Source organism: Notothenia rossii (genome assembly GCF_949606895.1).
Source record: "Notothenia rossii genome assembly, chromosome: 3".
NCBI lineage: Eukaryota > Metazoa > Chordata > Actinopteri > Perciformes > Nototheniidae > Notothenia > Notothenia rossii.
The window spans coordinates 74,326,320-74,398,408 of NC_136901.1; the positions used below are offsets into that span (position 1 = coordinate 74,326,320).

Sequence of the window (72,089 nt, forward strand, 5' to 3'; positions counted from 1 at the left end):
AGCCTATGAAAAAAACGATTAGAAAACGAAGGCTAAAGCTAACGTTAGCAGATAGTGACAATGTATGCTAGTTAGCTAGCTCAACGATAATATTGCGACGGGAAAAAAAAACTTTTCAGTGCACATCACGCTCTGCCGCTCCGACAGGGAGCTCTATTGTGAACACCTGAACGGCCCGTTCTAACAGCTGTTCACCAGCGGTCCAGTCTGTGCCACAGGGACTCCGGACGCACAGTTAATATTAACGAACGCACCGTAGGTAATGTAGCTGCTGAAGCTAGACCATCATCGCCGAGCAGCAGAGGCTTATTATACATCATGAGCAGAGCCGACAGGCAGGAAGACTCGAGCACTCAGCTCGCGCTTCATTATAATATATATAAAAAAAGCTCGCGGCCGCACATTAATCCGGGTCCCAGACCCCCTCCCATACCCAAAAAATATTTTTATTGCAGATCTACAGGAATCACAAAAACGACCTATTTTGGATTCAAAACGGAGAATTTCGCCGAAAGGTGACAAGTTTGCATCCCTGGACAAGATAACCAAAATCCTTGAATCTACACACAGCAAATAAACTCAAATGACACAACGAGATGTAAAAAGGAGATCACACATAGTCGATATAGAACTGGCCGCTTCAATCTGAAGAGCAACTAAAACAAAACACGGGAGTGTATCTTGTTCTTGTGAACACTAATGTTATCCACAGCATACACAGACACCACAAAGTTCTTAAGGAGAAAACTAGTTTCTAAAACAAAACACGTTAGTGTACCTTGTTAGCTAGCTGACATTAACCTTAAACATTGCACTCATATTACTCACTGAAACCTTGTAAAGCCGGTCCCGCATGCTGGCTCTTACAGAACCGCTCCCTTTCGTGTATGTACAGCTCTCAACATGCCCAGACTTGTAGTGATTTTCACCTCGTTTTATACTTTTTCGCCTCATTCTGAAAGAAACAGGTGAAATTTACTAACGTGACAGCCATCTTTGTGATGGTGACGCGTATTGTGCGAGACCAGAGACCTGTAGTTCACTGAGCGGTTTCACACAAAAAAAAATTGTAACTTCACAGTTTTACGACACATTTTTATTTTTTTGACTTGCAAAATGTTCTTTTAATTTGACAAACATCATATGTGTCATTCGTGGCACAATTCAAACGGGATCGAAAGATGACTTTTCTCTCTCCATTGACGTCAATGTATAATTTTCCGCTTCCGGGGTCCCATGGGTCGGAAGTAGATGGGCGGGACTTCGCCTCTCTATAGGTAGATTGTTCAGCAGCTTATTACGACCTATAGTCACGTTTTAAAGTGTAGCACCTCTAGTGGTCGTGTAAGAAACAACAATTTACGTCATATGGGCTTATGCTACAGTTGACTGCAAACGCTCCTGAGGGTCGTATATTCACAAATAACCCTCTCTGGAAAATCCTATTTTTTTTTAGTTTGGCCATTAAAAGGCTTTTTGATTTGATTTCTAGCGAGAAGTGTATATTGTACTTTTAGAATCCACGTCCAGTGGATGTGTAGGATCTATAGTTTGATAGATATTACGCAGATGATTTGAGGTCTCGCCAGGAGAACGTGTATATGCTAAGTCTTTCTCCTATTCATTTCTATTGACGGCAGCGTCCATGTAAAGTTAGCGTCAACCCTCACGGGGTGAAAACAGTATTTCCGGTCTCGAAGTTTTCATAATAGAAGCGGAAGTATTCCCTTCACTGTCAAATGATTACACAGTGATATCTGCAGTACTCATCCACTAAAAAACATCAGTTTATCCTTGTTAATTACACAACATTGATTGGTTTAAATTGTGCACAATGCTTTTGTGTTTTTAACCTTCGATTCGGAGAAACACATTTTTTCGGAGTTTAGGATGGCCGAACACATTACACTACCCATAATCCTCAGCTATCGCTTGGGACTACAACATCCGCTTTGCTTGACAAACTCCGTGATTTGTCCTCAAGCTCTGTGATTGGATGTTGGAGTTGCAGTGCGCCAAGGTTACGCTGGGTGTCAAACAGCTCTTTGAAATGGAATGAAACCACGGCAGGCTATCCAAAACTGGACTCGAACGAGTCCACCCACACCCCACAACTGGCTAATTGTGTTTAGCAACATGTTCTATGGCATGTCTCTACTGGGAATTGTAGTTTCAAAAGACGTTTTCGTATTTCCCATTATTAGAAGTTGCCAGTATTAAACTGTGTAAATCCATGGAGGTTTAGGGGATGGGAAACACATTGGTGTTATCAAATTTAAATCATATAATTAATAAATGGATGAAAATTGCTTGTGTCCATAATGGGCAGTATTAATGTACCCACATGACAGCTAATCGATCATCTTAAGATAAGATATGATAAAATATAGTTTATTGATCCCAAGTTGGGAAATCTTTTTGTTACAGCAGCATGTACAACATGCAATTTAGTGTTACTTTGTAATTCTACTCCACTACAATTAAGAGGTTAACCTGGTATTTTTACTCCACTACATTTATTTAAGTTACTTTGCAAATTCTGATTAATGATGTGAAATATATATAACCCTTAACGCAGAGTTTAGTTACACCTGAGTAAAATTCAGGGAAGGTGATTGTCAAGTGCCAAAATAAACTATGCAATATATTAGACGTTAAGTACTTTGTCAGGCTTAATATATATGTAGATTATTGTAGATTCCCACCAAAGTTTTTTTCTTATTCAAAAGAAGACCTTAACTTAATGTATTCTTTAATGTTTAAATAAAGCCTTATTAGTTTGTCTGTTTTGCACATCCTCCTATAAATATATTTGGACGTCCTGCACTGTTTTATTGTAGAGATCACTAAAGTATCTTCTTGATATTTTATATTCTATATTTCTATCATTGACCTTCTACCTTCCCCCTATTTTGTATGTAGGCTACTACTAAAAATGTTTCATAAAATATAACATATTCAACATAAAAATTCAATAACGTGCTTTAACCACTAGGCGGTGCGGGTTAAAAAACTGTCAAGTTTACAGTGTTAACACAATAAATTATACTTTCCAGTATAATTTTCAGTTTAGTTTATGAGGGATTTATTTTGTTATCCACACATATTGTTTTGATATTTGTAACACCAAACGGACAGAAAAGATGGTCTTAACATGACCCAATGGTCTAGTTCAGGGGTTCCCAAAGTGTGAGGCGCGCCTCCCCTGGATGGCGCCAGAGAACTTCAATGGAGGCGCAGCCGCCAGAAAAAAATAAAGAGAAACAGTGAAATCTAGCTAGTTAACTTCAGCTAAATGTATGCGAGCGGCAAAATATGGATTGATTTTTAGTGAAGTTACCTAAAGTGAGAGAGGAGACAGCGTCTGTCAGAAAACGGAGGAAGTATGACAATAATTATTTGAAGCTAGGATTTTCATGGACCGGTCCCAATGACACTCCACTGCCACAGTGTGTTATCTGCTACGAGGTGCTAGCTAATGACAGTATGAGACGATGTAAACTCCGGCGTCCTATTGAGACAAATGTTTGGTGACCAAGCCACAGGAGTTTTTTGACCGGAAGCTCAAGGAATTGCAGTCACAGAAAAATGTCATTGACACATTTAGCACTGTGAATACAAAGGCAACCGAAGCATCATACTGAGTGGCGTTACGGATAGCAAAGGCAGGTAAACCTCATAACATTGGTGAAACGTTACTCCTCCCTGCTGCTAAAGACATCTCCGTCTCAACTATTTCTCTCCGAGTGCAACGTATGAGGAAGCTGCCATCCTTAACCTCAACATGTTTAAAACATAAAGATAAAGAGGTTTAAAAAAGCTATTGTTTAATGTTTTAAGGAGGACACTCAGCAAATCAAAAAAGAGAAAGGTAGCGAAAACAGAGCATTTTATGACATTTTCTCTTACCGGACCTCTTTGAAATGCAATTGAATACCCCTGCATTATAGCAACAACAACAATAATAATAATAATAATAGCAGTAATAATTGGGAGGGGGGGGCGTGGCTGTGATTATGTTCTCTGAGGGGAGGCTCACCTTCCCACACTTTGGGAACCCCTGGTCTAGTTAATAAAACATAATAATATCAAACATAATATTACTATTAACTTTATTGTGAAGTTAAAACAGAACGGTAAAGAAAAATACAGTTTCAGTCTCTCGATTTGACATGGGAGCCTGCCTGCAGGTGCCAGTCTCAGGACACCTCCACTCTGAGGACACCTCCACTCTCATGACAGGAAGTGCATGCCCGCTAAGAATTACAAAATAAGATCGCCACTATCAGTACAGCGCCACTTTCCGAACAGGAAATGCACGCAAATACAAAATAAAATCGTACTGACACTTATTATATACATATGTGTATATACATACTGTATATATATATATAAATTCAGCCGGGAGCCTCCACCCCTGAGTCAGACGGTGCGTCTTGGTCATGCTTCATATCGGCCGGCCCGGGAAGGAAGAGACACGCAGAGTGGGGGAAGTCCCCCACCCCATCGCAGAACACCCTCCCGGCCATCAGAGTCGAACCCGCAGGAGGAACCGACCGCCAGAGCACCGGCACTACGATCAGTGAGAGGAGGAAAAAAAATGCAACAAAAAGTGGGGGGGGGGGGCTGGACACAGGCTGTGGGGGACACCCGAGACCAGGCAGTTTCCCCGGTAGAAGGAACCGGGTGAAGTAGCCAAAAATAAATAAATAAATAAAACCGGGGAAAAGTGAAAATAGGCACTCGTGAGGCGGGCAGAGTACCCTGTCAACTCCCGTTACATTCCTCCATGGTGTCATTTGAGCAGAAAATGGCTAACTCAACTTTTACGAGAACCAGGCTGAGGGGGTCAAAAGGGCTTGACCAAGGCCGACCCAAAGTGCATGGTGAGCGGACTCATCACCTCCGTGATGAGTCTCCATTGTGATTTGAAAACTTCCATCAGACGAGTCCTTCAGGGGGGGGGGGCGGGGAAAAACACATGTTCGTCAGAATCGTCACTTCCTGTACTGAGAGTGGAGGTGTCCTGACAGTGGAGCCTACACCGGAACTGTCCTGAGAGTGGGGGCCTGCAGGCAGACCCCTCTCCGATTTGAAGCTTATGCATTGTACCATGAACCTGTATAGACCTGTAACAGTCAACTGGTGAGGAGTTCGAAAGGTAGTTTCTGAAGATGTTGTGTCTACTGCACAACATGCAGCCTGATATATGGTCTCTCTCCAACATCATCCCGGTGCCTAAAGCTGGAGACCTCTCAAAGCCAGACAACTAACGAGGCATCAGCCTGACATGTATCACCGCAAAGGTTTACAACCGGATGATACTGAACAGGATACGGCACGCCATCGACCCTCACCTGAGGGAGAACCAGAATGGCTTTCGAGAGGGGAGAACCACCGTAGCCCAGATCTTGGCGCAAAGGAGAATGATCGAGGAGGTGAAAAAGGATAACCTGCCTGCTGTACTGTGCTTTATCGACTTCAAAAAGGCATTTGACTCGATCCACAGAAGCACAATGGTGAAGATCCTTGAGGCCTACGGTGTCCCTCCCAATCTACTCCGGGCAATAAAGACCATGTATGCAGGAACAAGGGCCAGGGTGGTGACCCCAGATGGCAACAGCGAGGAGTTTGACATCCTGGCTGGGGTAATGCAGGGGGACACCCTGGCCCCCTTCCTCTTCATCATGGTCCTGGATTACGCGCTCAGGAAGGCCATCAGTGGACGAGAGCAGGATCTTGGCTTCACTCTAATACCAAGGAGTTCGAGAAGACACCCCACAGTAGTCCTGACAGACCTGGACTATGCGGACGACATCAGCCTGCTCTCCGACAGTGTTGAACAAGCACAGGAACTCCTGAACAGAGTGGAGTCAGAGTGTGCCAAGTTTGGCCTTAGGCTAAACGCCAAGAAAACTGAGGTTATCACCTATAACATCTTACCGGAACATCCACCTCTGACAACAACAGAAGGCACTGTGCTTAAAGAAGTCAAGGACTTCAAGTACCTGGGCTCATGGGTCAACTCAACCGAGCAAGATCTTAAGGTGAGGAAGGCACTTGCATGGAGGGCCCTGAACGGCATGACCAGTGTATGGAACTCAAACCTCCCCGTCAAATCAAACTCAGCTTCTTCTATGCAACGGTAGAGTCTGTTCCCCTCTATGGCAGTGAATGCTGGACCCTGAAGCCAACCCTGCAAAAGTCTCTAGACGGATGCCACACCAGAATGTTGCGAGCAGTACTTAACATCAGCAAGAGTGTACATGTAACCAACAACATCCTGTACGAGGGAATACCAAGGGTGAGCGAGAGAATTGCAGCCAGGAGAATGAGACTAGCAGGACATTGCCAAAGGCATCAAGAGCTGCCAGCCGGCAAATTGGTGCTGTGGGAACCAACACACGGGCATCGGTCACGAGGACGTCCCGCACAAACATACGTGGACGTACTCAAGAACGACGCAGGAGCACAAAGTACCAATGAACTGGCCAGATGTATGGAGAACCGGGATGACTGGAAGCGACGATGGAGGGCTCGTCTGAGGACGACCTAGACAGATGTTACAAATAAGGTACACACAGCATACAATGCCATAATAACTTTGTATTATTAGTGTAGGACACTTATGTATGTATAACATCTGAAGATGTGTAGTTTTATTCATGTTTTCACATAATTTTAAAGGATAATGCTATATTATTTCACATATTGTAGTTCTACATATATTAATATCTGATTAGTAAAACATTATAGACAGAAAGGTATATCCGTCATTTAATGGTAAGCTATTGAAATTCTGATTCCATAGATGTGTCTCCCATCACCCAAAACCCCTGACTATTCTCTCAACTCAGTATTTACATTGTTATATTCAAAGAAAATCTGTAATATCCTTAAAAACTACAAGTCCTTTTATATCAGCTGTGCACCGTTAAATATTACATTACATTGCATTTAGCTGACGCTTTTATCCAAAGCGACTTAGAATAAGTGCATTCGACCAGGAAGATACAACCTTGAAGAAAACAGAATCATATAAGTACATCAGGTTTCATAGAGCCAAAAATGTCAAGTGCTACTCAACTGGCTTTAGATAAGCCAGCCCTTTATTAGTATATAAGTGCTTTGTTAGTAATTCTATCGCTCGAAGTGGAGTCGAAAGAGATGAGTTTTCAGTCTGCGCCGGAAGATGTGTAAGCTTTCTGCTGGCCTGATTTCAATTGGGAGCTCATTCCACCATTTTGGAGCCAGGATAGCAAAGCCACGAGTTTTTGCTGATGGGAACTCGGGTCCCCCTCGCAGTGCTGGTGCAGCGAGCTGTTTGGCCAATGCAGAGCGGAGTGCACGCGCTGGGGTGTACGGTTTAACCATGTCCTGGATGTAGGAAGGGCCAGATCCATTCGCAGCATGGTACGCAAGTACCAGTGTCTTGAAGTGAATTCTAGCAGTTACCGGAAGCCAGTGAAGGGAGCGGAGGAGCGGCGTGGTGTGGGAGAATTTTGGAAGGTTGAAGACCAGGCGAGCCACTGCATTCTGGATGAGCTGCAGAGGTCGGATGGCACATGCAGGCAAACCAGCCAGAAGGGAGTTGCAGTAGTCTAGGCGTGAGATGACGAGAGCCTGGACCAGAACCTGTGCTGATTTCTGGGTCAGGTGGGGACGTATCCTCCTGATGTTGTAAAGCGTGTATCTGCAGCAGCGGGTTGTAGCAGCAATGTTTGCAGTGAAGGACAGTTTATTATCTAGGATCACACCCAGATTCCTTGCAGTCTGAGTCGGGGAAACAACAGAGGTGTCGATGATGATTGTAAGGTCAAGAGTGGGACAATCTTTTCCCGGAAGGAAAAGCAGTTCAGTCTTGTCAAGGTTGAGCTTGAGGTGATGAGCAGACATCCACTGAGAGATGTCTGCTAGACAAGCAGAGATGCGTGCGACGACCTGGGTCTCTGTGCGGGGATAAAGGACAGAATTAGTTGGGTGTCGTCAGCGTAGCAGTGGTATGAAAAACCATGCGGGCTAATGACAGACCCGAGCGAGTTTGTGTACAAGGAGAAGAGGAGGGGACTAAGAACAGAGCCCTGAGGGACCCCTGTAGTTAATTGACAAGGGTCGGACTCGGACCCTCTCCAAGTTACCCTGTAGGTGCGGTCTTTGAGGTATGAGGTGAGGAGGGAAAGTGCAGTGCCTGAAACTCCAAGTTCTTGGAGAGTGCGAAGGAGGATTGATGGTTCACCGTGTCGAATGCAGCAGACAGGTCCAGAAGGATGATGACAGAGGAGAGGGAGGCTGCTTTAGCAGTGTGCAGTTCCTCAGAGACAGCAAGGAGAGCAGTTTCTGTTGAGTGACCTGCCTTGAAACCAGACTGGTGCGGATCCAGAAGGTTGTTCTGATGGAGATAACAGGAGAGTTGTTTAAAGACAGCGCGTTCAAGTGTTTTAGACAGGAACGGGAGGAGAGAGACAGGCCTGTAGTTTATAACATCAGACGGGTTGAGAGTGGGTTTCTTTAGGAGAGAGTTTACTCTTGCCTCCTTGAGACTGTTTGGAAAGTGACCAGAAGTTAGAGAAGTGTTGATGAAATGGAATAGAAACGGTAGAATATCAAGAGCGATAGTCTGAAGGAGGTTTGAGGGGATAGGGTCCAGAGGACAGGTGGTAGGACGGGCAGAGGTAACGAGGGTAAGAACCTCACTTGGAGAGAGAGGGGAGAAGGAGGTCAGTGGGTGAAGGGAGGGTCTGGTGACCCAGCGGTGAGTCAGAAAAAGAAGAGCGAATATCATCAACCTTCTTTTCAAAGTGGTTAACAAAGTCGCTTGACAGAAGGGAGGAGGGGCTTTGGGGGGGTCCAAGAGGGTGGAGAAGATAGAAAATAGTTTTTTGGGATTGGAATAGGAAGATTGGATCTTATCTTGAAAGAAAGTGCTTTTTGCCTCAGAGATCGAAGCAGAGAAAGAGGAGAGGAGAGCCTGATAGGTTAGGAGGTCGTCATGGTGTTTGGATTTCCACATTTTCCGCTCTGCTGCCCTAAGGATGGTTCTATTAGCACGCAGTGCATCATTTAGCCAGGGAGCAGGAGGGGACTGACGAGCCCGCCGAGATGTGAGAGGACAGAGAGAGTCCAGAGAGGATGAGAGAGTAGAGAGGAGAGTTTTCTGCAGCAGAGTTTGGAGGCAGGAGTTGGAACGAATCAGAGGAAGGGAGGGCTGAGAGCACCGATGAGGCAAAGGTAGAGGGAGAGAGGGAACGAAGGTTGCGGCGGTGCAGAATTAGAAGAGATTAGGTTGTTACGTTTGGAAAGGGGTAGAGAGAATGAAATGAAGAAGTGATCGGATGTGTGGAGCGGGTTTACAGAGAGGTTAGAAGTAGTGCAGTTCCTTAAGAATATGAGATCAAGCACATTGCCAGCGTTATGAGTTGGTGGGGACGGAGACAGTGAGAAAGCAAAGGTGGTTAACAGAGATGTTAGTTCAGATATCTTCCCTGTCTGGAGGTTGAAGTATCCGAGAAGTACAGCGGGAGGGCCAGTTTCAGGGATGTGTGAGAGGAGATTATCTAACTCCTCCAAGAAGTCGCCCAAGGCGCCTGGTGGACGGTAGAGAACAACAATGGTTAATTGTATAGGATGGGTTACTGTGACAGCATGGAATTCAAAGGTGGAAGGAGTGAAGTTAGGTAGCTTGAAGAGGGAAAAGCTCCAGTTGGGAGAGAGCAGGAGACCAGTGCCACCTCCTCTGCCAGAGGGTCTGGGTGTATGGGAGAAGGAATATGCTGTGGAGAGAGCTGCTGGGGTGGATGTGTTGGATGGAGTGATCCAGGTCTCCGTGAGAGCAAGGAAATCCAGAGACTGCAGGGAAGCGTAGCCAGAAATGAAGTCAGCCTTAGGAACAGCTGACTGGCAATTCCACAGGCCCCCTGAAACGAGATGTTGGATCTCAGTGGAGCATGTGGGATACACAAGAGCAGGCCGGTTATATCGATTAGGAGATACACGGGGCCAGTGATAATTGCTTGAGGACACATGAACAGGAATGAAGAAAATACACATGATTATAGCATGAGGGGCTAAAAAACCAAAGAGAATTGAATAAAACAAAAGAAAACACCAGCGATACTAAGCTCAATCAAAGTAGGATTTGCCTCCTCTTTGCCTCCCTCGTGACTCCAACAGGACTCCAATGTCTTTGTCAGTCTTACTCCCGCAGGACTCCAATGTCTTTGTCAGTCTTCGTCTGGCTGAAGCTGACGCTCCAGGAAAGAGCTACCTAAGATGGACACCTGATTGCTGAGTTCTCACAGCTGTGGGGGCACGCCCCTCTAATTAGTTAACTCTCTTCAGCTGGTGGGCGACAGCAGAGTGTTCCTGCCTATTGTAATACAGGGTTGAGGCGCGTGACCCACTGAGACCTGTGTTACAGGTTGAGTTGAGCAGATCTGAGATTTAAAATCTCTCAGAAATCGCCATTTTAGCTACAATAACTACAGAACAATTATACAGAGTAGAATAAATGAAACAGAGAAGTCTATTTAAACAAGAATATAACTTACAGTGATTGCTGAATCAGTATAGGTAGTGTCCTCAAACTATTGATCTACACATCCAATGGACGTGGATTCTAAAAGTACAATATACACTTCTCGCTAGAAATCTAATCAAAAAGCATTTTAATGGCCAAACTATCCTACAATTTAGGATTTTCCAGAGAGGTTTATTTGTGAATATACGACCCACCGGAGCATTTGCAGTCAACAGGAGCACTAGAGGTCGAAAACTTTAAAACGTGATTATAGGTCCTAATAAGCGCTTGAACAATCGACCTATTTGGTCGTATGAGTTGGAGGACTTGTTGGCAAAAACTGCAAAATATACAACAGGGAAACTTTAGAAACTGCAAACTTTTCTTCCGGCACCAGGAGTGGTGATTAAACAGAGGTAAAACATAGTACAGAGACATATTATTTAGGGGGATATGAGGTCATGACCCTATAAGAGTTTTTGTTTTTTTAAAGTTATAAAATAAATATACATATATTGAAGAGTATAATTCCTAGATGAAAAATACGAATAGCAAAGTATTGTTTTATGTTGGAAAAACTTTTCAAAAGGAATGTTTTTGCTTTGGCAAGGAGTAGTAAATGTCCCATAAATATGAATGTGAAGGTAGGCAACTTAAATGTATGATTTTTAAATTACTTAAATAACGTTTAATTGTCTTGGTAGCCTTGCCATCAGCTGCAAAAATGTTTCCCTGTTGTATCTCAAATGTTGCAATTATATCCTGGTTAAAGGCTACTTTCTGAACTGCTGAGTATGTTTGAACACAATTAAATGCACATAGATGTGTGGCAAAGATGTCAATAATTCAGCTGGCTTTTTATGTATTATTTGTGTTCTTCTTGATTTACAGTAATCTGCATTTAATACGCCTACCATCTTTGTGCCTGCACTTCAGAAAAATGTGAAATAACTATGAAGAATTGTAACAATTCTTTGATTTGTGTATTATATTGTTTCGTCTTTGCTTTGGTCATAATGATATTACAGATTATATATATATGAGTTTAGAAAATGCCTTCGATTTTGACCTCAAATTAATTTGCCACAATCTAATTGACTCTTCAAATGTACCAAAATGTTCAACACAAAGTTGGTCTTAGAGGGGGCAATTTATATATATGGAATTAACATTTTCTATCAAAATACGTTAAATGTAATGTCTTCTCTTTTTCCAGTGCCCTTTATTCTGAGAAAAGTTCTTATTTTATGAAAATGTAAGAAAAGACGGTACTGCCTGAAAAAAGTGTTTAACAATTTGTTACTTGTTGACAATGTTATCATGATCAGATTAGCATTAACTGAAAGCAATGCCCTGCCTTCAGCCTCATGCAGCTACTGACTGTACACCATGCTTCTTCAAGTAGTGCTCCTACTAAAGTTTTATAAAAAAGTATATTCAACAAGGAAAATAACTATATGTTGTGAGTGTTTACCAAAGTTTGGATCTCAAATTTCAGTATTTAATGCTGAAAGACCTAAATCCAAACTAAATCAAAATCATGTTTAGGAAAAGCGGACAAAAAGATTGTCCATGTAAACTCTATTGTTTCATTTTGTGGTCTCGTCAACACTGACTCTAATTTTCTTTTAGACTGTAATGGCCATGCCCCTATAAAAGGTGGTTTCATGGCCGACAGGATGAAGTAAAACTCCAGGGATTCCTCACTTGCCACATCATCATTGAACTTTTACAGGGAGCTCTGGAAGGCAGAAAAAGCTAAATCTCCTCGGTCTATTGAATTATCAAGTACAGTAACTCAGAATGCACTTTTGAGGACCTGTAGAAAAGAAACAATGTTAAAATTCTATGTATCTGCAAACAACACGTTCTCACTCCCAACCCGTCACATATTGACGGACGGCCCACGGGCAGGGCGTCCCATAGACCTTCATAGACCTCCCATAGCGTTGATAATAGACGCCATGAGAACGCTCCCCGGCAAATGCTACCCCGACGGTCGGTTGTTATTGTTAATATTAATATAATAATTCTTTATTTATTAATAGTCACACTCGATTTCGCCGATGTTCTTGTAGCCCCAGCTGGTCGACACCTCTTTTAGCAGAAACAAAGGCTACATTAATGTATTCCGGTTGTGGAATTAATGGACGTGCCTTTATGGCGTTATGCCATATGACCAATGTTAAAATACAGTCCATGCAGGACTCGGAGGCAAATATACTCTCTCTCTCCACAAGTGAGAATATAAAGAACAAAATAATAACTTATTCTCACACAAAAAATGTCAACTGTACACACATTTCATTTCCTGGACCTATACCAAAGTTTGAATGTAGGCCTCCTGCAACAACCTACATTGTAACAGAAAATGTCCTATTGGGAATTCAGTTCCACAATAATAATGAAGCCTCCAGGAGCAGATGAGCCTAAGGGCTAATAGCTCATCTTCAGTCTGCTGATGTTTGCTATTGCCATTTCTGTGGTGGCAAAGTAAAAAAGAAAAGAAAAAAGACAACAATTAAGGACAAGTGTGTGCTTTTTCAACTTTTGACCTCGGTCACAGCCTTCTCTCCATTATTTGAGCAAATGCCTTCTTCCTGAGTCACTTCTCTCCTCCATCACAGCGGCTGTGCATATCACTTTTGCGTTGCTTGCGGAGCCTGCGTTTGTGCTCGGTTGATGACGGTCCTCCTCCTCATTCACTTGTTCACTTTCGCTGGTAATATTCTCCTCTGTACCTCTCTTCCGAATACCTCCCGTTTTGAGCCACGTTTTTAACATCATTCAGCTTTCTTCTTTCTTTAGCTTGCTTGCAACGTTAGCGGGTAGTAAGGTCGTAATTAGCAACGCCAGAAATAAAATAAAATAAATGTTTTCGTTTTTAAATCTAAAAACAGCAATAGCCTATTAGAACTAATTTAAACCACCGTTTCAATTATCTCAAGCTTATTTTCATTCGTTGTAGTATTTTGATAGTATGATTTATTTTTAAATTAATGTTATTCAATCAAGCCTCAAACTGATGGCACTTGTCCCTATAGCCTGTTTTAAATTGAAGTTGTCTGAGGTCCTTACCATCAGCTGCTCTTGCAGTAATAATAGTTTACCTTAATGTCCCGACTGTGCACAATGTAGTGACTGCTTTTCGTCTTTTTGTTTACTTTGTTGTGTTTCCTGTATTTTATATGTCTGTGTTATGTGTAAAGGTTAAAGGTGGGGTAGGTACGTTTGAGAAACCGGCTCGAGATACACTTTTTGTTATATTCCATGAAATGCTCTTAACATCCCGATAGCAATGAATATCTTTAGTGCTTTGACAAAAAATCCATAAAAAAATGTCATCTGTGGAATGCTCTGTAAGGAAGTGGCATATTTTTTCCGGTTGTGTATTTTCAAATTCTCGCTCACTCGAGCTGGTTTCTCCAAAATTACCTACCCCACCTTTGAATAAAAAAAAAAAAAAAAAGATTAATTAATCTTTTTTTTTTTTTTTTATATGTCAGATTCGTCCACGTACCACAAGCGGGAGCTGGCGTACCACCAGTGGTACGTGTACCACAGGTTGAGAACCACTGGGTTAGGGTATTGTTGCGCACGGACATTATAGTTAACCGGACTTCCTGTTGATGTGAAATCCGAAAACATTTAAAAAAATTAAATAATACTTTATTACGAGTTTGCTTGCTTTTCTCTTTGAAGGTCATCACATAACGGCATTGTAATACACGGTTCGGCTGCATTAAATATTACATATCTGCCGTAGTTCGCTATTTATAGAGCCCTGGAGAGGACTTCTAGACAAACAGGAATAACTGCCGCCGAAACTGAATATGTGACGTGGATCATAAATATATCAGCAATCAAACAAAATCTTCAATTTCTCTTCACACAATACGTCTCCTCGCAGTATCAATACTAATTCGGCTGACTTTTATATTTGATTCAATCGGTATATTGGTATATGTACACCATAACGGTGCACAGCTAATAGAAATAGACACCTGGTGGTTAAAGCACGTTATTGAAATGTATTATTTGTATTATTAGATATTAATAGGGGACACAGACAGACAAACTAATAAGGCTTTATTTAAACATCAAAGAATACTTTAGGTTAAGGTCTTATTTTGAATAAGAAAAAAGCTTTGGGGGTATACATATTAAGCCTGACAAAGTACTAATATATTGCTTTCCTGCAATGCTAACTACTGTATGTTTAAGCACTTATTTGAACTGATATTATACATATGGACTATACTCTTATAAGATGTATGTAGATAGTATAAGAAATGTGCAGAATGACAGTTTAATGGAGGAGGTATACACACATATTGATAGATGTCTTGTAATACACTGTTGAGGAACCTGCGACCCAGGTTTTTCATCTCCGACCTTGTCAGGTATTGAACAATCAATAAATAAAGAAAATAGAATTATTAAATATAAAACACAGCATTTGTGTGATTATACTAAATGATTTACAAATAAACACCACTGCATATTTACAACCGTTACACATGCTGATGTAACACACATTTTTCCAACTTAGGATCAATAAAGTATATCTTATCTCTTTCGACTCCACTTCGAGCGATATAATTACTAACAAAGCACTTATATACTAATAAAGGACTGGTTTATCTAAAGCCAGTTGAGTAGCACTTGAAATGTTTTAGCTCTATGAAACCTCATGTACTTATATGATTCTGTTTTCTTCAAGTTTGTATCTTGTTGGTCGAACGCACTTATTGTAAGTCGCTTTGGATAAATGCGTCAGCTAAATGCAATGTAATGTAAGATGATCGATGGCTACTGCCATATTTTACTCTGAACCTTGACAAGTGCATGTTTCAGGCTTATCAATTAACAACAGGAGGGGTCACAGACATAAGACCAGCTGTTAAATAAAGCTCTTCTGACCTTAGCTGTGATGTGGGTATATATTAATGCTGCCCATTATGGGCACAAGCAATTTTCACCCATTTATCAATTATATGTTTTAAATTTGAGTGTTTCCTATCCCCTAAACCTTCAGGGATGTACACAGTTTAATACTGGCAACTTCTTATTATGGGAAATATGAAAACGTCTTTTAAAACTACAATTCCCAGTAGAGACGTTCCATAGAGCATGTTGCATGCAAAACACACAATAGCCAGCATGTGTAGTTCTGGGGACGGGGTGGGGGAGGGGGGGACGGGGTGGACCGGTTCAAATCCAGTTTTGGACAGTCTGCCGTGGTTCCATCCCAGTTCAAAGTGTTGTTTGACGCTCGGCGTAAAACCTCGGCGAACACTCAAACATCCAATCACAGAGCTTGAGGACTATCACGGGGTTTGTCAAGCAAAGCGGAGAGAATACTTACTTCCGGTTGTAAAATTCTCTAAAGCAACCTGACAGACTCCAACTTGTGTTTATTAATCAAACAAATAAATAAACACAAGGATAATTATGTGTTATTGTTGAGTAAATAACAGTGTGTGGTTTAGAAAATAATACAAAATTAGAAGGAAAAAACAATGAAACAATACAGATTTCAGTATTCTGAGCCTCTACTCTCCCCATAACTGATAGCAACAAAAGTACTACATTATTCAATTAAAAATAAAGAAGTAAAAACAATAAGTGTGGCTTGATATTGAGTAAGAAAAAGGTTGATAAATGCTGTGAGAATGGATCTGCGGAGAGCATTTCGCCGCGATCCCAACTCCTCTTACCAACGTTCAGGGACCTCTATGCAAGTCAATGGGACGCCCTGCCCGTTGAAAACTGACTTCCAAGGGGTACCCTGTACATAATAGAGTGACGGGGAGGGGCCCTGACCGTCCATCAATATGTGACGTGTTGGGAGTGAGAACGTGTTGCTGCAAAACGTCCATAAAACCAGTCATCTTTAGTAGAAATAATCTGCATGTCAATTTATAACCACTATTGAGGTTAGAAAGATTGAGGTCTTAGCCAAATTAGGCCCTAAAGACTAGTTTGACCCACAATGTGGAAACTCCTCTTCTACCCCAATGTATGATCATACAGAAGAGGCTAGGACAAGTCACATCTTTAAAAACTGGAACATGTAAAAGTAGAGAAATGTCCTTGAAACAGAATGTTTCCCCACCCCTCAGCCATTAAACTTGTGTGGAATTTTACTTTTTCTGCATCACAGCCTGCAGAGATGTTACACACACCTGCACAGGCCCTACATCCTGCAGACAGGGGAAAGGGCTTGTATAAGACTAAAATGGAAAGGGACAAATGTACGTTTGAAAATGACGGATATAAAAAGCGAAGGAGACGTTAGATGACAATGGAGTGAAAGGCAAAAGCAACTAGAGGAGACTAAAGTTAAAAAAAGACTGAGAGGAAGAGAAAAATTGACAGAGGTGGACAAATCTGGGCCAGCATGGACCCGGTCGCAAAAACGATAAAATAGTACCTGGTCGTCTCTGTTATACACTACAAACACACACACTGACCATCAACTGAGACAGAAATGTGTGTGTGTGCAGTGAGAGGTCATCTTTCACCCAGCATCGAGATCACACCTGGGCTCTCAGTACATATATCTCCACAGGGCTGTTTGAAAACGTACACACACACACACACACACACACACACACACACACACACACACACACACACACACACACACACACACACACACACACACACACACACACACACACACACACACACACACACACACACACACACACACACACACACACACACACACACACACACACACACACACACACACACACACACACACACACACACACACACACACACACACACACACACACACACACACACACCTAGAGGGAAACCACACCCTGTTTGCCTTCAGTCTGCATAATCAAGACACACGAAAATGTCACAATGTTCCCAAGTGCATGTACCCAGCATGCCTTTCTGTGACCAGAGGACCCCCCCCTGTACACTTCAACATCAAGCCCACCACCAACCCTGTCGCCCTTCTCCCCGCCCTCGCCTCCATCCCCACCGCCGCTCCTGGTCGCTTTGCTGTTGCCATGGAGATACCAAGCCCTGCACCTTGAAAAGTGCACTTGGAAGGAGCAGGGGAGAGACAGACAATAATATCCCTCTTCCCAGACAAACAGACACACACAGAAAAACTTGTGTGTTTGTGGAGGTTATTATAGCTAGGTTTGGCAGAGGGGGTTTGTGTGTTTTAATGTGTGCGTGTGCAGGCACGTGTTTGTGTGTTGCTCTGGGAGGTGGGTGTTCAGATGTCCGTTGCCTGTGCATGTGCTAACAGATTGCGAGAAGAGAAATAGAGCTACATGGTCAGACGAGACAAGTGGAGAAAATCTGTTGTATGTGGCGCATATAGAGTTTAATTACAAGTTTCCATGTTAGCTGAAAGTATTTATTCTCCACTTCTGTGGTGGCGTTCAAGCACATTCTGAAAAAATAAAAACAATAACAACAGCTCAGGATGAAAATAAAACACACACATGCTCTTACTGTTTTATTCATTTATTAGAGTTACCTACACTTGCCAACAGCAATGGAGTGTCACCTTTTTTCTAAGGGATGTTCTTAATAAAAAGGTGTTATGGAATCCAAAGATGATTTAATTCTGCTTTTTTGTTTTTGCTCAAGTGTGTATTATATTTTTCTGACTAAGTGCTGTAAGTGCCAGAGGATTATGCTGCTTTTCCCTTGTTTGCAACTTGATTATTCTGCATGTATTATGGGCTATACAGAGTGAGCATATGCCACATTGTGTCCTGCAGGGCCGCCATGGCGGGTCTCTCCAATGACTCCTGCTGTCCTAGCAAGGTCAGGCAGCAGGCCACCATGTGTAGCCATGTATTAGCATGCCTTATGAGTGCAAGGACAGGTGTTCTCAGTATCTCAGAGAGGTTACATGATGAAGCATCAAAGCTCCATGACAGCACATCAGGCCAAAGCCATGAACCCCTGCACAGGTGGCTGCTGAAAGTCAATTCGCATAACTCCACATGGAGAGAAATGCACAGGGGACTCTGGGTGTGTAGGCATCTTTGTGTATGTGTGTGTAGGCAAAGACGCAAGTGAGAAAAACACAATGCATATCTAATTAAAGCCAAAACCACACAGGTACACTGCAACTGGAGCTTTTTAAAGCTCAAAGTCTAATAGAAGTGTAACCATACCAACACCCAAACTCACCGGGAAAATCATCACAAGCACATGATTGTGTTATAAAAAAGGATATAAAGAATTTGTCTTGCTCTCTTATGCTTGTCTGAAAGAGATAACAAATAATGGGGCTGGATTTATCTGTTTATCTGGTTATCCACTGGCTACAATCATAGACTGTATTGCTACAATGCAACCCCTAAAATAAGGGCTGAATCCTCCAAAAGACAGCCAACGGATTAGGAGATTGAAACTTCTTAAAACACAGCAAACTGTTTTCATCCCTAGACACAAACTGGCCCATAACTAAAAAATGTGGTCCAATCACTGGTGATGTCATAACTTAAGTCAGAACAACAGTCTGCCCCTCCAATAAGAATATTGATCATTATGAACCTCAGTTGAAAGCAACAGCAGGAGAAACAAAGACTAAAATATTGATTTTTAAGATTGTGACACACAATGGATTATAGATTCTAACCAATTGGGAAAGTTGATTAGCATTTTGCCCATATGAAAGCATAGAATCCATGCAGAAATATTTGAAATGTATTTAGAAAACCAATTTGTATAATTATATTGCACTAAAGATTTAGAGACGTGCAATTTGCTACATGCATTAGTCTCAGTCGCCTGAAATTGAAGGTTTTCACAAAAAGGTAAACTGATTGCTTTTGTCAATACTTTTTACTTTTCTTTGGGTGCATTGCTGTGAAAACCCATGGAGCTCAACCCTCAGGTAAATGGTGCCTTTACTTATTCACTAGCAAAGCCAATACATCGCTGGACACTGCAGGACAACGTTCAGGTGTGTTTTATTTGGACACACACACACACACACACACACACACACACACACACACACACACACACACACACACACACACACACACACACACACACACACACACACACACACACACACACACACACACACACACACACACACACACACACACACACACACACACACACACACACACACACACACACACACACACACACACACACACACACACACACACACACACACACACACACACACACACACACACACACACACACACACCTATTGACTGTTATGCACCATATGTTATCTAAGCTCTCAGTGGGTGCCGATGGCCTATTTCCCTTCATGCCCTTAACTGATCTGATCGGCCCGGGTGCCCCTTTAGGATAAGCGATCACCTCACATCTGGAGCATGGAGGTGAGCATGATTTAGCATTACTGATATCTAATGCAACTATATTAAACTAGATTAATCACGTGTGGTTTTACTAGGTATCATTAGAGTGTAATTAGACTTTTAAAAAAGCATGAATAAATGACTCGATAAAATCCTACATTTTCAAACAGCTGTTGGGGAAATCAGCTATTGTTGTTCTCTCTTCCAAATCATGCACTAAATTAATATTTCTTAATCTTCAACTCTCCTAAGAAGATTAGTATTATTCTTTTTCTCTGGATGATTTTTAATCTTTGTTTGGCGCCGGCTTGTTCCAGTGAGCAGGTCAAGAGACAAGTGGATTTTCCCAGGCTGCCTTAAGTCGGAAAGGGCGTGTTGATGCAGGGCGGTCCGGCCTGTAATTCCACCAGCACCTCGTCCCACAGAGAGGCAGCCGTGCCAGCAGAGACAGATTCTGCTCCCTGACCTCAGTGGACCTGCTGAATTTAACCTGACCACAGGAAGCTCAAGGTCCTGCCCAGGAATGAGTACTATTGTTATACTGTAATTATCGCTGGGAAAGTATGTTTGTGTGCGGTTTAGAGAGAGATAAATAAAAAGTCTTTCTATTTAAGAGAACTGTGCAGAGACTGGACTGTTTTGTTTTTAAAAAGTTCCCGTCAAAGGATCAAAAAGTACACAAAGGTGGCATTATCATTCAAACAAATATTTTAAGGTGACTACTGTGATCAGTGATCTGCAGTATTGAGATGAACTTTTGTTATTGACCAAATACTTATTTTCCACCATAATTTGCAAATAAATTCTTTAAAAATCAGACAATGTGATTTTCTGGATTTTCTTTTCTCATTTTGTCTCTCATAGTTGAGGTATACCTAGGAAGAAAATTACAGGCCTCTCATCTTTTTAAGTGGGAGAACTTGCACAATTGGTGGCTGACTAAATACTTTTTTGCCCCACTGTATATACATTTACATGTACTAGATTGACTGCTACTAACAATACATTGAAGTACTTTTACTGTGTATTTTTTGAGAAGTCCTCTGTCAAAGTCCCCTCCTGAGAACAAAATCAAGCCACTTCTGCTAAGTTTGATGAGGGAATCATTTGTTATTGCCATTAGTTCTTCATGAGATTGATCCTGTTGGACTCAGTACTAGTGAAACTACCCCCACAAGTGCTATGAAGTACTTTTACTGTGTACTTTTTGAGTAATCCTCTGTCAATGTCCCCTCCTGAGTACAAGAATGCATGTTTCTCTGCTATTTTGAATATGCTTGAAAACACCTTTCTTCATGAGACTTATATTGTTGGACAGAGTATTTTAAGAGGATGGTAGACATGATATCAGCACTAGTACTCCGGCAGCAGCATTTTTACACCATGGAAAGTCTTTAGAGACCGGCCTGGATAGCTGGTCACAGCTATCCTTCAGCACACTGACACACCTTGTCACTCTTGTTGGCCTCTTATGAAGCTGCTGTCTTTTAAAATATGATTATTTCTCTGCTCCTAGTTCATTCCTCGCAGATTCTTCCATCAGTCCCAGTCATTGGATGTCAGTGCAAAATGTGTCCAGTTCAACAAAATGTTTTTTCTGAGTGAAGGCCAGAGCTAAATTATAGATGGTTTGATGTGCAATTACAAGGTGAGAGACAGGGGTGCACATAAGTGGTACGCAGGTACGCATGCGCAGCAACAATCTGAAATGCGTACCGTCACTTGTGTCACAAAGCGCATTTGCGTACCGATGTATATGTGAAGCTTTTCCAGAAGGCGGTTAGATCATCGGACGACGGAGTTGGTCTCCGTGTGCACAGACAGGGCTGCTGTTAACGTCGGCCTGTACAGCAGCACTGCGCTAAAACAGCTGATCACAACGTTCACACGCTCTGTGGTCACGAAGCTCTGCACTCTACTACTACCCCCCCCCCCCCCGTTGACATTCGCGATACAGAGGGCTTCATCATACTCCACTAGCACCCCCACCCGCTGACATTCGCGATACAGAGGGCTTCATGGGAACTTTGAGGGGAGCCGGAAGTTGGAGTACCAAACACTGACTCCAGGTACTCATCTGAGTACCTCACTGAGAAAGTTGTGTGCACCCCTGGTGAGAGAAAATAAATCCACATCCTCCTATAAAACTTATTTCATTTTCCATGTTATACACATACATTTACTTGTATTAGAACAGGGGTTTTCAAAGTGTGGGAAGGTGAGCCTCCCCTCAGAGAACATAAGAACAGCCGCGCCCCCCATCCCAATTATTATTGCTATTATTGTTGTTGCTATAATGCAGGGGTATTATTATCCAGTGGAATGCCTTACCTACTGGCCTAGTTAAATCACCGTTTTTTACTGTGTTCAATCTGAATTTACTTAAAAAATAAAAACATCTATATTGATTCTGACACTTCTACATCCAACTCACAGGTGTAACCTTGCTTTGAGAAAAAGATTATTAATTTAACCCTTTTAGAAGGGAAGATATGGTCATTTGTTCTGGGAATACCTGAAAAACAGGCTCGGGGCTTTAAGGCATGTTGATTATCATGAAATTAAATGAACTATGATACATAATATCCTCGCAACTGCAGTTCTTAATGTCCACTGTTATGTACGGTTTGAGGGTGTGGGTCATTAAGCCTCATCTACATATTCACCTGGCGCGGCATGCCAGAGGTTGGTTCTCACGGGAGGAGGAAGTGTGTGCGTGCGTGGCGAATGCGGGTATCCAAAGTGATATTTAAGTTTTATTGCAACGGGGAAAATAACTGAATGTGGATATTGCATCGATCTGACCAATAAGCACGTCTCCGTGGAGAGGACGCACCCGTGGAGAGGACGCACACATATAGAGAGAGATTCTCTCCAACACAGGGTGAGATCGCTCCTTTGTGCCACGCCGATCATTGTGTTTTTCTTTTTGTGGATTATAGCCTAAATAGGCCTACAAACATTTCCGTTTTTTTGCTGCCGACGGGCGTAGGAGCAACAGTTTTTTTGTCAATGAACTAATAGTGGCCTGGATTAGGCAGTAAAGATAATTTCGGTGTATCGCCGAGCTGACTTTTTGTTGAGTTTTGTTTGTGTTTTGTTTGGCTGGAAAACTGTGAATATAATTGAATAACGTATAAAACCTGTCTTTGTTTATTTTGTAAATGTGTGGATATAGACTGTAGTAAATACACTTCTGTGCAGACTATTTGGTGGAAAGAGTAGATTGTTAGATAGTTGATCGTTACAAGGTCATCATCTTAACAGTTTGTTATGCTCACCGTGTCATCTGTGAGCAGAGCATCAAATTGGCTGCCTATCAGCTGAATGCGGCGATTACCATCTTGTTCAGCAAAACGCCTCACAAACTTCTTAAGATCTAAAACTTTAGTGCGTTTTGATTCAATGCTGAGTACAGCACTTGACAGTCTCTTCTCTGTCATTGTAGACCGCAAATACCTCATTCCTTCAGTCTACTTGGGTCCGAATGCTTTTCGTTTTGCGCCGTCCCGTTCAAATGAAATGACCGCCAATCACATTTCCACACTCGCGCCAGGGCCGGGGGAGGGGTTACAAGGCTTGCGTCTTGTGCTCTATTCACTTGCACTCAGACATTAGGGATTTTCTCTCATAAATGTCCGATGAGCCACAACTTTTATTTCAAAACAAAGCTGCCAACTGGGGTGTCAGCTGGGGTGGCAAGGTTATTTTTAGGGTGGCAGTTGCCACCCCATGCCACCCTGGTAGATCCACCCCTGCTTGACCGGTACTTGCTTTTGATCAAAGTCAATGCGGAAAACCCGCACTCACACATGTAGGCGGAAGTGAAGGGAATGAGCACTTTTACAGCCTTTTTGGCAATGTGGGGGAACTCTGTCTCCACAGACAACCAAAAGTGTGCAAGTGATGTTTTCTGCCAGACGCTATCTCCTCTCTCACTTTAGGTAACTTCACTAAAAATCGATCCATGTTGCCGCTCGCATAAAGTTAGCTGAAGTTAACTAGCTAGATTTCACTGTTTCTCTTTCTTTCTTTCTTTTTAGCTGCGCCTCCCCTGAAGCTCTCTGCCGCCCCCCGGGGAGGTGCGCCTCACACTTTGAAAACCGCTGTATTAGAACATTTGCATGTTGAACTACATGCTGGATATCTATTCATAATTCATCATTTTAAAAAAATGGATACAAATGTATACATTAATAATGTTGTGTGAAAACATTTCCAATTTAAATATAAAAGGAAAAAAAAGTTTACTTTTGAAATGATTTCTCATAACAACCTTTCTAAATAGTAAAGTATTAAAAAGGGTTTAGTCAATATACGTGTTTCTGCCTAAAATTGAACGTAAACTATATCAAACACCACATCCATGGCAATTAACCAATTTTTGCCTGCTATTTAAATGGACTTTTGTTGAAGTTAATACAAATATTCATATTTTATATATAGCATTGATGCAGTCTTTCTGAACACTTTTAAAATAAAATACTGCAAATGAAGAATATTTTTTAACCCTTTAACAGCCAGCACCACCATTTGGTAGAGCACATTTTGTGTCTTGATATCTTGAAAAAAAAAAAAAAACTTTAACTCCATCTGATTCAGCCATTTGGTTGACATGTTATGCACAAAACAACCTCTAGATGTCACTGTGGTTCGAACAGAATGCCCTTCAGCTAGCTTCAACTGAGGAAGTTGGTTAACTTTTGTAAGGTAACCATTTCATTTTTGACATACTTTAGTATTAGAGCACTTACTGAACATATTTAGATAACTTGATGCACAAACAAAGTTTTAACAAGGGTGTAATTATTTTTTGGAAAATATGCTCAACCAATCGGTCGAATTGGCCTTTTATGGTAAACTAGCAATATGATTTTTTCAGAGTTTCAGAGATGTTTTCCAATACAATATGGTAAATAAATAGCTAGATTCAGGGTAATATTACTAAATCTAGTACTGCCTTATGAGTCTCCGAGTGAAAGAGTGATAATAATTTATATAGCACCTTTCATGCATGAAATGCAGCCTGAGTTGCATGAGTAAGTTAGGCCAACACAGAATATAGACATTTGCTGTTAGGCCAGTGGTTTCTTGTTTGGCCAATTCAGCATATACTAGACCAGGGCTATTCAACTAAACATTCAGTTGGGCCAGATTTTATAACTACAAAATTCAGCTGGGCCAGACATTCAGCGGCCTGTAAAAAGTGGGTAGTGACACATTTTAAACCAACACATATTACTGCGATGAAAAACATGCAATTTTTATTCATTGTTCATCTAACAAAAGGTAGTTCAAAAAGTGCATAAAAACACAACAAATTAGCATTAATTTAACAGAATCTGAAAAAAAAGTGCACAGTTGTAGCATTACATTTGTTTGCTTTAGAAGTCAAATATTCAGGTTATGTTTTTTGAACCAGGCACATCACAAAGTGCATTTACTGAATACAATAATAGCAGTCTTAATAAATGTCCTCACATACAAAGAAAACAGCTAAAGAGCTCCAATGCAACACAAAGAGGTAGTACTGTAGCAATACTATTTTTTCACTTTTCAAGTAATAGCAAAAAAATCATACGTTTTGGTCACATTTGACCCAGACACATTACAAAGTGCACTTAAATGAATACAGAAAGAACTGTCAAACCCTTCAGTGCACAAACCCATAACAAGGAATACGGGTAACTATATGAATGAATACTACACTACACGCCTACTATAGTAAACTAGGTGCTTACCATCACCTCATTTGTGATTTGTCATCGCTGACTTTCTCAATGGGAGAAGGGACATTTTTTGTTTTGAACAAGAGCAGTGATTTTTGCCTCATAGGATGTCAATGCAAACCTAAGACATTGGTGAAGAGTGCTGTCAGTCAGGGAGCAGCGAGTGCTACTTTTGATTGAGTTCACATGTGAAAAGCTTGATTCACATGTGTATGTTGATCCAAACATACTGAGCACACAGATCGCTACTTTCTGAACGTTAGGGAACTGCTGTTTTTTGACATCACTCCAAAACTTTGCTTCCCCGTTAGTGCGCTGCATGTCAATAAGTTCCAGTGTATATTTCCCCTTGTCGATGCAGGGGACCACTTCCTTTGCTCGGGTTGATACGTCCCCCTCTATTGCAACAGTGAAGGGGTCTCTGGCAAAGCCCATCATCACCTCTGTGGGCAGAGCAAGTCCATCCAATCGACCGGCAAAGTTCTCTTTCAACCTCGCAATGAAATCTGTCATCACATCCGTGATTTGTGCCGGAGATGTGATGTGTTTGGGGAGCGTCGGAAAATGCAGTATCCGACCCGTGCTCAAGTCGGTCGCGAAAAGGTCCAGCTTGACTTGGATCTGCTCCACAAGATCAATGACCGTTTTGTCTCTGTTTACGCTTCAGAGTTGAGAGAGACATGTTTTAGAGTTGCTATCATAGGACCACCGTTACTAGCACCACTAGATGCACTTTCAAAAAACGTGCTACGTTGTGGTTTGGTGGTTTCTATGAAACGCGGAGTGTTGCGTTCAAGGTCTGTACTAGTGTAGGAATTTGGCTACGGGAGGCTGGGCCACTCGGGAGTTGGTTCTGGGCCGCATCTGGCCCGCGGGCCGCCAGTTGAATAGGCCTGTACTAGACCCTCCAGAAAAACGCGATTCTGCGATCGCAGAATTTACCGCATAATCAGCAAAATGGCGCAGATTTTTTAAAAGGCCGCATATTTATCAAAAGGCCGCATAATCCCCGCATTTTTCCACACAAAGTTGAGGGAAAAAAAGTTGACTCGTCTTGACGTGACGTCATCAGCTCGCGCATCACAGAATGTAAACAACACTGTATAGAGTGAACGTGTGGAGCTCACACGATAGAGAAAACACCAAGATGAAAAAATCTAATCCATCTCATTTACCGACGAACATTTCTACTAAAGACCGGGCAAAAAGTGGGGGGAAACTATTCTGCACCACGTGCAACTGTGTGTTGGAGCATAAGAGAAAATCGACGGGGACGACCCACTTTGATTCATTCAAACATTCGAAAATGCTTTCTGCTGCTACGGACAAGAAAGCCAAACAACTCACGTTCAGCGAGGCATCAACCTCCAAAACCCTTTCGAGGGCTACAAGAAACGAAGTGAGTAGCCTTCAAGATTGAAGCTGGTCAGATAACGAACGAGTAAATGAAAACGGAATGAGGCGGAGAAGTGTGTGTGTGTGTGTGTGTGTGTGTGTGTGTGTGTGTGTGTGTGTGTGTGTGTGTGTGTGTGTGTGTGTGTGTGTGTGAGATTAAAAAAGCCCAATTGCTTTTACAATAAATATACATTGAATGTGTTTAATTGAATAGTAAAGGGGTTTAACATTAGTGGCAGTTTGTGTGTGAGAGAAAATAAATAAGACAGCCCAATATTTAGAAAAAATTGTTATTCTTTTTCCCCGCATATTTAGCATATTTCCGCATATTTCGCAACTTCCCGCAATTTCACCGCATAAAATCACATAAAAACCCTGCATGTTTGATCGCATAATAAAGGATTTTTGCCCGCGTTTTTCTTGAGGGTCTAATATACAGTAAGATGAGTATTTTTTTTTTTATTATTATGAAAAACCCTTAACATTACTTTTTTTTATTTTTTTCTATTTTTTTTTTTTTATTATACACTGAACAAAAATATAAACGCAACACTTTTGTTTTTGCTCCCATTTTTCATGAGATGAACTCAAAGATCTAAAACATTTTCTATATACACAAAATAACTGTTCACAATATTGTTCACAAATCGGAAAAAATCTGTGATAGTCACTTCTCCTTTGCCGAGATAATCCATCCCACCTCACAGGTGTGGCATATCAAGATGCTGATAAGACAGGATGATTATTGCACAGGTGTGCCTTAGGCTGGCCATAATAAAAGGCCACTCTGAAACATGCATTTTTGCTTTATTGGGGGGGTCTGGGGGGGTCCGAAAACCAGTCAGTATCTGGTGTGAGGGTTAGGATTAGGGTTAGGGTAATGTTGTGAATCGAGTGGCCTGTGTTCATCGTCCATAACATACGCCTGCCCATACCATAATCCCACCACCATGGGCCACTCGATTCACAACATTACCCTAACCCTAATCCTAACCCTCACACCAGATACTGACTGGTTTTCGGACCCCCCCAATAAAGCAAAAAATGCACGTTTCAGAGTGGCCTTTTATTGTAGCCAGCCTAAAGCACACCTGTGCAATAATCATGCTGTCTAATCAGCATCTTGATATGCCACACCTGTGAGGTGGGATGGATTATCTCGGCAAAGGAGAAGTGCTCACTATCACAGATCTTTTCAGATTTGTGAACAATATTTGAGAGAAATGGTCATTTTGTGTATGTAAAAATATTTTTAGATCTTTGAGTTCATCTCATGAAAAATGGGAGCAAAAACAAAAGTGTTGCGTTTATATTTTTGTTCAGTGTACATCCATGGGAGGCTCGCCTACATGAGACGTTGAAATCTCGCGGGACAAAGACGCCCGCAGCCTTGAGAGCGAGGCGCGGCGGCGCAGTTCCTCTCCACGGGCTGCGGAAGCGAAATGCTTTATGGGAAACGACTCGCTGGTATCTCGAGCTGAGCGCTCACTGGTGGTTTTTACCCCGTGCTGCTGATGAAACTCTCCAATTGGCTCGGCAAAAGTTTGTTGTTGTTTTGTGTCAGTTTTACATCGCCACTTCCATTCACATTTTTCATCATTGTTCCACAATGTTTATCATCATGAAATTAATATATGTTATACTATACTTGCACTGCTTACCGTTTTCATACTTTATATATCTTAGCATATTCATACACACTGTTCATACTGCTCACAGGCTGCTGTGTATATCTAGTGTATTCATACCCCTCACTGTTTATTCATCATTCAATTCATTCTATATTTTATTCTGTAGATTACATTACTTTTCACTTCACTGCTTTTTGCACTCCTGGTTAGAAGCTAAACTAAAGCTAAATTTCGTTGTCTCCTGTTGTACCTGTAATATGTGCAATAACAATAAAGTTGAATCTAATCTTGAGCAGGAACAAATGTATTTACTTAGGACATATCTGACATTAACGATTAAACACATTTGTGCATTCTTTATAAATGCAAACCGAGTCAAGACGACTCCGGAGGTGGCGGTATGCACCTTAAAGTTGTTGCAATCCGCCAAAAAACCGAGAGAAGAAGAAGAAGAAGAACAAGCCGACTCCGAGCTGTCCGACTTCAGGCGAGCTTTTTGAGACCTCCCCCGGCTGCGATCAGCTATTCTCGTTTACTTTCGAGGCGAGCCGCAGCTCGTCTCAAACAAGCCTATTGTTTTTCCGAAATAAGGTCCCATGGACCGGAAGTAGATGTGCGTGACTTCGCCGCCCATCTACTTCCGGTCCTTGGAAGTCAATGGAGAGAGAAAACTTACATTTTGATCCCGTTTGAATTGTGCCATGAATTACACATATGATGTTTGTCACTTAAAAAAAAATTTCCATGTCAAAAAAGTCACAGTTTGTCGTAAAACTGTTGAAATATAAGACTATGAAAAATACGCAACTAGAAAGACTACAAATCCCAGAGTCGCGTAAGTGATGTCACACTTTTTCCTCCAATAAGAGATAGATTATATCTATATGGCGCTGATCTTAGCTATCTATATGGCGCTGGCTAAGATAAGATAACTTTAACAAGATGCCTGTGTGCTTAGTACCAGGTTGTTATCATACCAGCAATGGGTCTTGCTCGTTCTCTCGTCTGATGAAAGGACCAGGAGTGGCTGGATCAAGTTAGCTACCTAGCTAGTAGCTAGCACGTTAGTTAGTATTACAGCCTTGTCGTTTTTATTAGCCTTAATATGAAGTAACTTTAAGTAACCCAAAATGTTAAACAGTAAGAGTGGTAGTCATATTTTGTGAACCCTTTGAAGAGTACTGTCACACCGGTGTGATCATTCTATAATACACAATTTAAGCCAGGGGGAGAAATGCTAATGCTAGCATCGGCGATCGCCGATATTTTCTACTTCATGGTATCTGCACAAATGGTTGACATTAAACATTAAAAAGACCAGGCAGTTCAGATAGAATCAAAGGAAGGCAGGCAGGCAGCTTTGCATGATATTCTTTTGGACCTGTTTCATTGTGGTGATAGTGAGGGTAGTCAATCGTTTTGTTGACAAGGCAGTAGTGACGGCCATCTTAATGACGTGTATTGTTCTGCGAGACAAGAGATGTAGTTCATTGAGCGTTTCACACAAACAAATGTGTTACTTCACAGTTTTATGACACTTTTTTTTTTTTGACTTGCAAAATTATCTTTTAAATTGACAATCATATGTGTAATTCGTGGCACAATTCAAACGGGATCGAAAGAATCTTTCTCTCTCCATTGACTTCAATACATAATTTTTTCGAAATAAGGTTCCATGGAGGTCCACCGGAAGGGGAGGGACTTCGCCACTCGATGACCATTAGACCATTTAGTAAGGTAAAAAACAAAAAGCAAAAAACGCCTCGCAGACGCTCTTCCGTTGACTTTTTTAATAAAGAAAAGGTCCGTGGATACCATGGTAGATACACGGATTCATCTCCCTCCATCATGTTGATTGATCTGAACATGAACCCGCCCCGCTCGACTTTCTGAGCCTATCACAGCGCGATAATGACCTGCCTTCCGTTTCAACCATACTTTCTCACACAGACATGCATTCTTCTCTTGCATACATATATTGTCTTCAGACATGCATATATTATTTATAATATTAAATGTTAACATTGAATGAATGTGCATGAGAGCAACATTTATAAATATGAGCGTTAAAATATATGAATATTAGAGCAAAATATATGTGAGTGACAATATATGAATGTGTGCATTGAAATATGATAATATGAGAGCAAAATGTATGAATGTGTGAGTGTAAATATATGTATGTATGTAAAAGGAGAATGTATGTGCGTGAGAGGACCAGTATGAATTACGGCCTGTAAGGCCCCTCATAGGTAGTGGCACAGAGAGGGAAAGTGCTATTACCGATGCAGCACTAATTTACTAACATGAACCTAGTGTGAATGTTATGGGCTGGTGGACTCTTAATTATTTGCCAGTTAATTAAGTGCACACTTCATATCAAAACCCAGGATATGAGCCAGTGTTAATCATAGGAGCCTGGGAGTGTGATGATTTCAACTAATGAGGTGAAGTCTAAGTTATGATTATAAAAATAAGGCAAGTCGTAGGACAGTCATTAATTCCTGCTAAATTGACATTTTTGAAACAAACACAACTAATCCTAAAGTTCATCCTTGAGAAAATTCAAAGAACTATTTCCATATCATAAGACAAATGTTCTAAAAGAAAAGCCACTAAATACGTTGTGAGGGTACAACAATAACATATTTGAATCCTAAAGATTTTTTATTTCTCACAAAAAGGAAGTATCTTTTCAAGCATGGGAGCTTGTGTGTAACACCAGCAGAAGTTGTGGCTGTTTCCAGTATTACGCCCTGGGTAGCAGTTTCAGCGAGGTCAGAGGAGGCCAAAGGGTTAGGGAATGAGAGAGAGCATGAAATGTAGTTTGCTGTCAAATTAGGGCATGAGTGAGGACAGAGATTTATGAAGAGAGAAAAATACCAAGATACAGTATGGCTCAAATATTAAATGAAAGAAAGAGCAAGATATGTGGAGGGAAGATATTAGAAGAGGAAAGTCTGCACCAAGGTAAAACCCCCTTTTTAAAGTCAGTCATTACTGGATTATCAGCTCAAAGATCCACACCTAGTGAACCAAATTTAAAAACGTATGTACAGCCAGTATGCAGCTGTATTGAAACACAGTAGAGGTGAAGAAAGAGAGCATACAAACCTATTTTTTAGCCAAATTAGAGATTTGACCATTTTTAATGTTTGGTTATTTCCGTGTACACAGCGATCTTTTAAAAAAATAACCTAAAAAGTGTGGATTCAGATCACATTTACATGAAACAGTGTTATAAGAACATCAAACTTCAAATGGGGACATGTTACCTGAATCTGTATTTTGCTGCTCTGTATGAGCCACAGCATTTATTCTAGTCTTAAAAAAGAGGAATGACCAATCTCTTCCACCAGTAAATATTTATAATCTGTCATTGGGCTAATAACTTCCACCATGACTGGACATTCCCAACTTGAATTACATCAGGACTGATTCTGATCTCCATAATTATACTGTGCCACAAACATGCCCTCATTCTAACAAACACCACATGCAATATAAAACCACAACTAACTGACCTACTATGCTATTATATATACATGCTAAAGTATGGGAGGACTGAAAAAAATAGAGACCGCCAAAGATGGGGAAATAAAAAAAGAAGACGGCAAGCAATCGGAGTGTTATGAAAAGTAGCGTATACTAATCCACATTTGTTTCTGTATTATAAATGCTTATCCACGGATTAGCATAGCTAAATGTAAAATGTGTCAACCTATTGATGCCATAATAATAAAACATAATCACTGGTCTTATCCTAATTAAGATCTGGGTGTATTTTGATACCATTTCAAAATAGTGGGAAACTCGTAGTGCATGAGTCATTTTTTGAATAACAGATCTTATCAGATTAAACCTAAGCAAACAAAATGTTTACATGGCCAACTACAACATTATGATCTATTGTAAACACCATGTTCAAATGTTGAGATAATGAGACCGGGTGGAATGAAGAACAGGGCTGAAAAGTTCTTATGTGAGATTGTTGACATGTTGAAGTTAAGTCAAAGGGTTAATGAGGTGCAAATGAATGCGTTCATAGGCACATGATGGCACATATGTCTACTTGGCATTTGTCAGAGGGAGAAACAGGAGTATTTTTAAGGAAGTAAAACATACCTTTTTGAAGGTCGGGGCCGTAATACACCCTCCCACCAAGTTTCATGAAGATTGGGCTAGTCCTAATCACAAACAAACAACAAACAAAAATCAAAACATGACCTACTTGGCAGTGAGTTATCACCCAGTTCTGATGGTCCTTTCAGACCAAAAGAGCAGCTAAAAAAATGATATTTTTCTCATCAGTTGGTGGAGAGGGGAAATTACATTTATTTCCTGATCAATTTGTCGGAAAAACCACACCTTATGCTAATGTTGCTCTATACAAAAGCAGGTACTATTTCAGACACATATGAGCAGCTAAAGAAATGTAGTCGATGAACATTCAAGAACTTAATTGAATGAAATCCTGGATAAGCAGAAATCCATTGCCATCTTGAAGAGGGTTATTCACTTTGTATGACAGCCTTTTCAGATAAATTCATACAACACACACATTTTCAGTGACAGAAAGTACACTGAAGGCAGCCACAAAGACCAAAACTGTAATGACGATCAAAATCTGTAATGACGATCAAAATCACTACCAGAAATGTCCTAACTTTATCCGAATCACTAACAAAGCCATGGTTTCTAGTCCTCTTCCACCACGGTATGCTTCCTTTGTGTGTGTGATTATGTATGTGTGTATATCCTCCGCCACACAGAAACATTTTATGCATCTCAACACAATTTAATTTAGTTTAATCTCAGCCTTTCCACTGGGAATGAAACATATAATTAAACTTTATGGAACTGCCCGGCAGCTCATGCGGAGAAGCAGATTGTCTTACACACAGACACACACACACACAGACACACACAGACACAAATACTGAGAATGCAAAATAATTTGTGTCAATGCATAATCAAATTATTATATAACATGTGATTTAAAATTCATCACCTAAAAATAAATATTGATAAGTCCTGAGTACACGGCAGTGCATAATTGAAAGAACAGCATGAATAACCATGTAAACTTATAATGCATCTTTTCTATTACATGAATGTGGAGATGTGGATTTCATTGATTTAATTCTGCGCTTCATTACATCTCCATGTATACAGACAAGCACTGTGGATGCAATAACACCAGTTATTAGGACTGATGCACAGGAATTGGTTCCAAATAGATGTTATTCAGCGCTGCTCCTGTCTGTTCAGAGCTGCTTTTATTAGGTGACTGAGGACCGAACATGGTCATCTGTCTACCTGGATGGGGATTAGAGCCATGGATTCTTATTGCAGTTTCCATGGAAAAGGAATGGTCGGGGCAGTAATGCTCTGAAGGCATTGCCTCGGAGACGGAGGGAGATCAACTGAGCTGAGATCAGATGTACTGTAACCCGTGGACACACATGTGTTGCACCACGGGCACCTCCAAGCACATGGGAGAAAGGATGTGTCTACATGTGTTCATGCATCATATGCAGACGCGTGCTGGATACCTGATGTGTTTTCTGCACCTCAGGGACAGGTCAGAGGCATTTTGTTGATATCCACCTCATATGTACAACAAAGGCCTGGTCCTCCGAGACCTCCTGCATCTCCCTCTCCTCCCCTCCCCTAGTTTACCTTATTGATTTCCACCTAGCTGGCCACTTGTATAACAATCCTTATGTGTGTGTTGGCGTGTGCCAGCAAGTGTAGTCATCCACGCGATATGTAACTGATCTTGGTTTTACTTTCACATTTTGTTTTATCCTTTTCCACATTCAAAATGTCAAGCGAACTTCGGCCCTAATGGATTTCACCATAAAATGTCTTTCATTAGTCTGACTATAGCACAGATGGAGTCTTATGGCTTACAATTCAGTACAGCAGCATCTTATGCAGAAGTGTTTTGGTAGGAAGTTCAACAGGTTTTTTTGAGTCCATTTCCCAAGCAACACGACTCCTTTCTTCTCTCCACACACACACACACACACACACACACACACACACACACACACACACACACACACACACACACACACACACACACACACACACACACACACACACACACACACACACACACACACACACACACACACACACACACACACACACACACACACACACACACACACACACACACACACACACACACACACACACACACACACACACACACACACACACACACACACACACACACCATTGGCCTTACAAAGTCCACACGTCCACACTATTAATTAATTTGTTTTTTGTCTTTCTCTCCGTCTCCCATCAGAATAATTCCCAAAATAATGATACATTCTTCAAATATGAGATTCAGCTGTTGCTTCAGGCAGAAATAAGAAGTCACATGTGTGAGTAAACTCAATAAAAAAAGAAAAAAGAGTTTTGGTTGCACAGGATTTGCAGTGGGAGCAGCTCTTCAGTTGGGCTTAGTTTCTTCGCCTTCATAGCTAAGGTTTAGGAAATTACCGGCAAGTCTTTGGACATCAGCAAGGGAGGCTGAGATGTCTGAGCATACTTTATCATAACTGGCCATTTTGTCCTCAGAACAGAATACCTGTTGTCAAAGTCAAGAGGCTCACTTAAAAGCTGCAATACAGACAATAATCAAGTTGGCTGAAGAAGACACACTTTAAACCAACTAGAGAAGTGTAACTCGCACTGGAATGAGTTCGCAAAAATGTCCTTATAAAGAGCGGTTCACTGATCCAACATGATCTATGATCCGATCTGATCCATGATGTGATTGTTAAAGACAGTTCATTCTGTTTGCTCATGACTGAACTATTTAGCATGAACAAACAGGCCCACTGCTCAATGCTTTTCAGTTTAAAATATATGAAAACCCTTCAAACCAGTTTGAACCTTACTGGGATACATTTGATTTGTATTCTCTATAACTGACGATCATCAAATGTTAGGAAATAATAGTGATGCCGTGGTCCAGGGTCTGTGTGCTCCAGATTAGTGTTTTCTGGGCACACAAACTCTGCCTAAGCCACAGGCTGTGAGTCACTGGATCGGGAGGAAGAATTCACAGCTAAACAAACGTAGGACAACAGCCAGGCCAACCCACTTTGCTGGCAGCCATGCATGGACATGAGTTCACACATACACACACTTGTGCACATAAGAACGCACGTATACTGTGAGGGCTTTAAACACGGAGCAGCACATGCACACACCTAACAGTTACACACACATTACTGATATTCTTCCCCGTCTACAATTTACTTAGCAATGTTTTTCTTTTATTCTCAATCTTTCTGATGCAGCCTTTGATACATTTTCCCTTTTTGTTGTTATCTCTTCTACTGGCTTTTTCTCCAGATCGAGCACTTATCATGTTAGATAGAAAGTAGCGAGTATCTCCAGAGCCTACGGAGATAAAGTCCTTTGTATAGCGTGGACATATTGCTTTAAGTCATAAGTACACATACTGTAGGAGGGTCATGGAGCTCCCTGGTTTCATCATTTCACCACCTCCGCCACTGTCTACAGAGCAGGGTGAAGAGCACATTTATCTCACAGGCTATTGTATATCTTCTTACTCTGTCCTTTTTATTCCAGTTTACTGACAGCATAAATGCAGGCCATTTATTTAACAGGATTAGGAGATAAGGCTGCTTTCCACTTGACCAGGGCACCAGCGCCACACACAAATCCTCCCTTGTCCCACAGCCTGAGGCTAACCACTAACACCTTCATCCACAGGATGGAGAGGGGAGGGCCGCACAGATAGAGATGATCCCAGCCAGTGGGCTACTAGGCTGAGTGATTTATCTCAGCCTTTGCCTGCTGCTTTGGGAATGTGGGAAAGGAGCATGTGGCTAGCTGGGCTAAGTGTGGCAAGAGTGGCTCATAGCATCGCGCTTGTTGTAAAAATGGATCCAGTTAAAGTTTAGAATAACAATATACTGTATGTCATATTCCACAGAGAACGCACTTTGGCGTGTTTAGAAATGAACATGGCGGCAAATTTACAAGTACATTAAATCTGTGGTGTTTACGGCTGCACATGAAACATTTGTTTATTGTTCCATCTTCCTGCTGTTGTATCTACACACTGTTGAAAACCACTAAAAATGCTGTTGACATAGTCGAATGAGAGGGTTCAAGACCTGTTGAGATCAGCCACATGTCTGATGCCATCTGGTTATTTCTGACAATGGGGAAAACTAAATATAGGCGGTAACAATGAGCTACGGTCCTTATTAGTCTGCAGTTCTCCATATTTCCATGTGGGGGCATGGCAGGGGGCAGAAACTTGTGGGAGAAAAGAACAAGACGCTCCATCTCTGACATTATAAAAGATCAGGGAGCTCTAAAAGGTCGCTGTTGCCATATTCTCCTCGGCGGTATTGACACTTGGTATTTCTCTGATCTTTTGCTCTAATTAAAAAAAAAAAACAGTTGCCAAGGCTGTGATTCAAGTGTGTTTGTGAGCCCTGAGTGTGTCGTCTATTTCGCATAGTTTTCATAGTGTGTGTGTGTGTGTGTGTGTGTGTGTGTGTGTGTGTGTGTGTGTGTGTGTGTGTGTGTGTGTGTGTGTGTGTGTGTGTGTGTGTGTGTGTGTGTGTATACATCAAGGCAACAGCACATAGTAATAAACCCTTCAAATGAACATCACCAACTCATTCCAAGTTGATGCCGGGCCAAAGTTCATTCCAGTAAGTCATAACGTGGAAGATTGATGATTTTAAAGACAGCTAACGACTGCTAAAGATCTAGGATGAATTCACAGAAGTAGCCTTGTGCTGATGTGCAGCTTTATATCATAAAATAAAGCCTGTCTGATTCCAAGTAATAGACGGGAAGAGGGGCTAAAGGACGCTGAGCTGCAGAACAACACATCCTCTGTGGTATTATCTAAATCCGTGTTAAAGTGTTATAATGACAGTATACATTATTAAACGTCAATGTTTATATACACTATACAAGGTGTAAGCCACACCAGGCAGATTATGTAACACATCTGATGGTTTTGAACAACATCCACGTAAGATTTCCGTTCTATGAGCTATCAACACAATTCATTGTCACTGAAATATAAAACATCCATGAACAATAAAAGGGTTGCCGTGTGCAAAAGAATGGTCAATGCACAACAAAGCATTCAAGGCAACACCGCCATTCTTCCCTCAACAAAACTGTACAGGGAAAATGAAGCAACAATGTTTGACTCAGTATCACATCAAAGAAAGTACAATGTGTGTAAAGCCGAGATCTTGGCCATCATCGACTTGTCAACAAGCCCAGGTGTGGGTGATGGTACAGAGTGTGGAAGAAATGAGCCAAAATTCCTGTCAAGGAGCCGCGTCAGCTCAAAGTAATGCCTATGGGTGGGTCATGAGCACCAGCATGTCCCAGCACAAGTGTTGGATTAAAAAGCTAATGAGTCGTGTTGGATTAATGTTTGCTGTATGATACGTTTAGGCAGAATGGGGCTAGAAAGACAAGCATACAAGGAAAAAACACAGGTGACACCCACACACAAAAGTTTAGTTGGAGTTCATTAAGTACTCCTGTCTTTAAACCAGACTAGCTTGCATTATACATAACTTTACTGTCTAACGTCCCTTTTTCCTTAACCAAATCTGTCTTTCATTATGTAAAAGTAACTTTAAATAATCCCTAAACCGCTGCAACAATCAACAACACATTCCTCTTAGGCGAGACACTTGACATAGCAACCTTGAGCAACCCCAGACTCCTTCAGATCATGTATAGTGGAAGTGAAATGGGGCGAATGAGACAGTGGGAGGAATTGCAGAGATATAAACAGATGAACTAGTAAGTCCTGCAGTATTTCTTCCATTTAGTTTCCATATACTGTACATGAAAGCTGGGGAAGATCCTGAGTTCATTTAAGTGCACAGAAGAACACACACACACACACACACACACACACACACACACACACACACACACACACACACACACACACACACACACACACACACACACACACACACACACACACACACACACACACACACACACACACACACACACACACACACACACACACACACACACACACACACACACACACACACACACACACACACACACACACACCATCTGCAGATAAAGATCACGGGTGTCTTGTCGCACTGAAGCACAGAAGTAGTTGGCAGTGGGAGGTGACCATCAAAATCCACTAACACAACACACATGGCCTACTGTATACTTAAACATCTGCCTTGCTATACCACAACAGACTGAGGCCAGCTGCAGTCTCTCTGTGCCTTCGGTACTTTTTCCTATAAATGTTTTTCTGAAGAGAAAAAACAAATTCCTAAAGGACGTGCCTTCGGCTACTTAACCCTCCTGCTATACTATGTTAGATGATTACATCACTTTCTTTATTAATAGAAAAGTATCACACACTAGGACCCTTTTTTATTTGAATCTGATCTACTCTCAGTAATCTTGTCAATTTACTCCATTCTTACCTTGAATGTTCCTTCAATATGATAAAACCTTTGGTTAATCTATTCATGCATGGTCTCTGAGTTTCAGAAGTGCTCTGAATATGCTGGATAATATATTATACATCTACAGGTTTGAGGTGTATTTAAAGAGCTAAAAGAAGATGGTTGCTTACATGGAGATTCACTGATATATTTAACTTATAAAAGCTACTCCACTGAGGCACATTTGTTGTTTCAAGTTTTCTTTTTAAGACTGTTTTTGACAAATTAAGGCTAATAAGTAGCAGGTGTGTGTCAGCTGTTTGCTCAGGTGCATTGACAAGGCTGATAATGTCACAAGTCTGCTCCTGATCGGCTTGAACTTAAACATGCTTAAATAATAAAACACCAATAAGAACTCATGGGACTTCTTTCTTAATGACATGCAACATTTATGTTTGATGTAATAAAATAATAACTATCTAAAAAAAGGGTTGGTCTTCACAGAACCTAACTATTTGGTTTGATCAAGCCAATGCAAAGAAAACATTGATAACAGTGTTGGCGTTTATGTAAGCTTATTTTGCTCGAAAAGTTGCTGACCTAAGAAAAAGCATTGTTTATCATGTACATGCAAACATATTGTTCCAGGCACGGCAGAGTGAAGCAAACAATAAACCACACACTTCTAATGCTGTGTAATGTAATCACCACTCTGTGCTTTCAGTTCCAAACATCATTATAAATGGGTAATAAAAGCTACTAGATCAGAACTGATAATGTTATGTCAGATGCTGCAACATCCAGCGTGTGAGGCGGCAAGTATTACATTATAGTTATTGGCTCATCTCCATATGCCAATAACAGACTGGGCCTGAAATTAGAGGCAGGGTCTGTCCCAGTGAGGAGCGGGCTGTCTGCCAGACACACCTGACAATACTGCCAAATGACCTCTGACCCTTTCTACTGCTTTCTGCAGAGCAAACACACATGCAAGCATGAAAATTGGAGGGAAAATGAGGAAGATTTAAAGACACACAGACCCTTAAACCAAATCTGAAAGATGGGTGGTCTTAATAGTTTACCACTTGTTACCAGCGTGGGTGTGTGTACACATATATGCATTTGTAAATTGACACCAAATGATTGTCTATGGAATCAGCAGTATGCATTTGTATAATGAAGACAAACTAGGGTTGGGTGTTTTTTGTAGACACTCCGCATTCCCTAAATGCAATACTCTCCAGCTGTAACAACACTGGATCAATCCTGATGCTCATTCATCACGGTCTGCACTGCTGCCAAGATACACAGAATAGAGCCTGGAACACATGCTGTACACGCTGGAGTGCTTCTTCGTCAACTATCATTGGCCTGAAGGTTGACATTATCTCATGTGTTGTTTGGGTCCAAATGCAACATTTAAAACAACATCACATCTCAACTATCAGGGAACCTAACAAAAACAAACAAACAAACAAACAAACAGTAGGCCAGTGGTAGTGTGTCTCAGATCTTCTATATGAACTGTAGACCTCTGCACTATTATACATGGTTGGCTAGGCTTATCCAGTCTTATAGGATGTTAGCCACCGGCACAAATGGGCTCTTACAGCTCAGTCAGACTGATTGATTTCAGGATTAAGTTATGTTGGATAGGATAACTGTCAAATTAACAATCAAATAAAGAACATGAAATATAAAGCCCAGTTTTAGTGCAGTGTCAAGTAACATTATTGAAGTAAACAAGCCTTTAAAAGATTCAGAAGAAATGAATAACATGGATTTAGTATTCCTCTTGTGTTATCCTTTGTACTAAAACACCTACAGTGCCATCACACTGGGAGTCATAGATGATTCTAGTCTTCTGTTTTGATATCCAGTACCTTAAAATAGAAAACATTAAAAAGGGGTTGTGGTTCTCTCTGGAGAAATACATTTTGCATCTACACGCGGCGTTCAATTAAAATCCTTAAAGCCCTTTCTGCAGACAGGGGATAGGTGACAATTACACATACGCTCAAGTACACACATACACACATTGGGAGGGGATTTAGAGAGACGGCTCTAGAGTTTGACATCAATAAACCCAATTCAAACCTCCAGCTTATATTCTGCCAGACCTGATTTCCACTAACACTCAGGGCTTCACAAAGAACATGTTCTGTATTGATTATTACACAAATGTGTACCGAGGATGAATTATCTACTGCTCAAATGCAAGGTGTATGCAAACACTCAAACAATACATGCATTTTGTCTTCTTCTCTGTCTTGTAACAGGGGAAGGACCCACATACAGGTAATGCAGGCTTGCAGCAACAGTTCAGTGGTTTATTGCAAAGGTGAACATACATATTCTGACTGACAGGTCCAAACAGAAGTAGTGTACAGACAGGAAATGGGTCAAGGAGAGGTTCAGGCAGGAAGATAGGAACGGATAGGGTTCAGGTAACAGTGGTTTGACAGAAATGACAAAAAGCTAAATTGACAAACTGTCAACTGACTGGGAAAATGTCTGGTATATGAACTGCAGGGGATTACTTTTGGCAGTATCAAGAATTGAAAACAAGGGCCCATATGCGGTCACCGCTGCCTAGTAGGCAATGTCTCCCCCTCTCTCTCTCCCTTCACTCTAAGTTCTCCAATAAAGGCCCTCTGGCACAAAAATACCCTTTAAAAAAAGAATTGAAAACAAGCTGGGAGGATGCCACTGAGACACTTGTCACAGCTTGCAAAACTGATGACAGTGATTTTAAATTGAGCTAAAGTAAAAGGATGTTCTACCACGCACCAAAAGCCAAAGGATAAAGCACAGCACATCAAGGGTTTACATAGACAAAACATCTCAACAAAATAAATAGGAAAATAAATAAAAAGGGAAATCACAGGACTTCAACATAAAAACTTGACTCTGCGGGACTGATTGCAGTTGTTAATTAGATACCAGGGTGAACCACATGAAGTCTTACTTGTCAATAATGGAGGAGCTCATGCGTGAATGAGGGAACAGTGTGGCGTGTTCAGAGCTCTCTAGGCCATGATATTGGTCAACTTCATCGAAGATGAAGAGGCAGCACCTCCGAGGAGTGAGGGAAAGAAAGGACAAGCGGTTGGGTAAGTGCCCGCTCAAAAGTTATGCAACACTCATCGATTGAGGAGTGTAAACATACAGCAGAAGCCACTTACCCTGCCTGAAGTTTGTGTTCTGTCCGCCTGCTGTCCCCGTCTGGGGAACCCTGTCTCCTCTCCAGACACCCATAATGATTTAGAGAGTAAATGATCCGCGATGGAGTGGATTTACAAAGATGGGCCTGGCTCCGGCCTGATGCATCTGCTGCACAAGGGATACAGGAAAGCTACCATCACTTTCATCTCTAACATCACTAAATTCACTTCAAAAATGTTAAAATCTTTTCTGGCCCATGTTCCAGGAGGTCCCACTACATACTGTGGCTTTTCCACACTAACTCCACTTGAAATGATCTTAGTTTTTTCAGATGGGGTGAGATACTCTGGACAGCATCAAGTCTGCTGTCGGCAAACTGTGGTTGGTCTTTCAATATATTGGGGTGATTTACTCTGAGATGTTACGAATTACTTATATCAGATCTGAAAATCATTTAGAAACATTAAGCCAACACTCAAAGGAGCATTTCAACGTTTTTCCAAGAAGCACACAAAACATTAAGGGGAAAGTGTTGCAGGCTTTACCATACTGGAAAATTGAAGAGATCCACAGGCGTGACTGACAACCAGAGTCCTGATGTAGTCTGGGAAAAATGATGCTTACTTCAATTTTAGATCAGCACTGAGGAATATATGAAGCAGAATATGTTTAACATGCTTATCCTGAAAAACTGTGAACATTTTGTTCATCATTCTTTTCCTTTATTGGGCCTATTGTTGGTGAAGAAGTGTTGTAACTGTTTGTTTTGGTATACATACCAACAGCTCATCTTGTTCTTCCAAGAATCACAATATGCAGCTCTTGAAATAATGAGGAATCCACACAGAGTCTAAAAAAACAGACACACATATATTAATTAAATCAAACTGCAAGCATAAAATAGACACTTATACTTGTCCTATAACTTCCTGTCATCTCCAGAGTCCTCTACCAGCTGATAAGATGGGGAAAACAGATAGTTCTAGCGGCATACATATCATCAAATGTCATTTATCTCTCTCTCTTTCTCACTACACACACGCACACACACACACTATCTTGCAGAAAGCACAACTGTTGAGCGTTTGCTAACAATGTAAATGACATTGTTTTTCCAAGTTTTTGAGGCAAAGTACATTCCAGCAAATGTCCAGCCGAAACAGCATAAACACCACACACTGCATGTCCTGGTGATGTCACACATCCCTGCAGCTGTGCTAACATTTATCCGTGATACATAAATGATACACACAACTGCTCATTATTGTCTCTGTCCAATAAGCACTGTCTGACTCTTGATCTTTTAGTTGTTTACAATTTGCTGTTTTTACTTCTTCAATCATATAAATGTTTATTTTATGCTGAAACCGCAAACAAAGAAAATGCTGCTTTGTCTTGCTGTTCTATCTCTGGTTTTAAAAGTGGGACCCATAAAGTATTCTGAGACTGTTTATTTAAAGTTTTTCGAAGAGGGCCAACACTTTGAGGCTGCATTCTTAGCGGTGGACGAGCTGTACTTACTATAAGTATAATTTTGCGGCGGTTGTACCGAACTTCAGTTTTTCAATGTTATGCTACCTTAAACTTGGACTTCACTGCATATTGGAGGCAGATATTGTACTTTTCCAATATCTCACACACACACACACACACACACACACACACACACACACACACACACACACACACACACACACACACACACACACACACACACACACACACACACACACACACACACACACACACACACACACACACACACACACACACACACACACACACACACACACACACACACACACACACACACACACACACACACACACACACACACACACACACACACACACACACACACACACCTCAGGGTTATTGGAATGTCATTTCACTGTTTTTGGAGAGGGATCAGATTCCCAATTCCCCTTGAACTCCCTCCTCTCCCCCCCCCCCCCCCCAAGGGCTCCACAGCAAATGAACAGGGTCGCCATGGTAAACAGGCCTCGCCAAACGGACGATCCGCCCCAAGCATCCTTGCGGCAGAGTCGAACCGATCTATGTGGAGCCAAAAATGTAATAAACAGCCAATCATACCACGATTAGTTTTTATGTCTGTCACCATGGAATAACAGCGAGGATTAATAACATTTTGTCACTCGTTGGAACATTTTCAGCAACAGCTGGAGAGCTGTGTTGCCTCATTTGAGGTTATGGTGAGAGAAGGGGAGAGATGATTTTGTGGTAAATGGAGTTTCACGCCTTCATGTTTTGTGTGAAATAGTCTCAGTTTTTTTAAACACACTCATAGCAACTCTATTCACACATTGACCCCTTTTTCAAACCACTGATGACAATCACATAACCCTGCAATAGAGGGTGTCGGCAGCAATCTGCAGACATTGCTCTCTGGGAGGCCTTCCTCAGATACAAGGCTGATATGTCCCGCTTTGGGAGGAACTATGTGTTTCTGTCTCTGATTTTGTTCCAACATCCATATTTATTTTTCATCCTCTTGCAATCTGATTATCAGATTTCTACCTCACCTGAGACTTTGTTTAGTCACTAGCTTAAGTACACAGAGTCAGAGAGAGGGGGGGGGGGGGGGGGGGGAGGGGGTTGAGGGATGGCTGCACATACAGAGGGAGCAGATGACATAAAAGAGATAATTCTGGGTCAGCAGGTTCAAAGCCCCATGGTGACCTTGGACGAATCCTAAGGGTTGGGAACTGTTAACTCATTTCAAATATGCATACTGTCAGTATATGTGATCAATTAAGTGATTAAGATACTTTTATCAAGTGCTGTAATAACATGTGTGCTGTGCTTGACACCAATTTTGCAGCTCAATTTAGCGAGATCACATATCATCAACAGTTGTATTAATTTATCACATGTTTGACTACCCTAATGCTTTGGATCTTAAATGTTAAAAGTCTCACTTTTCTGACAATGAATAATTGTAAAATACATTATTTCTGGTACTTATTGATTGTGAGCAGCCATACCAAAACATCCGGCACAGCCATAATGGTTGCTATGTCATGACTGAGTATGTACTAAGGATGATTGTGAATGACAGATTACATCTGAATAATATTACATTATGCCGAAATCAAGTTGGCAAAGACATTGTCTTCTTAAATATTCCTAGAACATAACATTTATATTTGGGTAACTATATTCCATCTTGTTGTACATTTTGACAACGTTGATATCCTCTTAATGTGACATTTGCTTAACTTAGAATATCCTAATTGTATTCATATTTAGTAACTCATAAACATTGTTTAAGGAGGGTTGATTGGATACAAGAATAAGATGAACACACATAATCCAGTACCATATTTCAACACACACACACACACACACCCCCACCCACCCCCACACACACACCCCCACCCACCCCCACACACACACACACACACACACACACACACACACACACACACACACACACACACACACACACACACACACACACACACACACACACACACACACACACACACACACACACACACACACACACACACACACACACACACACACACACACACACACACACACACACACACACACACACCTCTTTGGAACATTTCACTGTAGTTAATCAACCTATGGCCCACTAAGAGGATGATGTTAGGTATTAGAGGGGAGGAGGGACCAGGTCACTGGAACAAAACCACTCATATTGAAAAAGGTAATACATCGACATCAATTAGGATGGACTTGTATAAGCCAAGCTGCCTCTGTGTGAGGGGGCAGGGGTTACACACAGCGATGCATTTGTTCACCGATACAATGAACGCACACACTCATGCATGCATATTAAAACCCAGAGCAGCATGCGATACCCCTCTGCACATTTTTCTCTGTGTTCTAATGAGAGTACCCTCCGAGGATTACAGTGAGGGTAAAGCGTTCTGTTTGCCATCCATTGGTTGCTATTTGTGTCTCAAACATGGCTGCAGCTTACATTTGGTTAAAATATTGGTATAAATATGAATTAAAGTTATTACATTTTGTTTGAAGAGATATGTTACAAAAATGTACATAAAGAGAGTCAAGTATGCTTAATGTATGCGGGTAATTGTACAAGGCACTACCGTTAACGGCTGGTTTAGGGCTTTTCTTGATGATTCATGCAGCTCCAATGCAGATCTTGACTCTACAGCCTAAAAAACGTTTTAGACAAGAGTGTCCAACTTTTTGTCAACAGGATTGGGGAATTCCTGGTTCAGCGAGACCAATGTCCTCGTGCACAAAGCGAGATCCAAAAAGATCTTTCCTTAGTTTGGACCGACTTAGACTGAAATTCCAGGCCATATTCTCAAGATCAGTGCCCGACCCCACTAAGGCTCTTATGGCCGAATGGGAACCATGGTTACAATATCTGGTAGAAAGCCTTTCCAGAAGTGGGGCGGTTGTTTTAACAGTATGTGGTTTTAATATAAATTAAAACCATATTATCGAAATATGGATTTACAGGTCAGTTTGGGTTTCCATAAACTTAAATCTGAGATCTAAGATGTTGTATTATAAGTAACAAATATGTAGTGATGACATGTAATTAAAATAAGAAATACTCTGAACCAGAAAACTTGATTAAAATGATTTGTATAACAGAGGAATGTGTTTCAATAGCCACATTTGTCTAACTTATTATTGAAGATTTTTCAGTGTACAAGCGTTTCCATGTGAACTGAATATGAGGTTAGTTAAAGCTTAACTTTTTTGTTTTGTTTTGCAACACAGCTGAGGGTCCAAATCCCTCAGTCTCCCTAAAGCTCCCACAGCGACGTCACCTTTCACCACATCTCTTTTCTTACAGAAGAGCTACACCCCACATTCCTTTAATCCTCATTCCCAGCTCACACTATGTTCTTGCCAAGATTCTCCTACTCCTCTCCATATCTGGATTATATCCTTCGTCTGCGTATAAAAGGCCCACTTTAGATGTTCTGTTTCCTAACGCAAGTATTCAGAAACTGAAAAAAAAGAACATAAAAAGCGAGGCATGAAGGGGATTCCCAGTTAAACAAAGGACTCTTAAATGATGCGTGTCTCTCTTTCTCCAAACCCTTTCTATGGATGTATGTCATCTAAATCATCCATATGACATCCCCACATCACTGACAGGTGTCCAATGCCCTGTTACTGCGTTTGCCCCTTCAAATTTAAATTAAGTGTAGTTCTAACATTTACTAGTTGTGCTAGCTTTTTAACATCTGACCCGTTCATAGTGAAGAGTAAATTAGATATGGCATAGGGTTGAAACATCCGGCATCTCTTTTGTTCAGAGAATGGTGTGTTTGCGACACTGCTGGACACATACACAGCAGGCCCGGCATTATTAGAAGTGTGTGTCTGATCTGATCAACTCTTCTGATCTGTGAATATAAAGTTCAGCAAAGCCAACAGAAACTCCAAAAACAACACTCCTCAAAACATAAAAATGTTAGCACCTGTTAATGGTAAGTGTTAATAATTGGATGGCCAGCATGGAAGGAAAGGACCTCTTCTATTTTAAGTAATTGTTCTAGTTTTTTTATTTATTTAAAAAATAGTGTTTGAGCATATCAAAAGCGAAATTAACCAAAAAAGACATCCTACTGGCAACATTCTTTCTCACCAAGCTCAGAAATGTATGTAGTTGTAATGGTGCGACTCAATTTAGAAAATCATTAAGTAGATACTAACTAGTTAAAACAAAAAGGACTTCAAGCACAAAGCAAATGTAGCTGGTGAAACTCATTCCTGATCGCAAAGACGCACACATGGACACACACTCAATGCAAAAGCTTTTAGACTCCCTAGCCATGATCATACGCACATCAATTTTACCCCTTCACGTCGCATCCCTTATGTGGCGCGGCGGTGAATTAAAGGGGGGAGCAGCGAGACCATTTCCCCTTTAATTAATAACTGTCTCTGTTATTATCAAAGCCACACTTATCTTTAGCAGGGAGGAGAGAGGAAGTCCTCCCTCTGTACCTCATAAAAAAAACAGAGAGGGTGGCGACAGAGAAGTTTGACGTCCACAACAGAAGAGTAAAATACAGGATATATGAACTATAATAGCTGTCAGCCAACAACTTTAGCTTATTCTGTCACTAATACATATGATGAGGGGGCACGTGCATCTGTTTGTAGTTTCTTTATGGTAACAGTAGCAAAGATTATACATATTTTAAGCTATAGTCTAGCCTGTTTCCACATGTGTTGCTCTACATGTGTGTGTGCCTGTGCTACACTGTGTGTGTTGTGGAGGTTATCGGGACTCTGGTATAATAACAACCTTGATACTGTTCTCACAGAGGCCTCTGAAGTTGCCTCCCCTCCATCAAGTCAGTGTGTGGTTGCCCGGCAACCGAGGGTCCGGTGTTCCCGAGCGGCGCCGTTTGTTCCCTACGAATGATCCGCCGGAGAGAGGAGGGATGGGCGGAGGTGAGGATGAGAGAAGGAAAGACACAAATTGGTAAATGGTAGACGCAGCCTCGAGGGGCCCTGAATCAATGCCTGAGCAAACAAGCTCCGTCTTTCTCAGAGCCGCCATCTTCCTCCCTGCCTCACTGTCTCACCTCCATCTCTCTGACCTGCTTTCATACAGTCACTTGTTCCGTTTTTTACTATTTTACATGCACTCTGTCAACTAATTAACTCAAATGTTTAATTCAAAATGTTCTTTATTTCCTATAAATTATTCAGCTTTCAGTCTCACCCCACAGGCTATTGTCTTTGCTATTCCCTTTCTCTCTTCTTTCATATTATTCACACTTTTCCGTTCCAGTAACATTTATAAAGATCGTCTTGAAACATTAAAATATAACGCATCTTCTCCATCTCTGTTTCAACTGAATAAGCTACAAAGCATCAGATTTGAGGAACTCCCTGCTGCTCCTTAAGGAAACGTTCTGCTCTAAGATGAGGTTTGATTAACCAAATATTGTCATTGACAACTTGTTATATTAATGAAATAATTGAAAAGCCTTGATTTGTTTCAATAGTCTCCATGTCATGTGAACCAGTGATCTCAAATCAAGGCAGCATTGTATTACAACATTGGAAAAAAGGACACACTCAGATTTGTAGTCCACTTTGTATTTTATGAGAATATTTAATGAAAGTTCAGCATTTTTGTTGAAAAGCATTGCAATTATAAAACGCAAAATTTGATATAAATATTCATTTAGGAAAGAAAGTGGAGTACAATAAAATACATAAATGAAGAGGTTTGTCCTTCTGAAGCGTTATTCAATTCGGTGCGTTTCTTGATGATTCACGCAGCTCCCATTAGTTCCAATTAAGTGATACTGTATTCTACAGCCTACACAAATATCTTAGACAAGAGTGTCCAACTTTTTGTCAACAGCATTCGGGAATTCCTGGTTCAGCGAGACCAATGTCCTTGTGCAGAAAGCGAGATCCAAATGACCTTTCCTTAGTTTGGACGGACATATTCTCAAGATCAGTGCCCGACCCTACTAATGCTCTTATTGCTGAAAATCTAAAAAGCAGAATTGCCATGAAAAAATATTCATATGCTCTTTCTATATTTAGTAGCAGTTTCTACATAAGAGAAAATGCAGATTACAAAACACTGGTAATTTACAATCTGACTTTGTTTGGATGGTTTCGAAAGTTTATATAAATACATTCTTAAGCGATACGCAGCACAGCAAATTATGTTTATCTATATAGGTTCATGTTAAAAGGTCCCATGTCATGCTTTTCCGGTTATTACCCTTCCCCTTGTGTGTTATGTAGCTTTTGCTGCATGTAAACAGTCTGCAGAGTCAAACCCCTCAAAGTACACCCTGTAGCGAGTAAAACTCTAACACAGAAAATACCTGTCTATGCTGCCCCAGAACGCCTCGCTGGAGATTTGTCTTTTTCTTCCTGGGTACAGTGACGTGCCCATACTCAAATGGACCAATCCGTGGAGCCGTTACGTCACGTCCGCGGAGCCGTTACGTTAACCAATCCGCAGACTTCCTCACACACACACACACTCAATCTTTTCTCAGCTGCAGCTCCGCCGATGTCGGCTGTGAGTCGGTGTGTGAGCACACACACAAACTCCCAGCCAGGCTGCGGGTGTGTGTGTTTGGGCTGGTTTCGGGCTGGGTTTCGCTGTGTCTCGCAGACGGCCACTGGGCTCATGGGGGGGGGGGGGGGGAGTGAATACAAATACTATACAGAGATGCTGTATGAGAAACCAATGTGATTTTGGAACATTGAACAATATAAATATATTTTAGTAGACCTCAAAAATGGAATTATGATCAGTAGAAATGGCCATGACATGGGACCTTGTCTGAGTGAAGGAGAGAACTGTCAATCAGCCAACATCTGTCCCAAAGAAATGTTGAAGCCATTGATTTACTCTTTAACAGTGTTATAACTAAATGATTGCAGTATTACCAGGGTGACGTTAGCAGATGTTACAGAGTATTGAAAGTGTTCTCATGAGCAATACAAACAGACCTGCAGTTGTCCACTCAGGAGGTTCACTGGGGTCTGAATAAGTATGGCCCAGTTAGCAGATCAAGAAGTGCATGAGACTCGATCCATGATTTATGGAAAGGGTGCTTACAGGGATATTACAAAGACTTGAGTAGAGTCGGAACATGGGACATTCAAAAATAAGGGGAAAAAAACATTCAATAGAAACCATAAAAAATGTTTAAGATAAATTACATTTCTTTTAAACTAGTTAAAGCTATAAGGAAATGCAGGTTCAGATTTTGAATCAGGTTGGTAAAAGCTGAGAAGGCAGTCAAACATGGCAGCAAAAGATAGAAGTGGATTTTCTACAGTTATTTATTTTTAGATTTATAGCACGTCTGCATAAAGGATATTTACCATCCACTATGAAAACTGTAAAACCAGCTGAGGTCTTTCCCAGTCAGACCTCCCTGCATGGCTCTCTGGTAAATGCAAAGAAGTTGCTTTATATGAACAATACGTCTCACACAATGTGCAATGCGATAAATAAAATGAGGCTCTGCTGACTTTCACAAGCTGAACCAAAATAACTGTGGCTAGACCAAGTAATTCCACAGACTGGGATATGACAGCACCAATCAAAACAGATTCATACACTGGGAAGCATTATATGGAAAATGTTAAGAGCAAGTCTTGGTTTTCATTTTGAGGTCTGCGGAAGCTGCATGACATCACAAATGTATTCACGACTCTGGGTTTACTGTTTGGCAGGCTATCATTTCGGTGAATGTTATGAAAGTATTGTATTAAACTATTTGTTTTATTTGTTGTTTTATTTATTTCATTTTATTTTAAGCTAACGGAACCGGACGATTGAAGCTACGCAAAAGTTCAGAAAAAATCAATTTGTCAAAGTTGGTCCCAATAGAGTCAGGTTCAAAGCAAACAATAAATGCACATTGTAGCGTGAGAGTGTACCTGGCCTTTCTGCCAAGTTCGGCTTATATCAGCACCGAGACCTAACCAGCTAGGGGCCAGAACACACACACACACACACACACGCACTTGTGTGCACCGAGGTCTTCAAAGGACACAATGTACTCCGCAGCATCTCTTGTTCTTTTCCTCCTTTTCCACCCTTTCCCCCTTCTTTATCCTAATTATATATGTCCTTATCCTTCCTTCTCTTCCCTTGCACTGCAGTGCTGGCGTTCTCACCGCCACTAATGACACGGTGTGATCGCCATAGAGTCCCCAGTCAGCGAGCAGGGGTCACATATGTTCTATATCATCTCCTGAACACTTCCATATGGATGCATGCGACCCATGCCAAGACCTGAAACATTCACAGTACTTCTGCAGGAAGAAGAAGAGATAAACTCAGACCGATCGACTCAAAGAAATAGTTGGGTGAAAGACAAGAGAGTAAACAATAAGAAGAGAGGGGGATATGAGCAAAAAGGAAAGGGTAAATACAAACAGAAGACAGCAGAGAGAAAGAGAAAGACAGAGAGGGAGAGGAGCAGCCAATTAAAACCAAAACAGGGGGAGTGTGAGTATGATGGGGAAAAAATGCAGACCAGGTCTGCTTTTTTCTGTCTGGCTGTTGACTTAGGCAGACAGAAGCAGTCATAAACTGGAAAGCCCAAAATGATGAAGCACCAGGCTGCTACTGGATGTCCCTGGACGCCTTCCCATCTCTTCAGAATAGGTTTGTTTCTTTGTTTTGCTTTTTCCCCCAATGTAAGCCTTATTAAAATATAGCTCAACGTTTAGATCAACCCTTACTGAAAGAAAAAGATAAAACTGTTGCAGCTACATTGTGAGATTCAGAATTAAGGAAGAATCATGAGTATAAATGACCAGATTCATCATTAAACATATCACTATTGTTTTTACACTCCAATTAACAAATGAATAAGCTCTTCAAATACTAGGTGATCAACATTTTGATTTCAATAAATGCTCCTGTGATATATTCATTTTGTGACTTACACAAGCCGTAAACACTAGTCCTAATAAAGCCTTCATCACTTGCTATGACCCTGAGTTAAAGACAAATGAAGGAAGCACGGAAAGAGACAAACAAGTTGGTTGCCATGCAGATGTGTGTGGAGGTTGTGAGAACGCCACTCTGCCACTAATCAGCGCATCACCCAGACAACATCAATCCTGTTAACATTACAACGTGCACCTACGACGGAGGGGCGAGATAACCTCCTGCTGGAAGGTGAGCCAGAAGAAAATAGTGATATCCATGCAATGAATACATATGAACAAGTTTCAAAGAGATATTATTGCAGATCCATGTTGCGTGTGTTTAAACGTGAGCTCAGGCAGGTTCACACATAGTGAATAAGAAGTGCGAGTGTGCTGGCTATTTATGGATAAGTGTGATGTGCAGGGCATACCCACTTCATGTGGCAACAGCCTGAGCTAGCTTTTCCTCCAGGGGTGACATATGGTATGGAGTGCTATAGGGGGCAGAACAGGCTGTCAGTACACCTGTGTGTTCCTGGAGTCCTTCAGTGCAGCTTCTAACATACAGGACACACACAAGAGATAAACACGCAAAACGTAGACCCATGTTGAAATAAACAAACACAAAACAATGCAGAAATGTTGTGCATGATGGGACACTGAGCATGTATAGGCGGCGCAATAAAAGATAAAGATGGAAGCAGATTCTGTTGTGTTTCTTGAATATATCCATACACTTTCAAATGTAATGTATTAGTACTTTAAAACTGCATTCCTTTCATTTGTTTTGGTCCCTTAAGGTTAGTGGAACAAGGTGAAAACAAATATTGACAAATATTAACTGTATTTATATTATAGCTCATTTTTGCTAACACGGACTAATCTCTATTCATTTTAAGTGGTGTTTCTGGCTACCTGATTAATTCAATATCCACTCTCTTTTTAGCTGTACACAAGGCAGTGGTTAACTTTGACAGTTACGTCCACACGGCAGCGTTGTGTGCTTCAACGGAGACGCTTCTCATTCACTTTGAATGGGGTGACGTCACGCTTTGCCGAACTGCATTGTGGTTCCGTCGCATTACTTTGCCTCCGTCACTCGCTTCGAAGGTTGAGAAAAGTTCAACTTTTCAAGCGTCGACGGAAGCATCAGCCAATCAAATCATATGCCAGTACAAGCTCTAGCGGCTAGCCAATCAAACCATGTGCTTGTGTGTCCGGGGCGGGAGATTAATGTGATCGGTTGTTGGTCGCACGCCAGACACGCCCACCGGCAAACTTCAACGTGACGCTGCCGTGTGGACGTCCGTGATGCTACAATGGGTTTACCTAATAATAATGATTGCAGTCAATAAGGTTAAATAAATTAAAACGGTAAAGGTTGGGCCCTAAAACAAAACATTTTTTGCTGAAAGACAAGACATTTTGCAGACCTTATCTTTGTACACTATCTGTGGTATTGGCACTACAATAAACATCTTCCACTTCATCATTGAGTAATTGCTCAAATAAAATAGTTCAATTAGGAAGCCATGCAGTATATACAGTGGGGCAAAAAAGTATTTAGTCAGTCACCAATTGTGCAAGTTCTCCCACTTAAAAATATGAGAGAGGCCTGTAATTTTCATCCTAGGTATACCTCAACTATGAGAGACAAAATGAGAAAAAAAAAATCCAGAAAATCACATTGTGTGATTTTCAAAGACTTTATTTGCAAATTATGGTGGAAAATAAGTATTTGGTCACCCACTGTACAAACAAACAAGATTTCTGGCTCTCACAGACCTGTAACTTCTTCTTTAAGAGCCTCCTCTGTCCTCCACTTGTTAACTGTATTAATGGCACCTGTTTGAACTCGTTATCAGTATAAAAGACACCTGTCCACAACCTCAAACAGTCACACTCCAAACTCCACTATGGCCAAGACCAAAGAGCTGTCAAAGGACACCAGAAACAAAATTGTAGACCTGCACCAGGCTGGGAAGACTGAATCTGCAATAGGTAAGCAGCTTGGTTTGAAGAAATCAACTGTGGGAGCAATTATTAGAAAATGGAAGACATACAAGACCACTGATAATCTCCCTCGATCTTGGGCTCCACACAAGATCTCACCCCGTGGGGTCAAAATGATCACAAGAACGGTGAGCAAAAATCCCAGAACCACACGGGGGGACCTAGTCAATGACCTGCAGAGAGCTGGGACCAAAGTAACAAAGGCTACCATCAGTAACACACTTGGCTGCCAGGGACTCAAATCCTGCAGTGTCAGACGTGTCCCCCTGCTTAAGCCAGTACATGTCCAGGCCCGTCTGAAGTTTGCTAGAGGGCATTTAGATGATCCAGAAGAGGATTGGGAGAATGTCATATGGTCAGATGAAACCAAAATAGAACTTTTTGGTAAAAACTCAAGTAGACGTGTTTGGAGGAGAAAGAATGCTGAGTTGCATCCAAAGAACACCATACCTACTGTGAAACATGGGGGTGGAAACATCATGCTTTGGGGCTGTTTTTCTGCAAAGGGACCAGGACGACTGATCCGTGTAAAGGAAAGAATGGATGGGGCCATGTATCGTGAGATTTTGAGTGACAACCTCCTTCCATCAGCAAGGGCATTGAAGATGAAACGTGGCTGGGTCTTTCAGCATGACAATGATCCCAAACACACCGCCCGGGCAACGAAGGAGTGGCTTCGTAAGAAGCATTTCAAGGTCCTGGAGTGGCCTAGCCAGTCTCCAGATCTCAACCCCATAGAAAATCTTTGGAGGGAGTTGAAAATCCGTGTTGCCCAGCGACAGCCCCAAAACATCACTGCTCTAGAGGAGATCTGCATGGAGGAATGGGCCGAAATACCAGCAACAGTGTGTGAAAACCTTGTGAAGACTTACAGAAAACGTTTGACCTCTGTCATTGCCAACAAAGGGTATATAACAAAGTATTGAGATGAACTTTTGTTATTGACCAAATACTTATTTTCCACCATAATTTGCAAATAAATTCTTTAAAAATCAGACAATGTGATTTTCTGGATTTTTTTACTTCTCATTTTGTCTCTCATAGTTGAGGTATACCTAGGATGAAAATTACAGGCCTCTCTCATCTTTTTAAGTGGGAGAACTTGCACAATTGGTGGCTGACTAAATACTTTTTTGCCCCACTGTATGTAAAGCAAATTCCATGTAAATATTCATGTTAACAAACTCCAGGAAAATATTCTTAATAAAAAAGAATCCCACAAGTTAGTGTGCACAGTCCCTTTGCTCACAGTACTGATTTCGGTTTAGATTCAGCAACTAACAACCTTTGAAAGGGTTTTGAATGTAACCTACCAAAGTCGACACCCACACGTCTGCGAGGGACAGTAGACAAGCGATCAGAGAGATGTGATCCTCCCTGTGCTCCGCGATGAAAACAGCAGTTGCAGAGCGCTTAGAGTGAGATTTTGTGTTCCTATTACCCACTGATAAAGTGATGAAGTCGCACTGTGAGAACATTGGAAATGTAGAAACATTGTCCTCGATGACCTGTTCAATTCAGATGTGTGAGTTTTGTTCAAGACATCATGTGTTGACTGTTCATGTACCTCGTGTTATGTAAAGACAGCTTTTCATGCTTCGTGGCGAGAGGGAAGGCAGGACAGTCTGGTCTGCTAATCAAGGACCATATTGGAGTGTGTCTGTGTTTGTGTCTATTCTTGTTCGTGATGAAGCCAAACACGTGGTGCACACACACACACACACACTCACAAGGACAAACATACAAACACAGCATGGTGTGCAGATGTACCAAAGGCAAAGAAGGCCAACACGCAAGTGGCATCATGGGTCATGTTTAGTCTCAAATACGTCAGATTTCTCCATAATAAGGTACACCATCCGTGTCGGAGAACAAAAGTATGTGATGGAGGGTGAGGCTGATGAAAGCGGCTCAGTGGACATATGATCCGAGGAACTCTCATTTGCAAACATACCCGTCCTTGAATTCTCTGCTCCTTCACCACAGGTTTCCTTGGAAACCGGGGAAAGCAGGGACGTTGTGTGTGCGCGCAGGAAAGAGAGAGGATGTGAGAGTTTGCAGGTAAGAAAGTGCTTGCATCTTACAGAGCTCACTTCATTTTTAACACCTGGTTGTTACCATTAAAAATGATAAAAGGATGCTTGAGCTAAAAGGGCTTAACTATAACTGTATAGAATACAAAACAAAGCGATGCAGTGGTTGATGGTGTTTGGAAAAGTTTCTGTTTTGTCAACAGTACACATCTCCGGGGAAGACCTTAACCTTGCCCTTGACACCAATGTCAGAGATCAAGCTGGGCTCATTCTGAGGCAGCCCTCATCAGCCAAAGCAATACCAATGATGTATTTACAAGCGACAGACAGAGAGGTCCCGGTGAATTTTTAATGAAAGCTCTGTTTGAAATTTTGAACAAGCTCAAATTGATTCATGATTTTTTAATGGGGCCTGTGGAAGCTTCCAGAATTGCTGATTGTTTCCCCCACAATAAGCAAACATCCAGAGCGGGGGGACAGAAAAAAGGGGCCATGACTCAGACAAATGTATTTCCTTTTCTCCCCCATGACATACATTTGAAGTAGCTAATATCCTGTCCAGCCTTTATTGCTGTTGTTATGTGTAACTTGATCACATTTGGTAGACAAGTCATTCTGAAGAGCTTCTCCCCGCTTAATTAAAACTGTTTTACCAGCTTCAACATGCCTGAACTTGACTTAGGACTTGGAGGCCCAGAGGGAAAAAAACCCCAATGGTGATAACATTCACATGAGGTCAAACTGAAATATAATACAAACTGACCTTAAGGTCCATTTACTGCTGTTCATCCCTTGGCTCCATGCAGTGATGTCATGTGCTCATACTGTATATCAGGTATGGCTGTCAATCAAAGGTAATCTTGGTCCACAGGAATTCTTATATATAATACCCTTAATTAGTCAACTGGGTTATGGGCAAAAGTATGTGTAATATATCTCTCACAGAGCGACTTCTGAGTCTTCACCAGGTTTGGTACCATCATTCTGTTACATAGACCTTCACTAACACATCACTAAATGCATCTGGCAACCCATGCTGCAGTTTGAGGGAGCCATTTTGGTCTTATGTTTGGGTTAATAAAAACATGCTACTTAGTGAACTTTAGAAGTGCTTGTTGGTCATTTTAGTTTTGGGGAACCAGACTAATTATTTCACTCAACTTCACATTTCTACGTTAACCTGAGCTAACTACTTTTCACGATCTAACTCTCTTTACCTAAACAAACAAACAGATTTAACATCTAGCTTTAAAAGTTTGAAACCGTTTTTTTAGAACTTTGGGGGAAGTGCTGGCAATTCCTAATTTGAAATGTGCATTCCCTGTTTGTAAAACACTGCTGCTATTTGTTAGCTTGTCACTGAATTAGAAAATAATGAACAATAGGATATCGTTAGTCTTATAAGGTTTTTTGAGGACAGGCTATGAACATTCCACTTGACTTAATTCAAGAAGAATTAAAGTTATTTTGAGTCACAGCCACAGTTAGTTAGAAAACAAACATGAGGCATCAATACTAACCTCCCTCCATTTCGCAATTAATTACAATATGCATGTTAAAAATAAACTGACAATGTAAAATACTCATTTGCATAAGTCATGTTACATTGACAGATGCTACATGTTCTTTGTGAGAGTGTGTTTTGAAGCAGGGAGGGTAAACTTCTTGTTGCCAGTTACAACAGTCTGTGTGTCCAGGACGAGCCTGCCTGTGAGCAGAAGGTAACTTTCACAACAAGCCCTTCTGGTTTGTATCCCGTAAAAGAGAATTCCTGCTGTTCTTCAAGTGCTCTGCTTATGTTGCTGAAAGATGCAATCGTTCTGGAATGAAAATCAACAGCAGCTATGCATCAAAGGGCCACAATTAATATTAGCAGCCAAACTTAAAGCCTGCATCGAGTTATTGTCAACACAGGATTAGACATATCGGATAGAAAAGACCATTTAAAAATAATCCATAAAAATCCCACTCCGGCGACCTCATCACCTTATTTAAATATTTGAGCGTCTCTGTAAATAGTCCTTCTCAAACAGCAATGTAAGATAATCTCGAGCAGTCAAATGCGATTCATCCGAAGGATTTCATGGTCCTCCTTTGCTTTGTAAACTGATGATAACATTTTTTCCGTAAGAACATTTGAGGATGACTTGAAGATTCAAAACTTTATTGGCTTCCTCCAATAGGTAATAGATCATGAAACGGGGTCGCACCTTTTGCTTAATGGAAGAGTTTCAGGTGTCCATCTCTTCCGCTCCCCCACGCTTAATTTATATTACAGGTGTAAAGCAGTCTCAGCCCAGCTAAAGGTCTCCTCAAAAACCCTCAGGGCCACAGCTCGCCCCGGCGTGCAATAATTTATGAAAGAGGTTGCCAGGCTTTACGAGACAGGAGTGCTAAGATTGTGATACCTTTATCTATTCCGGACACGGACTCTGACTGTCTAAAATATAGATCAAAGATTGTGGCCTGGGTATAGATTAAGAGAATGTAGCATAGAAAAGAGGATACAAACTGTGGTTCAGGAAACTAATGTTTGCAGGAATGTTTTTGTGTTAGTGACTTAACAGTGGTGTCGAGATAATTTGACATTTAGGAGCCATTACCTGCTTTCACGTGTCAGCGTAAAGAAGACATTGAGCCTGCGGGGGGATCATTAGACCAGGGAAGAGCCACATCTATCTGCTCTGTGTGAAGACAAGCAGCCTGACCGAGCTGAGATCTCTCCTCTGCCTCTCAATGTCACACTAACCCTCCTCTGTCCCTCGTACATTTTCGCTTTTTGTGTCGTCCCCTTCTCCCTCTTAGTCTCCCCATCCCTTTTAGTCGTGCTGTTTGTTCACACAGCTCTCTCTTTCTTCCTCTGCATCCAAAGTACATCCGGAAGAAAGCCACATGAGAGAACCTGGAACACTGTATGCAGAGAGCAGAGGCCAGGCACATCATTCAGCCCAGGCACATATTTGTTCTCTTTCCGTAGAGGAGGGCAGCGCTATTAGACTGCTTAGAACCATCCATCATCCTCCGCTCTGACTCCGCACTCGGTGGCATCTCTCTTTCAACTTTTTCGAGGTCAGAGGAACAGCGCCAGTGTTCATTTCTACCTGTGGCGGCGAGCCGTGGGCCGGAGCACCGACAGGAAGGAAAAGGCTGCCATTTCTGCAAGAACAGGCATGGGGTGAAACTAATAGACTGGTTTCTGACAACAAACACTCAGGTGTCACCAGGCGCAGGTTAAAGAGATGGCGGTGCAGCAGGTACAGGTGCCCCCACTAGTTTTTCTAACAGGAGGAGGTAGTTCAAAGGCTCTGTCTGCTTACACAACAGACATTTACCATGTCTCCACTGTCTGTCACTGTTACGCAGCAGTGTGAGGAAATGTGGGTTTCTGGAGACTCTGTTACTTTCCACCAGCCTCTGCTTTGCTAATTTGCAGCTGTGCTATCCTCCATACAATCTGAAATGATGAAACGTTCCCCTGAAAGGTCTGTTTTAGCTTAAAATGTCTACAAAAGACAGAAAAAAACACCTCCACTCGAAGCAGCTTATTACAAGCTGAAGAAACATCTGACACATTGTAGGGGAAAATGAAGAGGGCTGGCATCACTTCCCAAGGAAGTTAATATAGCCATAAAGTGTCCATCTGTGAGTCTGCTGGGCTTCCAGGAATTCCAAACATGTCCACGCTCACCCGCAGACGCTCACACAAACAGCTGTGTTACATTCGCCATGAGTGCAACCATCACAGAACAGCCAAACAAACAGAGGTGGAATCACTCATCGATATAGGCACGTTTCTCCAGCCAGAGCTCTCTTCCTGATCTCATGACAACCGAGCCATCATCTGATCTCTGCCACAGGACACAAAAGGCGCTTCTCCCACAATTTTCCCAGCTGCATCATTATCTCTTCTCACCTCAGCCCCTCCTTCCATTTCTCGCAATATCTCCGACTCTCAGCAAATTACTCGTCAATCCCTCCTTGACAAAGCTGGTTTAACACGTTGGTAATGCCCTTCCCTTCCCCCAGAGTGATGAGGAATGCAAAACAAAAACAACAACAACAACAATCTGTCGCTAACCTTTCCCTCTACACGAGACCGGGGTGGAGGGAGGCGTAACAGCAAGCCCCGTCTGGATCTTGTGCGCTCATCTTTTTAATTCTGGCTCTCCAGAGTTTGGGCTCTGTTATGCTTAAGCTAACCACAGAATCAGAGTGACTGGCAGGGCCCAGAGGGGAATACGAGAACCACACTTGGCACCATCTTTTTTGCAAGCATACCATACATGTCTCATCAGTCATAAAAGTGACAGTGGTATCCTGGATGCTAAAGGCTTGTCAGATAGCACTGAAGCAGAACCTGATGCCTTGCTAAAGACTCCCTGTTGTGTGATTTGAACAAGCGTGATGGACAGAATAATAAGTCAAGCATTGATCTAATTTGTTGATGATCTGGACCAAAAGGTTGGGGAAATATAACAAGTTGAAAGTGCTTGGTGTAAGCGGTGGGTTCTGTTATGGTGAATACAGGCGAAAGTGTTATTCTCATACAGGCAGACATGCACTCATTCACACACACGAGCCTTGAGGACTGTTGCAGGACATGATGAGCCAAGCGAGATAAGTATTACACGATAAAGCAACAAAGGCTGCATAATGAAATGAAGAAATGAAAGCAGTGAACGGCAATAGAGGCAGCTCTCAGTACCTCGGCTCTCAGATGTTGCTCTGGTCAATAGTGATCGATATTGAGCGACAAACGCTTTCCTACTACACACACTCACTCACTAGTTGATGTCTCCAGCATACCCACGTAACGCATTTGTCTCTCTACTCCTAATTCCTTGTCAAAGCTGTCATCGAATCCCAGTCAATAAGTTGCCTTTCTTGGTTTCATATTCACATTGAGTTGCACACTGCAGCCCATTTAATATATTTGCCAGGCAGATATAGGACAACTGATCACAGATACATTGGTGCCTGCGTATATCTTTTGACAATAAGTAATAACAATTGAGGAACAGAAAAAGAAAGCAATGCAGCTATATGCATGGCAAAAAAAAAGGAAAATGGCCTTAATTATTGATAAATTATTAAAAACGACAAATAATGAATTATTTGATATATTAGTAAATGGTGCAAGGCTATCACAAATATCAATAAGAATGTTCTTTATAAAGTTTGGTTATTGACCTACTTTCAACTTCCCTCCACTACACCGTCTATGCTGCTGATCATCAACCTGATAACCATCACTTACAGTACATGCACCAGTGTGAACGCCCGGTCCTCAGCTCCAGCCTTTGCCAGTTCATCATGTTTCCACCCCTAACGCTACAGCTGACTTTTTGCCTGTGTTTAGGATCAGATTAGGTCCATCACCCCACTACATCCAGCCGTCTCCCTTGCCATTCCAGCTCCGTTGTGTCTCCCAGCCGCTCCCTACCTCCTGGCCTGCTCTTCCTGGTTCTCGCTCCCGTCTCCCCCGGTACCCACTTCCTGGACTTCCTGGGTTTTAGTCTTCCTTCTCAGTGTTTGCTCATCGGATTCAGTTTAGTCACTCTCTGTGAGTTTAATAAATTAAGGGTGCTCGTAACAAAAAATGTTGTTTAGGGTAAAAAAATGTATCTGTCAATTCTGGAAATATCTATTCTTTGTTGGATAAAGATTCCAGTATCAGTCAAGCTGTTTTGCACACACACAACCACATTTCAGCACTTATATTATTTTGGTCGGACCACACAACATTCTTGCTGAAATCTTTTATAGCTAGAATGGAAGTGTTGCCACATTGGCAGGCCGTCTGATTTTACAAAATCTGCAGTTCTTCAATTCCCCTGACTAAATTGTGTCAGACTGAATTGTTCATGTATAAACATGAACCCTATTGATGTTGTGAGTTTGTGAACAGCCAGACAAGTGGAGTTGTATTTCTGAAGCGCAAAACAGACTGTTTTTCTCCTTTCAAACTTCACTGACCCATCCAGCTCACTCAACCCTGCACGAAGTGTTTTGAACACGTGTCAGCTGCACTTTCAAACTATGCCTCCAACATCCTCACTCCACATGTTTGTTCGACTGGGCCTGGGCTGAATTATCTCTCAGGCTTTACCAAATGAGATCTTCATATTCTTCTCTGCGGGGCTGGATCAGAAATCTTTGTTGTTTACATGCAAGTGTGATACAGTCAAGTGCAAAACACAGACACCAGTCGCTCTCATATATGTGTTGATTCAGCACGTTTACCTGTCCTTGCCTGAGATATCCTGATGCAGACCAAGCAAAACAGCAAAACCGCAAAAAAAAAAAAAAACTAAATGCCACGAAAACACAGCCTTTAAATTGTTTAAAATTAGAAACCAAGACACAAACAAAAACACAGAGAGGCATTGATATGATGGTTCGCAGAAAAACACATTGTAATGAATCCAAGCTGTATCTGTGTTTAGTTTGGTTAGTATTGGGTAAGAGGCGTTTAGAGGAAAAGGCATAGACTGTCTGAATAAACGACACTGAACTGTTGAACCTGAAGCCTGGATTAACAACTGACCTGGGAGCAGCAGAATCTGGGAATCTATAATTAAGTTTGATTAAAAGAACATTTCTGGGGTCTGTGTCTGCATGCTAAGTGCTGCAGAGGTTGTAGCAGACATGGGCCCCCATCAAATGAGCAATTTTCAAGCTGAGAAAGAAATATGTTCCTTCGTCATGCAAAAAGCCACAAGCAGCCACACCAAAGCGATGACAAACAGGGAATTACACATGTGCATGCACGCAGGGAGACTATACCCTCAAACAAAAATTCCCTGATTATGTCCCTTAGCAAAATGAGGAAAACAACTCTGAATGCTTTGGAAAGCCAACCAGCCATTAGTGAAATCATTCCTATGGCTTCCACAGTATAATTAGCTGAAACAAGCAACACTGTACCTATAAATACCAGAGACTAAACAACAGTCAACAAAGGGACAACCGCAGCCAGCAACCTCTCACATTAGACTCCATTTCTTCCCCACAAGCTCTGACAGTAGCAGCATCAACGATAACTGTGGCAGCAGCATCCGATGCTCACAATTAAATCTCACTCAAGTGAATTATAACAGAAGCGGTCCCTTTGTGGAAGTCACTGCTCTTTACCACATAACCCCGTAAGTTTGTCCTTCTTTAACCTCCGACTCTTTTTTCCTAACCTGGCTTCAGATGCCTTTTCAATAGAAGGCATTTTGCAGTGTGTGATTCGAAGAAGAGACATTTTTGGTCTGTTAGAAATGTCTTTCTTTTAAATGAAATTAAATGAAGCTAATATTGCTTTAATGTTGATCCAGTAATGCATTTCTAGGGAACCAATATTTAATTATATTATTTAAAGAATATATTAAAATGTATGATATACTTTTGTCTCAAATCATGGATATAAAAAACAGCACTCGGTGTAGAAAAAGGTTAAATCTATTTTAGGACAAATCAAATGCTAATAGTTGTGTGACAATCAGATGAATGATGCTCCCATTGTAATAATAATAATAGATTTAATTTGTTAGCGCTTTTACAGTTGCCCAAAGATGCTTTACAGATAATAGTGAAGAGAAAAGAAAACAGAAGAAAGGAACAACAAATAAATATATAGTTAAAGTTAAAGTAAAATAACACAAAAACAATCACACATGAAAAGCCAGATTGAAGAGGTGAGTTTTTGTGAGTTTTTTTAAGGTGGTGAGGTCGGTGCAGTCTCTGATGGGTTGTGGGAGTGAGTTCCAGAGGGAATGGGCAGCGATAGAGAAGGCTCTGTCCCCCCAGGTCCGGTAATTGGTGCGGGTGGGGATGGATAGGAGGTTGGCTTCTGATGAGCGGAGGCAGCGGGAAGGGGTGTGGTGGTGCAGCAGGTCTGTGAGGTAGTGGGGGGGCTGGTTGTTGAGGGCTTTGTGAGTAATGAGGAGGACTTTGAAGTGGATTCTTTGACGGACGGGGAGCCAGTGGAGGGTCTGGAGGATGGGAGTGATGTGGTCTCGGGAGCGGGTGTAGGTGAGGAGGCGGGCAGCAGAGTTCTGGATATGTTGGAGTTTATTGAGGAGGTTGGATGGTATGCCATAGAGCAGGCCTATTCAACTGGCGGCCCGCGGGCCAGATGCGGCCCAGAACCAACTCCCGAGTGGCCCAGCCTCCCGTAGCCAAATTCCTACACTAGTACAGACCTTGAACGCAACACTCCGCGTTTCATAGAAACCACCAAACCACAACGTAACACGTTTTTTGAAAGTGCATCTAGTGGTGCTAGTAACGATGGTCCTATGATAGCAACTCTAAAACATGTCTCTCTCAACTCTGAAGCGTAAACAGAGACAAAACAGTCATTGATCTTGTGGAGCAGATCCAAGTCAAGCTGGACCTTTTCGCGACCGACTTGCGCACGGGTCGGATGCTGCATTTTCCGACGCTCCCCAAACACATCACATCTCCGGCACAAATCACGGATGTGATGACAGATTTCATTGCGAGGTTGAAAGAGAACTTTGCCGGTCGATTGGATGGACTTGCTCTGCCCACAGAGGTGATGATGGGCTTTGCCAGAGACCCCTTCACTGTTGCAATAGAGGGGGACGTATCAACCCGAGCAAAGGAAGTGGTCCCCTGCATCGACAAGGGGAAATATACACTGGAACTTATTGACATGCAGCGCACTAACGGGCCAGCGAAGTTTTGGAGTGATGTCAAAAAACAGCAGTTCCCTAACGTTCAGAAAGTAGCGATCTGTGTGCTCAGTATGTTTGGATCAACATACACATGTGAATCAAGCTTTTCACACATGAACTCAATCAAAAGTAGCACTCGCTGCTCCCTGACTGACAGCACTCTTCACCAATGTCTTAGGATTGCATTGACATCCTATGAGCCAAAAATCACTGCTCTTGTTCAAAACAAAAAATGTCCCTTCTCCCATCGAGAAAGTCAGCGATGACAAATCACAAATGAGGTGATAGTAAGCACCTAGTTTACTATAGTAGGCGTGTAGTGTAGTATTCAATCATATGTTAGTTACCCGTATCCCTTGGTATGGGTTTGTGCACTGAAGGGTTTGACAGTTCTTTCTGTATTCATTTAAATGCACTTAGTAATGTGTCTGGGTCAAATGTGACCAAAACGTATGATTTTTTTGCTATTACTTGAAAAGTGAAAAAATAGTATTGCTACAGTACTACCTCTTTGTGTTGCATTGGAGCTCTTTAGCTGTTTTCTTTGTATGTGAGGACATTTATTAAGACTGCTATTATTGTATTCAGTAAATGCACTTTGGGATGTGCCTGGTTCAAAAAACATAACCTGAATATTTGACTTCTAAAGCAAACAAATGAAATGCTACAACTGTGCACTTTTTTTTCAGATTCTGTTAAATTAATGCTAATTTGTTGTGTTTTTATGCACTTTTTGACCTACCTTTTCTTAGATGAACAATGAAAAAAAATTGCATGTTTTTCATCGCAGTAATATGTGTTGGTTTAAAATGTGTCACTACCTGCTTTTTACAGGCCGCTGAATGTCTGGCCCAGCTGAATTTTGTAATTGTAAAATCTGGCCCAACTGAATATTTAGTTGAATAGCCCTGCCATAGAGGATGCTATTGCAGTAGTCGAGTCGTGAAGTATTGAAGAATTGTACAGCAATACATAGAAAAATATTCCTAAAACATTTATATTTTATATGAAAAGTGAGATTAAAATTAAGAGGTGAAATTTATAAATTATTCGGTGCATGTGGCCAGGTAAAATTTCAAATCCAGTATCAAAATGTTTTCATTCAGTACAGCAAAGGAAACATTTTAAACCACATTGCCTACAAAATCCTTGTTACCACACGTTTTTGATAATTAAAGAATGTAAAGCCCAATAACACATGCTCTAACAAACGCCACATTGACATTTAGTTAAATAATTCAGACTGTTCATTAATCTACATATGCTGCATCTGCAAAACCAATATGACAGTGTGACAGTAAAAAGTAAAAAAACGATTATCTGATCATTTAATAGAGACATGTTTAAAACGTGTGTGCCTGTTTCACTTGTGTTTAAAAAAAACTATTATTCTTTTGGACACCCTTGAATATGAAATAGTAATGATTCAAAGGTTCTAAATGAGCTTTCAAATTAAATTCTATGACATTTATTTAATTTATTTTTTTGTTATTTATTTTCAAAACGTTATCCATCTTTGACACAAATGGGACCAACACAATTGCCGAAACAGAGACAAGCAATCAGACCATTGCATGTTTGACTTCTCAAAAGGAGGACACAACTCACACAGTGACCGACACACATGGGCGTAATTTCCACTGGGGACAGGGGGGACATGTCCCCCCCACTTTTCAAAATCCCGTTTGTGTCCCCCCCACTTTTATTTTTTTTTTACGCAAGTGGTCATCGTCACAGAGGAGCGTTTGTGTGTGTGTGTGTGTGTGTGTGTGTGGCAGGAGCGCATTTTGTGTGAGAGAAAGAGAGAGACAGGGAGAGACAGGGGGAGAGAGAGAGAGAGAGAGAGAGAGAGAGAGAGAGAGAGAGAGAGAGAGAGAGAGAGAGATACGGGGGTTGTTGTTAGCATCTGGTGCTAGCTCTGAGATTAGATTAGAAGCTGTTTCAACAATAAGGAGAGGGAGAGTCCTCTCCTGTCGGACTGAGAGGCTGAGATAACATCAGCTCAGGGAGGTAAAGGACTCTGAGTGATTGTAAACTTTAGTTATCTCAGTGGCAGTGGCGGCTGGTGGAAAATATTTTTGGTGGGGCTGTTGATATAGTGAGTAAAACATTTTTGGGGGGAGAAATGACCCCTTAAATTGGGACTTCTGGTGATGTAATGGCCCCATAAAATCGTGGTTCTAGGGCCAGGAACAACCAGGCTGAGTCGGGCTGAGTATGCTAAACTAACTGCGGTCAAGCCAGCCTCCACTCGGGAAAACCTAGTCAAGCCAGCCCTCACGTGATATCGCGGTGCGCGAATATCCTATGCATTACGGTAGAGTCAAAAAGAATCATCCCTCTGTGTTTAGATGAGAATAAAACAGAAACTGTCCAGTATCAAAGACTCATTTCACTTCAGGGTGATAGCAGGACATCCCATCTAGTCACTCAGAAAAAATCAGGACATTCTGATGTAGAGTTTCAAAGTAAAAGACCTTTGAAGTCTCAAATATATGAGCTATCATCCATGTCCCCAAAGGTCTTTTATTTTGAAACTGTACATCAGAATGTCCTGATTTTTTCTGAGTGACTAGATGGGGTGTCCTGCTATCAACCTGAAGTGTGATGGATCTATGATACTGGACAGTTTTTGTTTTATTCTCATCTAAAAACATGGATGATAACTCATACAATAGAGATTTCAAAGGTCTTTTATTTTGAAACTCTACATCAGAATGTCCTGATTTTTTCTGAGTGACTAGATGGGATGTCCTGCTATCACCCTGGAGTGAGATGGATCTATGATACTGGACAGTTTTTTTTTTATTCTCATCTAAACACAGAGGGAGGATTTTTTTTTTTACTCTACCGTAATGCATAGGATATTCCCACACCGCAATATCACGTGAGGACTGGCTTGACTAGCTTTTTCCGAGTGGAGGCTGGCTTGACCGCAGTTTAAACTAGAGAGAGAATCACTGTCAAGGGGGCTACAACTACAACAAGATGAACATATTTGACCGTGATTTAATTGTAATACACGTTTCAAAATGATGCCGAAGTAACAACATACTGATACCGGATAGTAAAAACCATGAATTAAGGCTTTGACAAGTCTGCAGACAGACGGCAGGCGAAAAACCTTTTAAAATGCGTGTTTTCTAATGGAGATTTGGCTAAGCTAACGTTGTAAATGCTCCGACCGTCCACACTCACAACAACGGCCTATACAGACATAAATAAACCAGCGACTGTATTCGCCATGACACAGACAGTATGTGGTTTGTACTTGTTTAACTTTTGTCTAGTTTCTGAACAGATATGAAGAGCTGTGAGCTCTGAGTGCTAAGAGCTAACGGCTGTGTTGTTTTTCTGGGGAGCTCATTGAAGATGACGTCACGGCTCCGCCTACACTGCGTTACTATAGATACTACCCCTGTTCCTCACGAGTCTAAAAAACAACTCACGTCAACGCACGTAAGCAACGTGGGCGCCAACGTGAGCGCTTTCGTGACCAAAATATTTGACGGCGCTGATTGGCTGAAATTATGTTTCGGCAGCACAGTTTACTATTGAGACTTTTGCAACGTGCTGGTTGCTGCTGTTTGGCTCGGGGCAGCGCCCCGTAATGATAAACTAATGCCAAGGGCAAGGCCAGGCAGGAAACATGTGACTTATCAGTAACTTTAGACATCGTAACACAATTTTAAACAAGATTTTATTGTAGATTATACATTTTACTGATACCAATTGTATGATATTTACCTTGTTCATTAAAAATTAAAATATAAAATATATATATTTATTTTGAAATATTATTTTTTTTGTATTTTTTTTTTTTTTGTATGTGGGAAGAGGTGGGGCGGCGCCCCTAGCGCCCCTATGGGCCGGCCGCCACTGCTCAGTGGGTCTCAAACGGTTTGGTCGAAACAAATATTTCCATCTATTTAATATAGTTGTTCAAAATAACTTCAAAAGTAATTCCAATGTCAGTAAAACATTTAAAACACAGTTTGAAAGGGAAGTGATAAGTAAAATATGCATAAATAAAAAGAAAGAATGCAGACTAGGTAAGATAAAGATAGGAGAGAGGAGTTTATCAATGATGTGTTATTGGTTGTGAGAATATTTTAATGATTTTTGGAATATTGAAATATATACAGGTCTGCTTCATGAGTGTTGAGAGCTGTATCCATAAATCTCTTAATTTGTGCACCAGATTGATGCCTTTAACTTCAATTTAAAGAAACAAATCTTACCGGGGGTGCATGCCCCCGGACCCCCCTATAGGTTGTGAGGTCTTCACAAATAAACCAGGTTCATGGATAGATAAGTTTGCACACTCATTATACACACTACATATTTTTCTTGGATTAGTTAACACCATAGTCCCTAATATATATTTGTAAAAAGGCAGGAAATGGAATTAAATCGAGAACAATGTTTCATTGCGGAGGACCCCCCGTTTTGTGTCCCCCCCACTTCTCAAACCAAAGTTACACCCTTGCCGACACACACATAAATATTAGCTTTGGTCACCACGGGGGCTGCAGAAATGAATTAGCAGTTCTTATAGAATCAACAGCAGGAAAAGATCCCCAATGCAGACAAAACAGAGATGTTTAAACAATGAAATAGTCTACAGCAGCAAAACGTTAAAGTCAGAAGACAGCTGTGCAGTGTTACAGAAAGTGTAGTACAACTTGTGGAACTCACCCGTCTGAACGTCATTGATGTCCCGCGACGTTTCCAAGAATACTTTCAAAACATAATCCCAAACCACTCAGTCTCTCTGACCCACCCAGCTGCTTAACGTTTTCTCTCACGTTAAACTGTACAGGAAATATTATTACAGACAGAAAGACCTCACACACCAAGGTTAACAAAAGCCACATGGATCCAGCAATTAGCATTTTAGCAATTATCATGCTGTTTATACACAAGTTATTGAGCCGTTTCCGCTCTACATCCTGAACTCCTCCCTTCGATGCAATGCACTTCCGTTTTGGCGGACTGGGTTTGTTTTGCTAGCTAGCTCCGTTGTGCCGACAAAGCACTGATATCGCAGAGACAAAGAGGATATAACAATTACAACATGAAGAAAAGTGGTTCGGGAACTACGTGTGCGGTAGTTGGTTGCAATCACTCGAGAAAGCACCTGAACGAGTGGTTAGATAGAGAGTGCTACGACCACAAACCAGCACCCAGCACCCAGCCATGTTGTTCATTAAATACAGATAAACACAACAAATACTGCATGCATTGTATTTTTTAATATTATATATGAATATTTTCATAGTGATGTAATTGTGTGGGCTGCTTTTATATTTTAATTTGTAATACCTGTTAGGATTAAACATGTGATCTTTCTTGTTGAAGCCATTTCTTTAGTTTCCTCTCAACAATTAATTAATTCAGTGTTATTTATGTACAGTATGAGCTTAATATGAATGATGAACTGTGTTAAAAGAAATTGTAGCACTCTAAGGAACATATGAAATGCAATAATGCAATAACAGTGCAATAATGAAATTAAATTACATCAAACTTTATTTTCACTCAAACAGTACAGGCACATATGATATATTGCACAGCATAAAGAGATCATGTAAATTGTGCATTATGTAAACAACAGACAACTGTTGGCTCCTGTGGGCATGACCTAAATAAGGCAGTTTATTTTGGTTTTATGCTGGGCCACGTCGTCATGTTATCCTCCCAGTTTTGCACTGAATTCGGGTGGGGGAGAGTAACGCCATCTCCAGTCAAAGAAGTAGAATCGTGTTCCCAAGCTAGCATCACTGTTAGCATCGAAATCGCTGTGTTTACACCAGTGCCCGTCTGACTGTTTACATCGGTTTACACCGACAGACGCTGTGCAAAAGACTTCCGGCGGAAATGAAGTGCATTTGTGTAGTGTCATGGCGCTACCCGTGTTTTGGCGCGTAAACTTGTCTATACCCAGAATGCACCTGTGGTGGGTGTGTTTGGTTTGCACCACTTTGCTTCCTGGTCAGGTGTAGCATTAAATCAATGCTTAATTAAGTTAGATGCAACCCATTTATCTTCTTTTGTTTTGTTTTTTATTATGTGGAGTTACAGTTAAATTAACTAAAACCCACAATATTGTAATTATCTGTCATATTGCATTGTTTCGGGCCTACTATTTATAAACTGTTTGCCCTCCTGTGGCTGCAGACTGGCAGCTTCTTCTCTGCAACAGCTGCTAATTCTACTCCTTTTGTTGGTTATATTCTCACTATTTATTCATTTTCCCTGTGATTTTACTGAATGTACAGGTTGTGCAGCTCTCTTTTTGCATGGTGTGCTTGTGGATACAGCCTTTGTGGAGGATTCTATATCTTAACAAAGGCAGCGCCCCGCTAGCTGTTGCTCCCTGTTTTCACTCTTTATGCTTAACTAAGCAAAATATTTGCTCTACATGTGAGAGTGGTATCAATCTTTTCAACTAACTGTCAGCATGAAAGCGCCTAAGCATATTTTCCAAAATGTCAAAGCTTTTCTTTGTAAAAAGACAGCACAATCGCATCAATGGTTGGCAGGGGTCACTGCCATTCAGGTGAACGCACACCTGGGCAGACATAATGATGCTGTCTCTGACAACTACACGCTGCTTATAATCTTAACTGTTTTGCTGATTAGCATTTTATTTTCATTCCTGTAGCACACCATCATGACTGCC

At 41.3% G+C, this 72,089-nt stretch overlaps 1 protein-coding gene across 1 annotated transcript; it reads right to left on the reverse strand.

Annotated features, from left to right (window-relative positions):
• Window positions 1-4,397: 4,397 nt before the first annotated feature.
• On the reverse strand, window positions 4,398-42,501 carry LOC307033024 (uncharacterized protein; the record flags this gene model as incomplete). Its single annotated transcript, XM_079671294.1, has 5 exons — window positions 4,398-4,573; window positions 32,735-32,796; window positions 42,047-42,154; window positions 42,264-42,411; window positions 42,498-42,501. 5 exons carry the CDS (start codon window positions 42,499-42,501, stop codon window positions 4,398-4,400), a joined length of 498 nt encoding a protein of 165 aa, XP_079527420.1.
• Between the last annotated feature and the right edge of the window lie 29,588 nt (window positions 42,502-72,089).